Raw genomic sequence first — 72,089 nt, forward strand, 5'->3', positions numbered from 1 at the left:
TAATAGATAATTAAAAAAGAAAAGAAATTTGATAGCTTTTAACTAAAAATAGGAAGGGATTGAAGAGATAGAGAGAGAGTAACTGGGAGATTGATTACATGAGAGAGACGAGTCCTTGGATCCTCTCCAGCACATGTGGCAGATGGAGAGACCTCATTGGGAAATCCCCAGCCACCCCGTGCTGGAGAGGATTCAAAAGCTTAATTAAATGGATGCACCTTACTTTGTTGTACGAGGCATTGCGCTTGCGCAGATTGGTGGTTGTGTTGCTGATTGACCACCAAGGTTTTAAAACCAGTAATCGGTGACAGATTACGCAGATTGGTGGTCGGGAAAAAGAAGGCTACTTGGTAGTGTAGTTTTTGTGCACTGACATAGGAGTTCGTGAAAGTAACATCCTCTCGCCATCAAATAAAAAAATGGCATCTATGTTGATACTCCTGTGTGCACTCTCATTGGCCCTGAGTTGGTGCAGGTTTTACACGGCCAGATAACAATCTCTTATCCGGAAAAAGAAAGTTGTCTGGTTGCATTCCCCTGCACCCAAGCTGAGGGGTCAAAATGACTCTCACCCCTCCTTTTGAGAATGTGTGGGCCAATGAGGGGCACACAGGGACATCCAAAAGGAGAGGCACAATGGTCATTTTGCCCCCTTGTGCATGGATGCAGGGGAACTTGACCAGACAACGTTCTTTTTCCTTATATTCTATTACATATATTACTTAATAAAAAAAATTAAAACAAGAAAATAGGATCTTATTGGACAAGATTTTTGTACTGAAAAATATATATCAATTTGAGTATCTTATCATTTGTTTTGACAAATTGAATTACATAACTTTAAACTCCGTTCTCTAAAACCTGCTAATGGTCTAATAGATACTTAGCAACATAGGCATGACTAGTACTGGGTAATGGCATTTTCTATAAATCCACAAGGTGAAGGATAACCACCACAACCATTTTAAAACATTTATTCATACAAAATTTACAAGTTATTCTTTCTTGTATTGAATACTAATGAAGATTATATTGTCTACTTCACCAATATGATACCATGAAGATGCAAGATAATTCTTTTCTATTTCAAAGGTCATTGTATAGAGCCTCTCAAGAAACATATAAAAATTAAAGGACAAAACACACTTGATTTACAATAACTTTTTTTGTTAAATAACCATTCACTTTTATTGATTATAAGGAAGAAATCAGTTCCATTGACTCAAGTTCATTTACTTTGACTAAATTCAGAATTTTTAAATTCCAAAACTAGGATGTTGGCCTTCCAAACCAGATCCAAAACTGCATTATGAAGAAGGTGACGAGAGGAAGTCCAAGAATTCAGGGTCTTGAAATATGCCATTTAATTTCTTAGCATTTTTTTCCATGAAGGTCATGAAATCTTCTGGCTCAAGCAATGGAGGGGCATTTGGAGTCGCACTTCCTTGGGTTTCTTCTGCATCTGTGATAATTTTTTTCATGCCTTCCTCTGTGACGTTACAAGTACTCCTAACATAGTCTTGTAACACAGTACTTGGATGTCCATCGTTTCCCTCAACATTAGTCTTATGATGATTCTGCCCTTTTTGTAGACTACGTTTGACTGCGCTCCAGTGGTTCTTGATAACATTTTCAGGTCTTCCTGGGATCCTTTTTGCAATTTCGACCCACCTATTTCCGACTTCGGCATGTGTCTTAACCAAGGCTAAATCTTCCTCATTGCTCCATGCTTCTTTCTGTAGGAAAACAATTTGATTCACATAAAGATCAAAACCCTTGATTTATCCTAGAACGTCATGCCATTAGAAGAACATGCATTCACATTGAAATGGGGACAACCTTGATATTGGGGCCAAGATGATTATATCATCTCTCTCGGCATTGTTTTCCTGCCCTACTCTTCGTCTTGGATGCTATATGACTCCATTGCTTTTCTCCATGAGACTGCACGAGAGATGCCAACAATCTGTAGAGATGTATATATAGCTAAATATTGAGTTAAAAATACAAATAAGAATACTAGCTTTGTTGTTGATCTATGTAGTGGATTTTTATCCAGTTGAATAGTTTTCAAATATTATTTCTTGGACTTCGCATGCTTTTTTGTTGCTCTATCTGTTATGTGCCTAATGGGGTCCACTATAGTGTATGGGCATTGGGCCAGCCTAGTATGGGATAGGTTAAAAGGCTTGATTTAACGCGTTTCATCAGCATCGGAGTTTTTGACAAATCGATCAAGTACCTAACATTTGGTATCAGAGCTGGGCACCATCACAGGTTCGAGTCACGGAAAGGGCAACTTAGGAGAAGACTACCTAGAGTAGAGTGAAAGCTATCAAGAAAGTGCTACCTTCCACCAAGTTAAAACACCTGGAGCAGAGTGGAGCTACTTGGAAAGGGCTACCTACCGTCAGAGTGAAAGCTACTTAGAGTGTGAACCATCGAGGACGACGGCTGCGGAGTCTGTTATGTGTCTAATGGGATCCATTTTAGTGTATGGGCGCTAGATTGGGCTAGCCTAGTATGAGATAGGTTAAATGGCTTAATTTAACGTGTTCCATCAGCTTCGGAGCTTTTGGCGTATCGGTCAAGTGCCTAACACTATCCTACTTGCAAACCTTTTTGAATCAATAAAATCATTCATCGTAAGAAATATAAGAGGGGAGCTGGGGAAGAGGGAAGAGAGGGAGAGAGGGAAATGGTAGTAATAATTAATTGTTCACCTGTCCTCTTCAGGGGTCCATAGCTTCTTGATCATCGGTGCCTTCTTTTGGAGTACTCCTGCAAGGCATTTTTCTTCTGAAGAAGACATATTCTCCCACAAGCTCTCAATGACCAAAGGGCGGAGTACTAGAGATGATACGAAAGAGAAAGGAGTGAGGTTGTTGGTTTGGGGGGGGCAGAGGGGAGGGTGTATAAAATAAATATCATTTTACATATATGAAAAATATATAAACTTGGAAAATATCGTCTATCCAATAACAGTAAGAATCTCATGGTCGTGACATATTCTATTTTAGGCATTCTGACAATAAATTATAGATTTTTAAGATTTTAAAACAATGATTATTATAGATTTTGAGATTTGAAAACAACATCATTGCCTCTTTTGCTATGTTTCGGATAACAACCAATTTCTCATGAAAAAGATTCGTCCAGTGCAAGAAGAGAGCAGTAGGTTCTCATATCTCGATACAGTGTGCATGCTTGAATTCTTAGTGGTATCATATTCATTCGCTAACAATTGTGTTTTGTAATTAAGATCACAATTGCCTTATAGATAACTACTCCTAACAAGTTTCCTAAAATTTACCAATAATTTAATTAGTGGTGACTTTCAAGGTGAGAAGGGAGTTGTAATATGATATCTTGACTAAGAATCCAAGATAGATATGACAGTTATATTCCTTCTCTTGCTTTGAAGAAAATGTCAAATAATCTCAAGAATCTGAGATAAACATGGTATCTATATTCGTTTATTTGCTTGAAGAAAAATGACAAACAATTTATGCTTTGCTTTGGTGGAGGAGGAGACGTCTCGAGATCTTCCGAGATTCACGCAGGAGCAGAGAACAAAGGCATCAATTCCCTCTATCTATTACTGTAAGCACAGAAAAGAAGAGGAAAGAAATTGTGCGAATATACCAAAAGAAGAAGAAGAAATTGTACGACTCCAACGATCACTTAGTAGTTGCAAAAGAACTTGAGTTTTCTGCATTGATCCCCAATGACCATTTTGTAGTTGCAGCAACCCCTCTCCTCTTCGACCAAATCTCTAGGTACATGTAGACACCTCATTTTGTCCTCCCCCCCCCCCCCCCCGAGGTTTCTCGTGACAATAATGAGCATCCTCCAAGGTGAAAAGCCGATGTATCTATAGATGTAGCGCAAGTATGCACTGTCCGAATTCATTTATCTATCGTCCATCCCTTTGCCAGAACCCAAAATTAAAACCTCCAACCCCTCCAAGATCCCCTGGAAAGGCTAGCCCTGACCTAGACCCCTTGGAACCAGCCTGGTCCAGAACAAAACCTGACCCAAATATCCCAAATCCTACCTATCGACATCTGAGACTAGGTTATACTCAAAGACCCCGAGTCAACATCGACCTTACCTTCCACTGACATCGAGCCATCTGTACTCATTGTCGAGTAACGCATTCGAACTGTCTATCCCACTTTGACATTCAGAAAATTAACATCAACAGCCGAAGCTTTTCCCTTGAGGTTCATCAACAGCCACTTGATGTCGACTCGACCCCAGTTCAATGTCGACTCTGTGCAAATCCGAGAAGTTCAAACTTGCCATGTTTAGCTCCGATTTCGATTCCTTTCGCGATCAAACCCAAATTTGACAACTTGGATGCATATTTTGGCTTCCTTAGGCCCCAAGAAACTTTTCCATTGGCAATAAACCACTTACATGCACCCTATTGGCCATTACTTTTACCAAACACTTACTGATGTTGTAAAGACACGTATTTCGATGCCTCTCCGACGATCCAGATCAAACCTAGCATCCTTACACGAATTTAGGAGTGCACACACCCCTCTACATCTATAAATACAACCTCTCTCACGTTGAATAGGGTCTCTATTGAATTGGCCCTTAGTTCTTGGCCCCTAGTTCACTACTCAATTAGTCTTTGGCCCTTGCTAGCTTGATCCTTAACCCCTTGCTCCATAGCCATTGCCTCTTGAGTACATACTTGACACTTCAAGATCATAACTTAGACTCATCAAATTCAGTGATTTTGGTGCTTGACTACGAAGTATTGCCTACAAAGAAACAAGAAAAACCATCTCAAGCGGTGATATTTTCTCTCCGTACAAATTTCCTGAGTCACAAAGGGAAACCTCCACATCTCTAGTCTTGAATTACTTTTAAATAGATGATTCAAAAATGTATTAATTAATTTAATCAACTTAAATTAGATTTGACAAACAATCAGCAAATGCAATTAATCCAACATCAACTTCTCAAGAGTCTGTGGAAAAAAAACCATGGCCTCTCCCTCGGTCTCCGAGCTCCGCATTTTGAATAATAGATCACACTTCATCTCACGGCCTTCTCCTCCAAGCAAATCCTGGCATGTCATTGCACCACCGTATCCATGGCATTGCTTTAACTTTCGACAAACATTCAACATTGGAAGAGGGTTAAATGTATCATACCAACATGTAAATGATTCCGTCACTGGCAGTGGGTTAACCTGCCTCCCTTTTTTAAAGAACCCTTGATTACAAATTATACTCACTAATCAACTTTTCTTTCACTACAGAACTCTATTTTCATTTGAGAAGGATCTAATAAGTCCTGATCTCCATCAGTGGTTCAACTACTGCCTATTACCAGTTCATCTCACTCATCTCTCCACGAGATGAGTTTAAGCTCATTATACCTCATAAAGCAGGAAAGCTGAAGGAGCACTTGAATGCAAGCTTTTTCTTTCTATGCCATTGCAACCTCATCAATCTAAACCACCAAAGCTCTGTGATCTTGGAATTAGCTCGTCTCCAGGGAGCCCAGCACGCCCAGGGTGCATCCAGCCGTTGGGCTGTGCCGCATACATCCCTATGCATGCACCGAGATGTGTGCGGCACAGCTCAACCGTTGTATGCCCCCTGGGCGCTGGGCTGCCTGGAGACGATCCTGATCCGTGATCATGTCCCTAGGTCAGATTCAGACACTGGGACATCCCTTGTGTCAGCAACAGAACTTGAGTGGATACAGACCTGAACATAAAAAAGGTTTACAGACTACAGTTTCCAGTTTCAGATGATCCAACAGCATCTTATTTGGGTAATTTGAGGATAAAAAACATGCATCCAAGTAGATCAAACCAAACATCATTCAGTATGATACAGTCACATGGATTGATAATATTACATAACCGCTTGGATTTAAACTCCAACACTATCATAATGACATAACCCAAAGGTTAACAGGCTTCATTTTTGCCTCCACCGATATTCAATTCTTCAGGCATTTTCATCCCCAAGGCTCTTTCAAATAAGAATAGGGGAAGTATATCTCATCCAACAGTTTCATAACTTCATGATGATCGTGCTGGTTGTTAAAATTGTCTCCACTGGATAGGACAGCCCAAACTGATTTTCTTGGAATGGTTTTGAGAGCAGCCATTAAATCTTTCAAGCAGATTTATTTGCTTCTCGCCTTAATAAATTTTCCTCTTGCAGCCTTCTTCTCCATCTTTTCCCTTTTCTTATGACTCTTTTCATCCTCCATGGTCCCCTACAGTGAATCATAGCCCAACCACCATAAATCCTGTAGACTGAGTGACTAACCATGATAATGTATCAGCAATAGAAGCAACAGTGTACCTCTGAGCCATGAGACAAAAGTCCTTTTGTAACACCAAAAACTTTGTATGCACCAAATGCTGGTATCTGGAAAACATTAGGATGGGATGATTCAGTAAATTGTAAACCACTTTCGCACATAGACACCTCGCATTTAGATCAAGTGGACATCATTTATGCAAACAAATAGCTAAAAGTAAGATCTTATGAACATCATTGTGGTTAAAATGGCGAACAAGTAGCAAGTAAAACCTACTACTCAGTTGGACCATCTAGGAGATATTTGTGCCAATGATAATTTCAAGGAATGAGACTACCATAATATATGACAACAAAAAGGAAAAACCGCCATTCAGTAGGACCCACCCAGGAGACTTGTAAGCCAACAATTACCTAGTCAGACAATCCCACCCATGATGGATGACCAGAAAAGATTTAGCAATCTGGGGAAGGTACACTATCAATATTGTGGATGAGATCATCCAGCCTGTTTAGTTTCATAGGAGCCACTGATGAAGGTTTCAAAACAGGGCCGACCCAGTAAACTTTTCTATTTCTTTTCACAGGGGGGAGAGGGCACTAAGTTAACTAATGGGTGGGGCCAGACTATCGAAGACCAGCATAAGTATAATTTATTCAGCAGGATCGCCACCCTAATATGAAAAATAACTTTTCAAACTTTTGCTTCCCCCAACCCCACCAAAAAAAAGTAAAGTTTCATCCCTGGTTCAGCACACAAGCATGTGAACCATGTAATACAGAAAAGAATTCTATGCCTACCAAAGGGTAACATATTTAAACAAAGAAAATGAAAAGTATTGCAATTAAGTACACAGCTGCATACATGTTTGTTAGTAAAATCAGGAACACGATCTTACCACTAAATAAGTGAACCAAAATTTTCCGGAGATGATGGACATCAGCTGTACAAAGCTTGTAATGTAGATCACATCATGCAAGTAACTGCAAAAATAATCGCATCATATGACTCAGTAAAAGCAATCGGATCAGCAATGGACCCCACAGCCCCCAACATTTTTTTTTTCACTTGAAAATTTTTATCAAATAAGAGAAAAGGATCCAGAAGCAAAGTAGAAAATGTCATGAGCCACAATGGCTCAATGTAGACTGGAAGGAAACGAGAGAGCATAGAAATGCAAAAGCCATAGTATCAGATTACAATAGAGGATTTGGTCCAAGAGACAAATCTTGCCTAGAGACAAAGCTAGGCTGATTCATCCATTAAAAGACAGCAAGATAGCAATTGCCATCCACTAGAATGAGAAATGCAACGAGGAACCTAATAAATTGCTTCCTGTTATCATGTGAGAATACCTCTGAGAACAACTGCCATGAGCACATTGCCTTACTTTTCTTTTTTGCATGGCCTGCCAATTCATTATGGGAGGTAGGAAATAATTCAGAAACACACTTTCGAATTCAAAACCACCTCTCTCAATGAAATCATTTTCTCTGAGGTAACCAACCCATCCATTACAGTTCTCTGATATTGTTAACCAAAATCAACATTTTCTGCTGAGACGATTTAATCATGTGGAGCATATTCCCTAAATCCATAGAGTGAGTTATTTGATCTATCACAAATGGAACCAATTTCAGATTGAAGAAGATCTCCAAACTAAAAATAAGTTTAACTTGTAAAAGGAAAAAGTCTGTTCTAGAGATACAAACCTTTAGTGTAACCAATAGCCACAGCCATTTAGTCTTACAGAAGGTTCATAAAAATAATTCACATGATGAAAAATCTTTTATCAGTACTCTTACCTTCTCCTCACCCTGGATGAATACTCTTGCATTTAGTCCAACTGGATGTTGTTTCTCTTACTTTCTATTCTCCATTCACACTTAACAGAACCCATTACATCCCTTATTGTCTCATTCAACTTCACCAATACCCTAACATTCCAGTATTGATGTAGGATCAATAGATCCAATATTTGCACAGGATAGAGGTATGATAAGAGAAATTAGACCAGTCAGAATCTAACGATCAGACTTGAGAAATTGATGCAAAAAATTTAAACAGAATTCAGAATGATAGATCTGAATTTCAGAACCTGGAAAATCAACCAGTGATATGAGATAAATGCGAAGACTAGAAAGGAAGGGAGAATATAAGAAATCGTGGAAAGAAGAAGAAAAGAAGAAAACAGATACAAAATAACAGTCCTGTGTGCAGAGCTCAACTGCCCAAAAACTCTTGAAATAAATTCAATCCTATTCTCAAAGCATGTCTAACTGATGGGGATATACACATATATATGTTAAGTTTATGTAATAAGGGTAGTTTGGGCATTAGTCTAGTATCTTATTTACTTATGTTGTATTTTCTTGTTTTTCCTTTTACCTCCCTAGGGAGATGGTTGTAATTATTGTTTCATATTAGTAATCAAATAGGGGAGAGAACATTTCTCTCCATCATTCGGTTGTCATCTCTTTCTCTCTTCTTCTCTTCTCTCCTTCTCTTCTTACTTCCTATCTTCTCTTATCTCTTGGATTAATCTTACACCATTTCCAACTATATAACCTTTTAAATTTCTTAAACTGACTCGAAAAAAGACTCTGAATCACTCTCTCTTGCACACTATATTAAGTAGCCATAAAACAGAACTCTATACTTGCTAATAAGTTTCCTAATTTAACTCAAGCACTTAGAAGTTAAGACACAATCTGCTACTATTCTCGAGTCTGGACCTCATACCACCATCTTATGGACTTATAATTTAGGTCTGTTACAAGATTAGCCCCATAAACAAGTGACCCAAGGCCCATAGAACCCATCCATGGCCCAAAGTAAGGTATTTATATGCCCAATTAGGCAGTTTTAACTACATCAATCAGCACCTACATATCAAAGCACTAACCTAAACTGAACCTATAACCATAACTATGTCATTCCTAGCAGCTATTCCTTCCCCTTTTTCTATTAACTAATTACTTTTCTATGGTTACTTGGGTGTGTTTTCAAGCATAGCGGCATGCTTTGTCATGGGAACCCTAGTCCTACATCTGATTTTTTTTTTTTTTTTTTGTTTTGAACTAGAGCCAAGTCTTTGACTGGAGAATAAATGTTTACCTATAGAAATTTGAAAGGAAGCTGATACATCTGAGGTTGGTATTTGGGTAATTGTCATCATTAAGGTATTTTTTTTCCATTGCATATACAAATTAATAGTCTGTGCTTGCTTGCATACCCACCATAAAATACCAATCCCAATGGAACATCAAACCAGGAGGAATGCTGGTCACAGCACCCTTGGACTGGACCTCTGATTGAATGAACTGGAAAGGAGATCAATTAATGCCCATCAGCCCATATCTGTACCGGCTGCAGTCCTGCAGGGATTATCAAATCCATGGTTCTGACTACCTTAAAAGAGTCTATTTCTATGTAACAGAGAATTTACTTTCCAACATTCTGCTGTGTCTGAAACCTGGATCTCTTTTTGGCCAACAGCGGACCACCAAAATTTTATTAAGCAATATTGAAGTCGAACACCCCCATATCTGCATCTTCATTACTAACATTAAAGTAGGGAAAAACAACTCGTTTGAGATTAAGCAAACAGGATGTGCCTCTTGTTCACATCAACCATGCCTCGAGTTATGTGCAGCATTTAGTTAATCACTACAATAAAGGGGCTTTCACTTCCCATACAAACCAGAAGCAATAAAGCTGAAACAAGCACTACATCAGGATGGAGAACACATGACTATTGATCAAAGTATAAAAGAGAAACAATAACATAGGAATATGTACCCACAAACTCCACCAGTGCTCATATCAAACCCGCCATCTAGAAGCTCTCCATCATCAGCATAAGTTGGTTGTGCCATTTTGGCAAGTTGTTGATAGGGAAAAGCATAGGCCAGCGATGTGACAAAGAGACCGGCCCAATGCTTCCAAGTGACAGTTGAATAAAAGACAAGCATCCTCACCAACATGTATATAACCTGCACAATCACAAGTTCAACTATAATTTAGTAAATCAGAAACAAAACTGAATGCTGAAAATATTGACTGTCTCCTAATAACTCATTTAACGGAAAAGGAGCACTTCTTTATTCAAATGCAGGTTCACATATGTATACAATCTCATTGTCAATAACTATATTGCAATGAGATATCAGACTTGTCAGTTAAGAAGATTCTTCAAGTACTCATCTATAACAAGCGCCTATCTAAACTGGATGGGGATCCATATAGAGCATACATCATAAAAATCCATTAGGTGGCCCTTTCACCACTATACCTTGATCGTACTGCTACTGTGCATTGGTTACTTCTCCCAATTATAAAGTAGAGACTTGCACAAAATTTTCTTCACAAAACAAATCTAATCAGTTTTCTTCATTCACCTTCTATGACAATAGCCCAAAGATATCGTCCACGTCGTATATAGAACGGATGAAAGGATTGCCTGAGTTAGGGTGCCTTAGCTTTTCCATAACCACATGAAAATTGGATACCGCTCATTTGGTTAGAAAAAGCTTTCATATCCTCTTCACCTTAACTAGAAACGAAGGTTCAGAAAAAACATGTGTGTTTTGCTTACAAAGGAACCTTCACAAGGAGTGATAATTTCGTTAAAAAACTCACTAGATTCTTCAATAAAACACTAGTTATAATCTCATACAAGCTCTCACTCAAACTAATACTAATGGCTATGAAGTCCTTGGTTCCTGTTCCTTCTTTTCACAGATAAACAGAAAATTTGGAATTGTATTTCAATAAAATATCACCCTCAAAGAGCTCCCGAGACACCCTCATTAGATTATCCCTAATGATACATTAACAGTCCTTGAAAGATGCCAGTGAGAATCCAAGCTCAGGCATAGTCAGCTTGCATGTCAACTGTCACATTTCACCTCCACCTCAAAGTTCTTTTCCAGGTCACAGAGTTACCATACAATAGAATACCCAGCTTAATGCCATCCTCGCTAAACCATCTGTCAGAACAAGAAGCGTAAAGATACTAGAAGTTCACAAACATTTGCTCAACAAAGTATTCTCCTCCACAATGTGATCACCAAAATTTAAATTTAAGATGTGTTCTCATTATTGCTTCCAGAAATAAGAGAAAGAATCTAGTATCTCCATATCTCTTATCTAACATTTATTTTTTTGTGAATTGCGAAACTTATATGGTTCCAATATGATAAGCTATAATTATGGTACACTATTCCAAGGCACATGGACTGCTGGTTTTGGCCGACCATGGGTTGAGCTGTATGCCTTATGGATTAGCTATGTATATTTGAGTTTGGGATCCTGTCTCAATCATATGGTCCACTATATATTTTCAATGGTCAAAATATATTGCTAAAGTCGAGATTTCAACTAGATTTCAAGCTTTATATCTCCACATATGAAAACTGGATTGGGAATAAACTTACTAGACCAATAGATGATGATGTGGGAAATACCTCCACCAAATATGAGTGCCAATGGATCAGCCACGTGGCAGATATTTGATCGATCATTAGAAGCTCATCATGGCAGACCACTCTGGAAAACTTTGCACTCCCTAAAAAAACCAGACTAGAGTAGAAAAATGCTGGGGCAATGCTTCCCAAAACCCAAAACCAAAAGAACACAAGAATAAACAACTCCACACAAGTCACCACAACAACATTCTCATAGAGTAAAGTCACCGCAAACAACAATAGTGGGTCTCATAATGCGTTGCCTTGCAAGCTCAGCTGCACAATAATTCAACCCAACAGGTTTAGTCAAATTATTACAATCAAGTTATCAAGTCAATTTTCGAAGGATAAACCCATCGAATGACAAGTTCTGATACTATGTTACACTTGCAAGCAAATCCTGATCACTAATGCACAACTCACTGACATGTATGGATGTAACTTCTCCATAAAGCTGTTCCCTCATATGAGTACCACCAAGACCACATGTTCAAAGTACCAATGATTTTCTTGCAAGAAACAATTCTTCTCACAAGAAAAGATCAGGTAGAAAAAAAAATCATTGAGAAAGCTCCAGTGAATGAGGATGATGAATTCAACGCTCTGATCATAAGCACGAAGAAATCATGAATTAAAACCTGTTGTAACTTGTAAGCACTAAAAAGCACACAAGCAATAGGCACAGGCAACTCATAAGCAACAAAAACATTATCAGAGACTATTTTCCTATCATTGGCACCACTTTCAAGCACCTCATTAGCAAGAGATTCTGCTTGGGAACAAGAAGCACATTGTAAGCACCAGACAAATTCCAAGCGCCAGGATTCCAGGTGCAAAATACACCTGCAAGTATGAGATCTCATCCAACAAATTAAATTCTGTGGCACCATCTACCAATCCAGTCATCTTGAGAGTTGGTGGGTTATTAACCATACTTTATAGCTTTCTATGATCAATCATTAAAACCATGCATAGAACTGAAACGCATTTCACACAAATTTCTCACAAACAAAACTGCTGGTTCCATGAGTACTGCACCAACCTTCAAATGGAGATAGCTCTACGCAATTGTTTTGAAATGGAAGCCACTTCATTCAGAATCAGTTGTTATAACATGGCATGAATCTGAAAGAGCTGTTATTAGCATACCAGTGAATCAGAAGGTTTTTCTTCATAAACATTGCAGTCCCTATACATTTGCTAGTAAATTATCTCTGACATAGTTGCACGAGTTGCACACATATCAGGGGAATTGAAAACCATAACTTAAATATGTTAGCCAAGAAGATATCTAGAAACAAATTGAACCACTTTCTATCATCTGATCTATCATATCTACAAATTTTAACACAACAGCAGCAAGTATTTGGAATGAAGTTGGAGATAAGAAATTCAAAATCATCTAATTTGCATCTGTTATGGCCTAGGTAGATACAAGGGAGGAAGATCAATAAGCTGCAAGTCTATCAAATTCTACAATCGACATTGTTACCCAGTTTTTCCTTATTTAAAAGAAGTTCCCTCCAAAGCAGCACATATCTGGGAAATTTATAAAAGGAAGGTGTAAAAAACGCCCAAGAGCAAACAACAGGCGTAGGGACAAACTAACAAATGAACAAGCAAGTCAATTGCCATAGAGAAAAAAAAAAATGCAAGAGAAATAAAAAGGAAATAACTCAGTAAATCAGAGAAAAATAGAGTTATTCCAAAGCCAAAGAAAAGAGAAAAACTAAACTAATTATGAACAGTGCTTTGATCCAAAACTAAAATCCTGAACAAACGCAGAAACACACACACACACACACACCCAGAGAGAGAGAGGGTATGTCTACGTTGCAGCCTATGATGAAACGAAGGAGCTTGTTCATGTGACGAGCATTCTCTTCCTTGCGTTTCTTCGCACCCTGGTTTGCCATCCCTTTGCAACAAAATCAAGTCAACTGCAAGAAACACTGAAAAAGTAAAATTACAGTAAAATCTCAAAAAGGAAATAAAAGAATCTTCTGAATCCAATACTAGTTACAGACTTCTGATTACAAACTGCTTATCCTTATTTGGGATTTATTCTAGCTTATTTAAGACAAAATCAGGTCTAACTTGGTTTTGGTGCTAGGTTTACAGGACAAGGATCAACCTCATCTGCTGACAAGACCAATGATAGGACATGTAGCATACAAAGAAGGGTGAACCAGAGAGAGCTTAATGAAGCAATGCCCCCAAATGGGACCAATTTAATTCAATCAGGACTACCTATTTTCTCTATGTTGCTGTATCTGTAAAAACTGAACGAGTAATGCAAAGTCCACCTCGAACCAGGGAAACCAGCGGGAGATCGATTGCAGCCAGGATCAACATGATAAGGAACAAATTAAATGACTAAAACTCTTTTTTTTATTGTTATTTTCTATTACATATGAATGGAGAACATAAAGGATAAGAAAAAAGGAGAAGAAGATAAGGAAGAGAAGGGGGGTAGGGGAATGGCTCTCTCACCCACAGCTATCCCAGCTGTTGAAATATGGAATTTCTCCCACAACCGATGGCAACAAGGCCTGAAAATTCTTTTCTCCCAATTTGTTTCTATTACAAGAGGGACTGCCTATTTAATGGAATCAGCTTAAAAAATTAGAAACTTCAAAATAGCAAGTAATGAAAAAGGAAACTAAAAGAAGCCTCTTACAAAAGAATATTGAGGCTTGTACACAAAGTGATCTAAGACTTGACTAAGTCACACTTAACTAATTAAACTGAAATAAAATTAGAAAGTGAACAAAAATAGAAACTTAAGTAAATAGTAACTAATTAAATCAGAAACAAAATCTTCCTTCTCTTGCTATCTTCAGTGGGGCCCACAGAATCATAATGATTTGCTTGGACTTCCTTCTCCATTTAAGACTTATGGACCCATAAACATGTGAACAGTATTTTTTCCTTTATGGGAACTAGTTCGGGCTGCTTTAGCTGATGCTCCATCGAACCAACCAAAACTTGCCACATCATCAGTTGCCTCTCACAGCAGTCGAATCCCACGACCTTGCTGGGCTGGTTTTGGGGCTTGTTCCTGCGGGTACATATGGAATTGTGATCTACATCAACGAGAACAAGAAAACTGCATCTCACTAGTCCAACATGGCATCCCACCAAGGTTGCCATTGCATATCACAAGAGCAAACTGCATCTCACAGAAAATCACAGAAAAGAGCTATAGTTTAGTCAAAATTGTTGGTAGTGGGAATGATCCCCTACTCTTTATTTAAAACTTCATGGGAGTAAGCAAAATAGGGAATTCCCCATGCATGGAAGGAGGAATCCCTTACAACCTAAGTATCTCTTCTAAATAGAAGCTATTCTAGAACATTTGAAAATAGAAACTAGACGTTGGAATGTAGGACATCTGTCCAGCCTTCCAGAAATACTACTAAAATAAAGAATACAACTTACTAAATAGAAACTAACACTAATCCTGTATAGGATTTAAATCCCTAATATTTGGGCTTTATAGAATTGGCCCACTGTAATAGCAAACCCAAAAATATTAATCTCATGGCCCATGAAACCCATTGGACACTCAAAATTAAACATATAGTCCATTCTTGGTCCAGTTTGATGGCCTGATTTGCTGCTGGCCTACTTGTTCTTTTGAACTGCATCAGATTAGGTTTCAGTTCAATTCTCGATGAATAAGGTACAAACTAAAACCAAAACGAATTATATTTGGTTCAAATATTTGAAATCAAAACCGAATAACATTGATTTCAGTTATCAGGTTTCCATTCGGTTTCGACTAGCGGGTTTTCATTTGGTTTGGTTATCCGGTTTGAAATTGGTTTGGTTGGTGCTAGCGACAAAATGCTGGAGCTGCTCCAGCACCTGTGACAGTGCCTCCTCGGCATGCTGCGACTATTGCTTCAAGCTGTATATCTCCATCAACTGTTGCTCCGTGAATGCATCCAAAGCATGGAACAAGAACTCAGCGAGATCTCGCTTTTTTGGAAAGGTGAGATGAGACGAGTGGCGAAATGGCTGGTTTATATTATCTCGGCCAAGATCTTGAACCGAGATCTCGGTTCACTTAAGTTTTTGGCCCATATAAAATGTGCAGATCTTGATCGAGACCAGTCAAGATCTCGCTACTCTTGCTGGTCTCAACAAAGAACCCCTTGAAAACCCAATTTGCATGGTTTTGATCCCATTTTCCACCGAAAATTCGTCGGATTGCATCTCAGCCTCACTATGACTACAAGTATGGCCATGAGAGCACCAGTTCCGAATATAGAAGCTATGGTCAGTTTGGGCAGCCGCAGTCAGTACGCTCTGTAGTCTGCACATGAGTTTGACAGTTGGAGCACTGGGTCAAGTTTTGTGGACGACATATTCACAGTCCCAACCCAGCCATACATGCTGATGGTAGTTCAACAGCCTGGTGGTAGTAACAGTGGATCGATTTAATTGCAACCGCCTCTTCCATACCCTAGGATAGGGTACTTTCCGTTAGTTGATGACAACACTTATATTAATTGTGTGGAAGACTATGTACGATTCATCAGCAACACTATGACATGGGAATCCTATGTGGCACATTCAAAGGAATACTTGATTCGGCAACATGGCTTGGGATGATAAATGTCTATGTTAAGATTGATGTATTTTTACATTTTTACATTTCTAATGCTTATTTAAGTTGTTTTATATTAATTGTATGCTTTGATTGCTTTCTATTACTAAATCGTAGCCTACCAAACTAGGGTCCGAAGTCAAACTCCTATTTGGACTTTGATTTTGGACAATCTGATAGTGTCATTGTGTTTAAATGGCCCAAAATAGGTTGTATACCAAGTTTCATGACCAAACTTGGTCAAAAACCCACCGAAACCATCCATCGACTTATTAAAAATGCACCAACTCGCCGAGATCTCGGTCCAACTCAATTTTCTGGCTAGGCAAAACCAATACCAAAACCGAGTTCTCGAACCATGACCAAAGCTACTCTAAAGGTCCCAATTTGACACATGTGTTGACTAAATATGCCTTCTTAGAATTTTCTACTCAAGATAGAACTAAGATCAAGGCTCATGTAGGGTTAGGGAAGTGGACAAAGGTTACCTGATGTACCACAAGCGCAGTACCTCCAAGGGAATACAATTCTTCTCCAATCCAGTAATAGTAGGGAACACAACGGATATTTGCAGCGATAGTTGGCACGGCGTCTAGGCGATCCAAAGTATTAGAAGCGGCCTGGACACAAGGCACCTAGGCAACCAAGGCACATGGAAGCCTTGAAAACTATGTTTGCAGCAACTCTTTGTGGAATGAGAGAGGAGACATTCTTCTCCACATAGCTAACATTCAAAGCCCCAACTCAAGAACCAAAGAGATAGGAGAGAGAGAATCGTAGGTAGGAGAGAGGTTACATGCGTGAGATCTTCTCTCCTCTTATTTATAAAGATAACCTACTACAATCATAGTATTAAATCTCATTTCAAAAGGCCATCTTGGCCAGACCAAAATTTCATCGAAATATTATATTTTTTCTATGAGTTTTGCTTGGCCATTTGTGGGTGTAAAATGCCGAAATAACCGAAATTTCGACAAAACGGTACTTTTTTTAGACCGAAATTACTGAGATTTCACCGAAATTTCCGAAATGTTGCATTTTTTCAATTCGATGTTGCTTTTTGTTTCGACTCGACCGAAATACTTGAAATATTCAAAATTTTGACTGAAACGAAACGAGATTTTGAACTATGACTACAATAACCCTAGTCTAATCTGGGAAGAGGTGAGATCCTATTGAGTCACACACCTAAGTATCCTTTATTAGCAATATTTCCAATTCTCAATTAAAGATATTTGCACAAAAAGACACTAATAATAGATATAACACATGCCCCAAAATAGTAGATTTATTACAGTCAAGTTCCTCCACTTAGCAATATTACATGATGGACCTATGGGTATGTGAATACCTATTGTAATCACCATCGCCCATCAAAATGTTTTATACAGAGAATCTGAACCATTGATTGGAAATTAAAACATTTAGAAAATAATTATTAGTACTTAATAATATTTTACATCCTTTTTATAAATTATTTACAAAGCATGCCACTGGTAATGGAATTTTGTCCTATAATTAACAGACATTCTCTTTATATTCAACCTTTATTGGAAGTGGATTCCCTATTAAGATTCTCTTTTGTTCATAGGCAAACACCATGAAACCAGTGCACTGACATATAGTCCCCGAGAGATCAACTGTTAGTACATCAAATCCCATAATGCTTGACTGCAACGATAAGGACCTTTAAGTCTAGGACCCTATTGTAACGCTAATGATAATCTTGTTCTTAACACAATTGACAATATTCCATTCTAGATTCTCAAATGATCCAGTTCAATATATACCCAATATATATATATATATATATATATATACTCACACTTGTGTGTAGAAATCTCCATTCCTGAGAACCCACAGAGCGACAACCATGAACCATATAAACAAAAGCCCAGTTCTATCCCTAGTTGTGAATGACTTTTAGGTTAAAACCTAAGGATAACATCCACCCATTATTATCATGCAAATCAAATCAATATTAAACCATTTATATCGATTTCATGGACACACTTCCAAAAACCTGAACTTTCCGATGGAACACCTATTGCATTGCGGCACAGTCCAGCCGTTGGATGCCCCCCTGGGCACACCCTGGGTCTGGACTCCCTGGAGAGGAGCCGGATCCCCTATTGCCCCTGTCCTAGGAGCACCTAAACAATTTAGCTCATGATGAATGTTGTTCAAGTTTTAAACTGATCCAAAGCTACTCTAAAGGTCCTGGATTGACACCTGAACTTTCCGATCTCTTTCCCTCTCGTTAACGAACTTTATTGTGTTTTTAATATCTCAATCTTGTCCTAAAAAAATGATCCACTCTCCTTGAAACACACACTCATCTTCCTTCTCCCAACACTCGCTCTTCTCCTCCATTCTTTTGCAAATACAAGAACGGAAACAACAGAAGAGGGGGATTTTCCAGAATTACAGCTGATAAAAGGGATCATCAGGCCGGAATTCTCAGCGTTACAACCCTAGGTTAAGAAAAGGTTTAACGGCCTCATGTACCAGAAAACACTTAGCTAAGAAAGGAGAGATATCTACCTGGACTGCTAGAAGCTCTCAATTTCAGATTGTGGGGTGCAAGTCTGCAACGAAGAGTCAGCGAAGACTGCAATAGAGAGGAGATTCAGGGAGGAAGAGCAGAGCGGCAGAGCCGAAGAGCCGAAGAGACGAAGAGCGAAAGAGCAAGGAAAAGCAGAGGAGATTGATCTATAGTTTTTCTGTTCCGGATTGGTCCAACCAAATTACCTAGGTTCGGTTTGATTTTTATCGTGTACAATTGATGCCATTTTACCAAAATGACCCCATGACACGAAACAAGCCTTGTAAACACAACCACCTTCTATTCCATGGTTCATAGTCTTCAAAATCTCAGGAGTTGCAGAGAGCCACAGAGCTTCAAAAGGAGGAATGAAGGGCTTCTGGCTTGGATGTCTAAGAGGGTTGTAAGTCTTCTGACCATCTCTATTGGTTTGTATGCTAGTTGTGGCTGTCAATGTCTGTTTTTATGGCATGAATGAATTTCTGCTTAGACACTGTAAAATCAGAGGAAGAAAGCGCGATTGAAGTTAATTAATCTTGCATTCCTTGATTTTACACTACAAAATGATTAATAGGATAAGTGACATATGGGTTGGCAGGACTCCAGTTTTTTTTAGAAAACCCCAGTAAGCAGATCTTTGAGATCTTTGGTTTTATGTCCATGAAAATAGTGAGACATCTTAGTCCTGATCTTGGCAGAGGGAATACTAAATCACTTTTAGTCTAGAAATGGCCTTGTAATCGTAGTTACCTCCCAAGTCCTGCATTGTAGTTTGAGATTTTGAGTTTTTGCTACTGTGCAAAAAGCTGCCCTTCCTACAATAATTCTCTATGAAAAAAATCAACTTAACTCAGACCATCTTGCTGAAAGTAGGCAAGGTGCAAGGCCTAGATGAGGTCCCAATAGAAGTGTGGAAGAGCTTAAGAATTTGTGGTTTCTCTTGGCTAACCAAGCTGTTAAATAAGATTATAAGCACAAGGAAAATGCCCTCATTATATTTGCGCATTTTCTTTTTTGATATTTTTATGGAATATGGATCTGACGAATTCTAGATTTGGAGGTTTAAGCCTATATGATGCTGCTGCCTATAGCCCCCTGTGGGGCAGAGTCCCATAGGGGAGCTTCAATGCTAAAAGTTTTTCTGTTGGAACAGGCAATGTTAATTGGTTATTCTACTATGTCAATGCTTGGTTTTAACAACTCTTTAAAAGTTGTGCTTATTGGACCAGTGGTATCTTTTGTTACAGTGAAGCACACTAAGTAACCCAGGGACATTGTAACTAGCATGTAAACTAGTAAGTCATTGAATATTACAAATGTGATTTTCCTCTTCTCTAAACTCTTCTGTGGCTATTAAACTTTATGGCCACGAGTAGCTGCTTTCTACTGGTTTTAGATCTCAACCTGCAAGCCAATAATTTTTTGCATTCTGCACAGCCCTTGACTTTCTATATATAATACAAATAGCAACAATCTGGAAATACTGTAGAATCCTAGTTGTTTCTGGAAACAAATTGTTTGCAATCTTGGAAGGATATGTTTTCCCCAAGACCATTTCTTGGAATACCTTCTTAACCTTCATGGAAAACTGGATGTTCACTATTTGAGGTTTGCAAGCTCCTCAGATGAAGTGCAAACAGTAATTAATCTTTGACAAATTCTGATGGTTAAAGTGTTTCAAGCTTGTACAGCTTTTCAAATAAACCTCCCCAAAACATACTGTCTATAGAACCTATGAATATTGGAGATCCATAAAGTCTCTAACCCTCTTCCCGAGTTGAATCTTCTTCTTGATATCTGTAACCTGCGAAAGTAGAGAATAGAAGGAAGAGAAGAAGAAGAGCTCACACAACCGTGAGCAGTCTCATAATAATTAGAAAAAGAGATGTACAAGGGATATATAGGGCTAGGGGCAAAACAAGAAAAACCACCACACATAAATTGAGACTAAGAGGGCACTTGGTATTAGCGCCAGGTGCTAATCCCGAGACCCATTATTGGCCCCACACACCCACACATCTAACACTTCCCCTCAAGTTGGAGCATATATATCCATCATGCCCAGCTTGTTACAAATATAAACGATCCGCCCACTACCCAAAGGCTTTGTAAACACGTCAGTAGGCTGCTCTCCAGTTCTAACATGGCTTGAAAGAATCAACCCATTCTGCATCTTCTCACGAACAAAATGACAGTCAACCTCAATATGCTTTGTCCTCTCATGAAAAACAAGATTTGAAGCAATATGATCTGTTGCCTGATTATCACACCATAGTTGCATGGGAACTAAAGTTTTGAAACCCAACTCAGATAACAATTGTTGTATCCACATCAACTCACATGTCAAGTGTGTCATAGTTCTATATTCTGATTCAACATTGGAACGGGCTACCACACTCTGTTTCTTGCTTTTCTAAGAAACAAGGTTTCCTCCAATAAATGTGTAGTACCCTGTAGTCGACCTCCTATCAATTGGAGATCCTGCCTAGCCAGCATTTGAAAATCCTTCAACTCGGTTGTGACCATGATCTCGATAAGCTATCCGTCTACCTGGAACCTTTTTAAGATATCGTAAAATACGAATAACAGCATCCCAATGAGAAGTCCGCGGAGAAGAAAGAAATTAGCTCACCACACTAACAGGAAAAGCAATATCTAGTCTGGTAACTGTTAAATAGTTTAACTTACCCACCAGTCTTCTATACCTCTCCAAATCATCAAGAACATCTCCCCCTTCAGCAGTAAGTTTCATACTGTGATCCACAGGGGAGTCAATAGGCTTGGACCCAAGCATGCCTGCCTCAGTAAGTAAATCCAAAATGTACTTTCTCTGCGAAAGAAAAACCTCCCTTTTGAGATTGAGCCACTTAAATTCCCAAAAAGTACTTCAACTTCCCCAAATCTTTAGTCTGAAATTATTGTTGCATATATGACTTCGGATCCATAATACATGTTGAATCATCACCAGTATTGATAATGTCATCAACATATACTATCATAAAAACCCTCTCTGCACTTGATTACCTATAGAAGAAAAGAATGATCACCAGCACATTTAGACAAACCAAACTCCAGAACAACTTTAGTAAAACAACCAAACCACGCACGACGAGACTGTTTTAGTCCATACAAGGACTTTTTAATCTACAAATCAGACCAGACTCCGCCTGAGTAACAAATCCCAAAGGTTACTCCATATATACCTCTTCTTGCAAGGTACCATGCAAGAAGGCATTTTTGACATCCAGTTGAAACAAGGGCAATGACCAATGGCGGCAAAAGAGATCAGAATACGCACAGAAGCAAGCTTGGCAACTGGTGAAAAGGTATCCAAGTAATCAACACCATACACCTATGCATAACCCTTCGCCACAAGTCGCGCTATCAAACGAGCAAGAGAACCATCGGGGTTAACCTTCAAAGCATATACCCATCTACAACCAATAGCAGTCTTCCCTGGGGGCAGCAGAACAAGTTCTTAAGTCTTATTCACATTTAAGGCCGACAACTCTTCTTCCATAGCTGTCCTCCATCCAGGACTAGATAATGCTTCTGTCACAGACTTAGGAAGGGGATGGGCATCAAGGTAGACAAAAAGGAACGGAAGGGGGCGATAAACCAGAATAAGAAACATAATTAGAAATAGAATGCTGAGTACAGCTACAAGTATCTTTCCGCTTAGCAATAGGAAGATTAAGATCAGAAACAACAGGGTTAGCTGGAGGAGGATTCTCATCAAGATCTGCAGTGGAAGAAGACGTGACAGAGTCTGCAAGTACATGAAGGGCAGTAGTGTCCATCAGTTTGCGGTTGTAAACTTGGGTAACAGGAGGGCGAAGGAGCAGTTGGAGTAGGACCCTGTGACAAAGAAGACTGAATAATGTAAACGGGAAAATCATCGTCTAACTCGGATGCATCAACTAGTTCAGCATGATATGGAGTGGATTCAAAGAAAGACACATCAGCTGTGACAATATATTTGCGCAACACAGGAAAGTAACACCGATACCCCTTCAGGATACAAGAGTAACCAAGAAAAATGCATTTAAGTGCCTTGGGATCCAACTTAGACAGACCTGGCCGATGATCACGAATAAAATAAATGCATCCAAAAATGCGAGGAGGTAAGATAAACAATGGTTCAGTAGGAAACAACAAGGAATGAGGGATGCCACCCTTCAAAATGGAAGATGGCATGCGATTAATAAGATAATATGTTGTCAAAACAGCATCAGCCTAGAAGGGTTTGGGAACTTGAATCTCAAACAACCTAGAACGAGTGACCTCCATTAAATGCCGATTCTTCCGTTCAGCCACAACATTCTGTTGGGGTGTGTCAGAACAGGAAGACTGATAGATAATACCACGATGAACCATAAATGCAGAAAAATACTCTTTGGCATTGTCACTACGCAAAATTTTCACACACACACACCAAATTGAGTATGAACTTCAGAAACAATGGTAGAGAAAATAGAGAATAACTCAAAACGAATTTTCATTAAATATAACCATGTAACCATTGAATAATCATCAACAATGTAACAAAATATTTAAAACCCAAGTTGGAAAAAACTGGACAAGGACCCCATACATCCAAATGAACTAAAGAAAATGGACTTACAGAACGTTTATTGACTCTAGGGGGATAACTCACATGATGAAGTAGAGAATAGAAGGAAGAGAAGAGCTCACACAACCGTGAGCAGTCTCATAATAATTAGAAAAAGAGATGTACAAGGGATATATAGGGCTAGAGGCAAAACAGAAAAAACCACCACACATAAATTGAGACTAAGAGGGCTCTCGGTGTTAGCGCCAAGCGCTAATCCTGAGACCCATTATTGACCCACACACCCACACATCTAACAATATCCATAGAAAACATTCTCCATTTTGTGTGTGGTTGTCTGCCATATTTGGGATGTTAATCTGGCAAGATTAGAGCCATTTCAGATCTTTGAGAACTTGCATAACATCCCCATTATCAAGCCCATGCTGATGCATCAAGTTAAGAATATAAAGACGCTTTAGATGAGCTGATTTGCTGAATCCAACAGGGAATCTTTTGACTCTTGTGCCCAAAAGATCAAGCACCTCTAGTCCTTTAAGTGCTTCTAGACAAGGCAGCATCTCTAAGTTTGAACAACCTCTTAGTAAGAGCTGATTAAGGTTTCTGAGATTGGAAATTGACGATGGCAACTGATTAATCAGGAGTTCTGAGAGGTTGAGTATTTTAAGTTGATCCATACCCTCAAAATAACCATCTGGGATTTCTGTCAAAGCAGTAGCACCAGATATATCAAATACCTCAAGTGTTTTAAGTCCTTCCAATGGTCGCAATGCCACTAATTTTGAACAGCCTTGTAATAAGAGTTGATGGAGGCAACTAGATCTGAACAGTAATGGTACTCGCACAATCTGGGTTCTTGAAAGATCAAGCACCTCTAGTTTTGTTAGTGTTTCCATGTTTGGCAAGCTCTCTATTTTTGAACAATCTCTCAGTAGAAGTTGACAGAGACCCGTGAATTTAGAAACAGATGGTATATGTATAACCTGTGTTGCAGAGAGGTTGAGTATTCGTAAGTCATCCTTTTGCCCAAATGTTTCATCTTGGAATCCCCTGAACTTGTTAGAACCTGAAAGATCAAGCACCTCCAGTCTTGTATGTGCTTCCAAGTCTGGTAACTTTTCCAATTTAGAACAACCACTAAGTAAAAGCTGACGAAGGTTTCTGCATTTAGAAAGTATTAGCAAGGTGACAACCTGGGTCCCAGAGAGGTCAAGTACTCGGAGGTTATTCTTCTGTCCAAATGATCCATGTTGAAATTCTTTAAACGCAATGGATCCTGAAAGATCAAGTACCTCAAGTGTCGTAAGTGCTTCTAAGTGTGGCAATATCTCTAACTTTGGGCAACCCCTTAGTAAGAGCTTACGAAGGCTGGCACATTTGGCTAGGGAAGGTAACCGTTTAACACCAACACCAGAAAGATCAAGCTTTTGTAGGTAATCCTTTTCTCCTATGGATTTATATTTGAGTCGCCTCAAACTGGTTGCACCTGAAACATCAAGAACCTTTAGTTTCTTAAGAGCTGCTAACTCTGGCAATGCTTCTATTTTCAAACAACTTCTCAATAGGAGCTTCTGGAGTCTGTAACATTTGGAAATCCAAGGTAGCCATACAACCTGGGTACCCGAGAGGTTGAGCTTCTGTAGATTATCCATAGGTCCAAAATCTGCATTTATGAATCCCTTGAAATTGGTAGCACCCGAGAGATCGAGCAGTTGCAGATTGTGAAATTTATCCAATGATGGCAACACTTCTAAGTCTGGACAGCCCTTTAGTCGGATGTATCTGATGCATGAAAGGTTATATAAGGTTGGAAATTGCTGAATCAAGGTTCTAGAGAAGTCAATTAGATGCAGTGAATTCTTGGACCCAAAGTTATGGATTTTATGCAGAACGGTTGCACCTGAAAGGTCAAGCACCTCGAGGGCCGTTAGGTACATCAGCTGTGGCAGAAATCTCAAGCGTGAGCATCCTCTCAGGATGAGATTACGGAGGCTAAAAAGTTGGGAAAGAGATGATGGTAAATATTCAATCTGGGTCTCAGAAAGGTCAAGGACTTGAAGGTGAGACATTGACAGAAAAAAGTCATCCGGGATTTCCTTCAAGGAACTAGCACCTGAAAGGCTGAGGACTGCAAGGTTTGGGAATCGATGCATTTGGTTCAATTTTTCCAGTGAGCAAAATTTTCTTAGTACGAGTCCACGAAGTTCTGGCAAACTGCAAAGGAATGAGGGCAGCGATCCAACTCCCATCTGGACAAGTGCAAGAACTTGGAGACACTGCAATTTCCTAACGAATGTATTTGGGAACTCAACTGGGCTTTGACTTCCAGTCCCATAAAGCAACAAGGTTGAGGGTTTGAGGAATTCTGGAATGCTAGGGTACCTTATTTGAAAATTCTCATCCATCAGATAAATCTTTCGTAGGCTTTCCCCATTCCATATATGTGAAATTGTTAACCTCAAACCAGCTCTCGTGGAGATTCTAAAAGATTTTTCTTTGGTAACATAATTCTTGCTGTTAAGAAAATAATTCAGGTCCCTTCTTATGAACAGAGGCAGCTTAACATGGTGACTGCCCCATTTATCCAGCAGATGATGATCAATGAGCTGCTCCAGTACATGATAACCTCCCTCATATGCCTCTTCCAAACAATTAAACCCCTCAAGAATTCCTTCCATTATCCAAGATGTTATCAACTCTTTCACATTGATTTCATGGTTCTCTGGGTAAAGTGTGCAATACAAGAAGCAGTCTTTAATTGCCTTACTTGGTAACATCTTGTAGCAGAGTTCATCTAGTGTATTGAAAACACCAAGTCTCTGTCCTATTTCTCTGGCTTTCTCCAATGCTGCAGTCAATATTTGAATAGTGTAACCTCTGGGATTTCTAAGAGCTCCTGCTGCCCAACAAATTTCTGAAGTATTCCCAAGACATTGCAACACAATCGCTTCTGCCAGTGGACGGATATCTGGAGAATCTATTGCTTCTCCAGCATTTTGAAGGAACAAGTTCCATGCTTCATGAAAAGGCATTCCATCTCCTTCAACTATCTTCTTCTTCTCGTGCTGCATCAATCCTATAAGCAAAAATTTTAAATTTTAAAAATCAACGACTCATCTAATATTCAACGAAAATCAAATGAACAGTGCTATTTTTAAATAGGAAATTAAGAGTGAAATTGTATAACCTAGACCTTCTCATATACTCTAGTTTTGGGTACTAGAAAGTCTAGAGATTCTATCAGCCTTCGTAATAAATATAATCTAGTCACTACAGCAAATTACATTATTTCATTTACAATAACCCGTTAGAACCTTACTTTAACTAAATCAATACCTGATTTATAATAGGTCACCCAAAGTAGACCTGAACTGAAATGGGTCTCATGAAAATGACTCATTAGAACCTTGCAAAAAGTTAAAGCAGTCACGCAAGAATTCAGTTATTGAATGGTTACTGAAATACGGACTCAGACCTTGCTAATCAGGCTGGTTCCATCAGGTAATCATGTAATTGTGTAAAAATTCACACCATTATACATCAACACCATTAATATATAATTTATTATAATACACTAAATATATTATAGTTTTGTGTCGATGTTTTTTGCCCCACGCCTGTATTTCCTTTATTATTTTGCTTTTGTCTCCTCTAGGATCCATGTAGCCGACCCCATTAAGTTGGGATACGGCTATGATGTTGTTGTTGTTGTATAATACACTAAATATATATGTATTTGTAGGTACATACATTATGCAGTGATAAACATATTCTGCAGACTACTAAAACTTCATTTTCGGGGTTGCATTTCCTAAAGAAGTCTAATAATACATGTTCTAAGATGGCATTTTCCACTTGTGTAACAAAAATCTTAGTTCAGGTTGATTTCATAATTCTCACCTAATCCAGTTCCCAACCTACTTCATTAATCACAATATGCCCCCTCCCCCCACCTCACTCCCCCCCTCCCACCCCCACACCCCAACACTAATGATAATAATAATAAAAAACTTAAAATAACAGGGGTAAGAACAACTACCTTGAAACAAGCCCCTCTCTGTTGAGGTTGCAATCACTTGTGATGGTACAATGGGACCTTCAGGGGGATCTTCTTGCAGTGAGCTCCTCTCCAGTGGTGCGCGCCAGGATATGTATGGCACAGCCCAGCCATTGGATGCCTCCCTGGGCATTCCCTGGGTGCTGGGCTCCCTGGAGAGGAGCCGGATCCGATCTTCTTTGTCATCAATGGTTAAGTAATCAAGGTCAAGGAACCTTATGTATGAAGCAGACATAGAAACTGGAAAAACCCATTGTGCACTGAGAAACAACACTTTAAATACTGAGCCAGGTGGGTATCCAAAGGCATCATGCAGAGGAAATTGATGAGGACCCTGAATATAATCCAGAATTAGCAAGAAACGTTTATGGTCAAGTGATCTGCAGATCTTTCTTCTTAAGATTGCGACACTCTCTGCCTCTTCAGAATTTGTTGTTGCTGGAAGCACCTTCAATTGCTGCAGAACTTGAAGCTGCATCTCTCTGATGCTACAACCACCAACATTTTTACCCGGAGAACTAGGTAGCTTGATATCCTCGTGCATGTACAATTCTGTAGAGTCCCCGATGTCCATGTTCTCAATATCCTGAGATCTCCTTCAAGGACTATGAAGTAAACAGATCCATCTAGGAGCCAGTCAATCACTTGCCGTTTGTTCTCTTCGTCAAGAGTCTCATGATTAATATTGAGTCCCAAGTTCTGATTCATCTCTTTGGTTCAGCCACAATGCAGTCCTATTATCAATTGGATTGAGAAAGTCAATTTTAACCAAACTTGTTATGATATAAAGCTAACCACTCTGTTCAAATTTTGTCAAAAAAAAATTGTCTTAAACAAACAAATTTGTGAACATAAATAAGTTTCACCCAAAAAAAAAAACTTACAAATATGACTCTTAGACAATTATTGATAATAAAGGTAACATTTGAGAGCCTGATATAGCAAGATCTCCTAATCAAAGCAAACATAGTAAAGGAAAACCGAGTTTGAGAAGATGCGCTAAAATAATATCTGCAACATTTTTAGTCTTTTTTTTTTTTTTTTTTTTTTTTTCTGGGATGGAGGAACAGAACTCCAAACATATTTATTCAGCAAGTGTACTCATGTAGCCTAATGGACCTCTCGTTTATGTAGTCAATAGTTCATTTATGAATTATACTATAAAAGAAGGATGTAAACAAGACAATTATTATAAGGGGTGTACCCATTGCACGAGGTTCCTGCCATTGCGGGGTCTGGGGAGGGTCATAAATGCCACATAAATATTTGTTACCAAAAAATACTTAAATAGAATTATACGATTTGAGGGATGGCAATTGGTCAGGTTCTTGATGTTCTCAGTTCATCATTAGAAACCCAACCTTATGAAGCATTTTTTGACTCGTAACCCATGGTGCCGGTCATGGTAGCTGGGGTGGGGTATGTGGAGCTCTTTGAGGAAAAATGAGACAGGGAGCTAGGGTTTTTTGTACACCAACCTGATCCCCACCCTATAGAAATTATACGTAGCCCTAAACAATAAGCAATAAAAGAGGGAATGCAGAACCACACTCAGGTTAAGTAGGGTAGGTTCATTTTTTGCTTGGTAATTAAATATTACAAATTACAAGCTTTATTTTTGTTGTTTTTTTGTGTCTATCCTAATCTACTAACTACAAGGGAATGCTAAGACAAGCCAACAGAACCTACAACTCCCAAAGGAGAGGGGGAGGGGGAAGAGAGGGAAAGGGTGCCATTTTAATGGCACAAATGTGACCAGGAAAGTCGTACCATTGACCTCCTGAGGGGGCATGTACTCCAATTGGCAAACCTCCAACCAACTGAGTAAGAGCTTACGAACAACTAATATGTAGGCTACATGGAACATTGGAAGTTCCAAACCCAATGTATTATTAACAAAAAAAAAAAAAAAAAAAAAGAGGAACTTTCACCCGATAGAAAAGATAATTGGATTGTTGTGGCTAGGTCTTGAGATTGAATCCAACCTTCAACTTTTTTCCAACCCTTCAACCACCTATTTCTTAATTAAAAAAATACATATGGTCAATACCCTTCAAATGGTTCTTATGTTTATTAGAGAATACAATTATCAGAGTACCTAAACTCTACCAACCTTATTAAACCTTACCTTAAATGTTTCTCAATTGTCATAAAATTTAAAGATGACGAATTAACTGTAGCATTGTTAGCACTTCAAATTTTGCTTTGAACAATACCTCTTCCTTTTCTTTTCTTTTCTTTTTTTTTTTTTCTATTATATATAATATCGTAAAACAAAGACCCAATTTTCCTTGAGGCGAAGGAGGAATTCCATCACTGATGGCCATCATTGTATTTGAATGGGTGATAGCCTTGACAACTATGTAGGTGGGTTCATGTGATAAAGGACCACCACATTCAACTAATTACTTAAATTTCAAACCATAATTGATATGTTAAATGAGTCAAAAGTTTGTCTAATGTTGTGAAAGATTATACGGAAATGTTTCTACTAACTTCCATCATCACATTCAAGGTTATCGCATAATTGCATTCATGATCAATAGTGAGATAAGTGTGGGATCCTCTATCACCACCTACATCTTTCAAATACTACAACATAGCAAGAAATTAAATCATGCATGGCCTTGTGAAACTTGAGACAATTGACTCACTTTCTTGACATAAATTTTTCAAACATTAATGAGTGAAAAATTACAGTGAGATCACAGGCATTGATTATTGAAGGAAGCATGTAATAACATTTTGCGAGATATGATTGGGAAGAAGGTCAACATACTTTAAAATAAATGGATATTTGTAAGGGAAGAGTTCTTTTATTTGTTACCCTTGGGCCTTAAGCTTTGTTTGTGTTTTTTCTACCACATGCCAAATTGATTGGCTCCCAAATGTTGTGAGGATGTTAATTTGTTAACATCAACCTCTATTTCATATGATAATATTAAACCAAAAATAAAGTGTCGACTTATTTACTTTTTTAATCTCTAATACCAACTTATGAGAGGGTAGGCCTCGGTGCAATGGTAAGGTTGCTCCATTGTAATCTAGTGGTCATTGGTTCATCAAAAAACAGACTCTTTGCGAAACGGGGGTAAAGCTGTGTATCTTATAACCCTCTTCAGACCTCGTAGTGACGGGAGCCTCGTGCACTGGATACACCTTTTTTACCATCTTATAAGAGAATAAGTATATCTTTGGGTGAATGCTATATCCCTAGTCTTCTTCACATCATTCATATATATGAATAATAACATGATTATCTTATCTACCATAGCAACTTCATGACAAATTGAGTATGCAGGATCCATGCATGGTATTGAAAAAACATGAATGAAACAACTTAGATTAGCTAATACACAAAAGTAAAAAAAAACAATAATATTATATAACTTCCCTAATCCATAATCAAAGACCTTACTTGCACTTCTCGGCAAAAACTTCTTTGAGGATTTGGAGAACTTCTACAGGGCTATGTGAAAGCAGCGCGAAATATTAGCAGAACAATCAGTAATAACCTTTCACTTATCATGTGCATACTTTTTCAAGTATCTGTAGCTTTTGTCTCTTAAAACACAAACTCATCAAACAATTAGCAGAATTTTTCCTCAATAACTTGAAACTAACAGTTTGACATGTTTGGAGATATATAAGAAGAAGAAGAAGAATTTCCTCTTCACACGGCAGAAACCCTTGAAAGCACACAATGAGAAATTTCTCCATAATTGCTTGGTGATTTCTCCAAGTCAACTGAATTTTCCCGTTTACAAATAGTCAACCATAAATTTTTTTTTTTTTTTTTTTTCTTTCCTTCACCAAGACGAAACCTTGGAAATTGCAATAATATATGCAACCACAACGACTAAGACTGACCCAAACAAAGGATAAAATCTATTATGTTATCAAATTTAATTATTGACCCATGGAAGGACGGAATCTGTGCACTTCTAATAATGAAATGATGACAAAGCTTAACGAGACTCATGAGTACTGAGTAATACCATATCACTGCTGCACTGCTTCAGCTCAGCTGTTTAGCCTAAAATGTAAAAGAAATTGTAATATGGAGAGGTGTAGTTGAAACTTGAACATAATCTGGAGAAGATAGAATCCAAATGGGCCCTCGATGATTAGTTAAGATTTTTTGATTAGTGGGTCTTAGTTACCAGAGAAGATAGAAATCTCTTTCTCCCTGTTTTAACAGATATTCAAATCTTAACAATCTCACCAGTCATAAATCTTACCACTAATCTGTAATTTGGAATAAAACTTCATATAACGGAAGAGATTACAGATTAGAGTACGTAGCTGCTTGCTTTCCACTGGTTTTAGATCTAAAGTTGCAAGCCAATAATTTTTTGCAGTTCTGCACAGCTATTCTTGACTTTCTATATATAATACAAATAGCAACAATCTGGAAATACTATAGAATAACTAGCTAGTTGTTTCTGGAAACAAATTGTGTGTAACCTTGGAAGGATATGCTTTCCCTCCCCAAGACCATTTCTTAGAATACCTTCTGAACCTTCATGGAAAACTGGATGGATGATCAGTGTTTGAGGTTTGCAAGCTCTACAGCTGAAGTGTAAACAATGATTAATCATTGACAAGTTCTTTTCAAAGTAAACCTCGACAAAACATACAGTCTATAACCTATGAAGATTGGAGATCCATAAAGAGTCTAAACCTCTTCCCCAGCTGAACTTTCTTCTAATATCCATAGAACACTTTCTCCAGTTTGTGTGTGGTTGTCTGCCATATTTGGGATGTTAATCTGGCAAGATTAGAGCCATTTCAGATCTTTAAGAACCTGCATAACATCCCCATTATCGAGCCCACGCTGGTGCATCAAGTTAAGAATATAAGATGAGCTGATTTGCTGAATCCAATAGAAAATCTTTTGACTCTTGTGCCCAAAAGATCAACCAACTCTAGTCCTTCAAGTGCTTCTAGACAAGGCAGCATCTCTAAGTTTGAACAACCTCTTAGTAAGAGCTGGTTAAGGTTTCTGAGATTGGAAATTGTTGATGGCAACTGATTGATCAGGAGATCTGATAGGTTGAGTGTTTTAAGTTGATCCATACCTTCAAAATAACCATCTGGGATTTCTGTCAAAGCAATAGCGCCAGATATATCAAACACCTCAAGTGTTTTATGTCCTTCCACTGGTGGCAATTCCACTAAGTTTGAACAGCCTTGTAATAAGAGTTGACAGAGACCACTAGATCTGTACAGTAATGGTACTCGTACAATCTGGGTTCTTGAAAGATCAAGCACCTCTAGTTTTGTTAGTATCAGACCATATCAACCGTACCCGATTTCTTTTCATACCTGGCGTTGCTTGGGTATCAAGTTCACAATCCCATGCAATCCCATGCAATCTTCTATGATATCTCTCTCAATCTTCCATGTATAGCATAATACAATATTGTAATCTTTTATTCTTGGAATGTGTATTATAGGTGATTGAGTTTCCAACATGTGGATTCCTTCACCTATATATACACTCACTATTGTCTCTCAAATATGATGGATAATCACATAAAATCATAAAATCACATTCTATTATGGTATCATGAGCCTCTAGCTCCACCGAGCAAGAGACCCATTTCCTTTTTTTCTCTCCATCTCCTCATCTCAAACGTCCTCTACACCTTGGCCGAAATGGGTTCCCCTCCCACCACCCCCATCTCTTCTTCTACTTCTTCCCCTATTCCATCTACACCTAGCCTATCTCAAATACTTTCTATCAAAATTTCATTAAAAAATTTTATTTATTGGAAGACCCAAATTGTTCCTTATCTAAAGGGCCAGTGATTCTATGGCTATGTCACTTGTTCCAATCCCTACCCCAAGGATGCATCGTAGGTTGAATAATGGGAAGAAAAAGACTCCCTGATTATGAGCGTACTCATTTCCTCTCTCTTTGAGGAAGCCATGTCATTAGCAGTCGGACGTGAGACAAGCAAGGAGCTTTGGGACGTCCTTCATATTGCCTATAGCAATGCCTCCACCCCACGCATCTTGGCCATCAATGCTGCTCTTCAACAGCTGGTTCAAAGACCTGAAGAAACCGTCACCCAATTTCTGAGTAGGGCCAAAGCCCTGTCTGATGAACTAGGGGCTGCCGGCAAACCCCTCCCCCCGGAGGACCTCAACTTGCATATTTTTCATGCTCTACGTGCCGAGTTTCAGCCCCTTGTTCCCACCATGATGGATCGCAAGGACCCAATCAGTTATACAGATTTGCATGGCCTTCTTGTTAGCCATGAGTACTTACTCCAATCACATCAAGCCATCATTGATCCTGCTGCCAATGCTACTGCAAATGTCTCCCAATACAAAAGCAATCCCCCTAACCAGCCCCAAGGCCATGGCACTCCTAGTGGTTGTGGCCGAGGCAGGGGTCGTGGCCCAAGTGGCTTTGGGCGTTGTAATGCATTTGCACACAGTCCCTGTACTATTTGTGGTCGTACTAATCATCAGACCGCCACATGTTATTACAAGAATAAAACTATTGGCCAACAGCCTGAGCAAACCCCTTCCCCATCTGCCTATATTGCCACCAACAACACACCCCCATTGCTCCCCACCCCACTGCCTTACCCACAACAGCCACAAGCCCAACCGTCCCATCCACCCCACCATGGCCATTACCCCCCCCCCCGCGCTACCAACTCCAGCATAGCCTCTTGGATCCCTGACACTGGGGCCACTCATCATGCGACACCTGACCTGCAGTCTCTCTCATCATATGCTCCCTATAATGGTAAGCACGGTTTGTTAGTTGGTGATGGTAAATCTATTTCCATTTCTCATGTCGGTATTTCTTCCATTCCCTTGTCTTCTGGTTCTTTATCACTTTCTGATGTTTTACATGTACCAACGCTTTCTAATCCTTTGCTTTATGTTAATAAGTTTGCTACTGACAATAACGTTTTCTTTGAATTTCATGCTACTCACTTTCATGTGAAGGATCCGACTTTCAATCACATACTGCTTACGGTGCCTAGCAAAGACGGTCTTTACCACCTGTCATCTTCTCATCCAATATTGCTCAGATTTCGTCTTATGATCGCTGGCACCAACATCTGGGTCATCCTCATGATCGTTCACTTCATCTAATGGTTCCTGATGTCGAGATCCCATCGTCTGTGCATTTGTGTCCTACTTGTCAAATAGGCAAATCAAGCCGTTTGACGCTTCGTGAATCAATCCATCGTAGTAGTTCTGTTTTATCTTTAATTTTTAGTGACATTTGGGGCCCTTCTCCCACTGTTTCTTCTAATGGACATAGATAGTTTATACTTTTTGTGGACGATTTTACTAGGTATATTTGGTTTTATCCCCTTAAGGCAAAATCTGATGCCTTCACTGTGTTCAAGGAATTTCAGGCTTTGGTAGAACGTCAATTTTCCACTTAAATTAAAAATGTGCAAACTGATTGGGGGGGGGGGGGGGAGAGAGTTCCGCTCTCTTCATTCTTATTTTGCAAACCTTGGTATTCACCATCGGATCTCTTGCCCCCATACCCATGAACAACAGGGCACCGTTGAAAGGCATCGTCGCTATATTGTTGAGACTGGGCTAGCTCTTCTGCATCACGCCTCAGTCCCTCAACTTTATTGGGATTATGCCTTTGAAACGACAATCTACTTAATAAATTGAATGCCCACTCCCACTCTTGGGAGCCTTTCCCCCTATCAACTTCTCTCATCCCATCCACCAGATTACAGCTTTCTTAAAGTTTTCGAGTGTCTCTGTTTTCCTTTTCTTCATCCTTATAATAATCACAAAATGGAACCACGTTCCGCACCTTGTGTTTTTCTTGGGTACAGTTTTCATCACCACGGCTACCATTGCATGCATCTTGCATCACATCGCATTTATATTGCACGACATGTACGGTTTGATGAGCATAGATTCCCATTTCATGACTCCTAATTAAACCCCCCTCCCATATCCACCACACCCACATGGGCTTCCTTACCTCTCACTATTTTACCCGATCCACCTATCCCTAATATCCATCCGACCACTCCTACAAATCAGCAGACACCCACACCCCACACCCCATACCTGAAACCGTTCCCATCTCTCCCTCCCCTAGCCCACATACCTCCCCATCCCCTACCCCTCCCTCATCTCCCCCTCATCGCACACATCTTCTAAGTGATCTGTATGCCGACCCCACCACAGCTCCCCATGCCCATTTTACCCCACTCACCTCAGAACCTTCCCCACTCATTGAACCAACATGTTACACTCAGGCTGTAAAAAGATTCTAATTGGCACCAAGCCATGTCTGATGAGTTTGCGGCTTTACTTAAAAATGGGACATGGTCTTTGGTGCCTCTCCCTACTAATGCAAATTTGGTTGGTTGTAAGTAGGTGTGCAGGATCAAGAGAAAGGCTGATGGGTCTATTGAAAGGTATAAGGCGAGACTTGTGGCCAAGGGGTTTCACCAACAACCAGGCTTGGACTATGATGAGACATTTAGTCTTGTTGTCAAACCTACAACTATACGCACAGTGCTAACCTCGGTTGTCTGTAATGGATGGGGTGTTCGCCAACTTGATGTACAAAACGCCTTCCTACATGGTGTTCTAAATGATGAAGTTTATATGACTCAGTCTCAGGGGTTTGAAGATGCCAATCAGCCAACTCATGTACGCAGACTACATAAGTCATTATATGGCCTCAAACAGGCCCCTTGGGCCTGGTTCAACCATCTGTCCCAGTTCTTGATCCAATCTGGTTTCAGGTCTTCACAGACGGACCCATCATTATTTATCTATACACAAGGTCCCACAACCTCCTATGTCTTGGTGTACGTCGATGACATTTTGGTCACTGGAAATCAGCCCGTACATATTGATACTTTGTTACAGCAGCTCGCTTCGGAATTCTCGATCAAGGATCTGGGCCGATTGAGTTTCTTTTTAGGGATCGAGGCCTCTTATCAGCCTGATGGGCTCACATTATCTCAATCACGATACATAAGTGATCTTCTACAATGTGCTGGCATATCCGATTGCAAGCCGGTCCTTACCCCAATGGCCACAACCTTCAAAGCATCTGCTATAGGGGGTGTTCAATTCTCTGATCCTACCAAGTACAGGTCAGTAGTGGGGGCACTGCAGTACATTACTCTTACTTGCCCGAATGTGGCATTCTATGAATCGTGCTTGCCAATATATGCATAGTCCTACTAAGGACCATTGGACCATGGTCAAGCGTATTCTATGCTACCTCAAACATACTAAGGATTACGGGCTGTACATATCCAAGTCTTCTTCACAGGATCTACAGGCCTTTTTTTATGCTAATTGGGCTGATGATGGTGATGACCGTAAGTCTACTGGCTGCTATGCCATCTACATGGGGACCAATTTAATCTCTTGGAGTTCTAAAAAGTAGAAGACTGTGGCCCGGTCCTCCACTGAATCAGAGTACAAAGCCCTTGTTGATGCCTGCGTTGAGCTCACCTGGCTCCAGTCCCTCTTTAGTGAACTTGGTCTGACTACCTCTTCAGCCCCGGTCTTGTGGTGTGATAACATCGGCACCACATATCTCTCGGTAAATCCGATTTTCCACGCTTGGACCAAACACGTGGAAATCGATTTTCACTTCGTTCGTGACAAGGTTGCCAAACGTGATCTTCAGGTCCGATTTATTTCTACAAAAGATCAGATTGCTGATATCTTAACCAAGGGTCTCGGTATGGCAAGATTCACTTTTCTTAGGGACAAACTGAAGATTCGCCCGCTCACATCTTCATCTTGAGGGGGTGTATCAGACCATATCAATCGTACCCAATTTCTTTCCATACCTGGCATTGCTTGGGTATCAAGTTCACAATCCCATGCAATCCCATGCAATCTTCTATGATATCTCTCTCAATTTTCCATGTATAGCATAATAAAATTTTGTAATCTTTTATTCTTGGAATGTGTATTATAGGTGATTGAGTTTCCAACATGTGGATTCATTCACCTATATATACACTCACTATTGTCTCTCAAATATGATGGATAATCATATAAAATCATAAAATCACATTCTATTAGTTAGAGCTTCCAAGTTTGGCAAGCCCCACTCTGCTGTATCATTCCCGTTAAGTGGTAGTCTGTTGGTAATTCATGATTTAAAATGACTAATATACCCCTAATTCTCAAGTTTTACCTTTTTACTAATTTTACTCTTGAAACAAACTTAATGGGACTCACCATCCCTCCTCCTCCTCCTCCTTCTTCTTCTTCTTCTTCTCCTCTGCAACCCCACTGGCCCCACCACCTGCTGCAACTCAATCCCACCCGCCCTAACCCCCTGCAACCTAACAACACCACACCTCACCCTCCCTAATGATCAATTCAACTTACTACTACTATTGGTAGCAGAAGACTCAAAATCTCTGCGAGATCTGCAGGTTCTAAAAACCAAAATGTCATCAAAGTTTTAATAAAATTACCAAAATGACATTTTTTGTAATTTTAGCTACTCCATCTACGCATTTTAAGCTGAAATTCTAGCAATTAGATGCTTGTCTGATCCTCTATCATATGGATTAATCCATGTTCTACCATGTACCAGATATTGAAACATTACACTTCACTAGGCATAGCAATGGGAAGAAAACCCAAAAAGAAAGAGAAAAGAGAGGCCTGTCTCCTCAGTTCTCCACCCATCTCTCTCTCCTCGGACCTTTATCTGCTCCATGTACTGGTAGCTCCATTTCCCCAAGTCCCTTTAATAGAGAGGCAAAAATGATCACCCTACCCTTACCCGAACACACTGTCCAGGTGGGATCTACCCCCTCTATTAGAGGAACTTGGGAAAATGGGGCGGCCTAAGAAATGGAACAAATAAAAATAGGACCTTTATCTGCTCCATTTCCTGGGATGGTCCATTTTCCCAAGTTTCTCTAATAGAGGGGTCGGAAATGATCATCCTACCCCTGCCGGCTGGGATCCAACCCCCTCAATTAGAGGAACTTGAGGAAATGGAGAGGAATGAATACATAAAAATACCTCTCTCCTCCTTCGTCCCACCTTCTCTCTCTCTTCCCCCCTTCCTCTCTGGAAAATTCCCTCATAATCTTCCTTACTGTAGCATTTCGATCTTTCATCCCACCCACATGTGGGACCTATTCCCACAACTAGGGGTGTCAATGGGTCGGGTTGGGCCGGGCCTGCCTAAACCCTGACCCGACCCCCCCCCCCCCCCCCCCCCCCCCCCCCCCCCCCCCCCCCCCCCCCTTGCCCCCCCCCCCGCCACCCCCACCCCCACCACCCCCCCCCCCCCCCCCCCCCCCCCCCCCCCCCCCCCCCCCCCCCCCCCCCCCCCCCCCCCCCCCCCCCCCCCCCCCCCCCCGGGCCGGTCGGGTTGGTCTTGATTTATGGCACCGTCCACGTGTCTCATTAGACTATGTTTTTGTAACATAGGATCTCAACCTATGGGACAACTAATAAATATGTTGAAAAAAATGGCGTGTGTATAAACTCTCTCTACAGTTGTAATCGTGCCCCTCAATAGGCCGGAAGCTTATAGGGGTTACAACTAAATAACAATCATGTCGTGACTCTTTTTATGGTCCGATCAAAATAGTAGATGATCTACTCTTTTTATGGGTTCCCACTTCATGATGATGATGACAAAGCTAGTAGTTATCTCTGTACAATTCTCTTCTGTTTTTTTTTTGTCAAGAAAATACTTATATTAAGTATATAATATATATATATATGTAATATTATATACCTATAATTAATACAGGTCGGGTCGGGCCGGGCCGGGCTAGGCCGAGGATCTAAACCCGACCCGACCCGACCGCCAGTGGTCGACTATAACTAAACCCAAACCCGCCCTCGGGGTCAAAAAATCAGGGTCGGGCCCGGGCCGGGCTCAGGGCGGGTTCGGGCGGGTTCGGGCCAGCCGGGCTTTATTGACACCCCTACCCACAACTCTCACCCCACACTTCCGGTGTCCAAATGGGTTGTCAGTGACTCAGTGAGCTAAAAAACCACTATTTCATTTCATGACCTTTCTGAGAAACCCACTCTTTCGCTTCTGGAACCTGAGTATCTAATGGAAAAGAAAAAAATAATAATATTCTATTTTATGAATTTTCCCGTACAGACCTTGAAATCCGACCTCCGAACCCCGAAACCGAAGCTCTCACAACAGAGAATCCTTAAAGATGCACCTTTCATATTGATAAATTAGAAGACGGCGTTACCCTTTCTTGGATTCTGTTGGTTGTTTTCATTTTTGGGTTCTCTTGTGTTTTCCATGGTGTGTCTGCTCACTTGAACCTTCACAGATCTCTCTATGAACCATTCTCTCTAGATTTTCAGGTATGAATCCTTCTCTCTCTCTCTCTCTCTCTCTCTCTCTCTCTCTGTTCTTCCTGCTCTGTTGATTTCCTGTTTTCTGTTTAGATCTTAGCTCTTACAACTTAAAGAGTTTAATTTAGTTCCTCCTTGTATCTTGATTGCATGTTTGCCATTCTCTTTAAAGCGACATGTGTAGTATGTTTCTAACTTTTACTCTTAGGAAAAAGGGCTAACCTCCCTGGTATGAGCTCATGCATTGTGCGATTAACTCTGATTTGAGGCAATGTTCAATTATTTGAAGTAAATTAGAGTGATCAATTCTGATAAAAATTGTTAGTGGTCAGTTTTTCTGTTTTTACTCCTACCTTGAGCTCAAATGTTCAAGGTTTGGTTGTGGAGAGAAAAAGAAAAGAAGAGTTGGGAGTTAGTTGATTTTGTGTTTTTGGGGTTGGTGGATACACGGAAATTAAGAATTACCAAAATATTTCATGTTGGGAGCAAACGAAATGGCACATGAACAAACTTTACAGCTAAGCTTCACTATTGCTACTCTCCTTTCCAATGGGCCACCGGTAACTGGCCACAGATTCTGATGTTTGTGAGTTTTACCTATTTAATTTTTACTTAATTCTTCATTCTCTCTCACTTGCCCAAAAAAACAGTTGGTCGATTGAACATGCAGAAATGTGTGTAAGCAATAAACCTCAGGCTAATCTTGATTCTTGTTTTGGTCTCTTACTTTTTGAGAGAAGAAACCAATTGCTCAGTCTGAATCTAGATCTCTTGTATCCCTTTCTTCTTCATCATCTTTTTATTTTGGGTTATAGCCTCTTGAATCCTTGAATCTAGATCTCTTATATTAATTTTGAAGAGGGTTGAGAAGTATGGAGCAATGGGATGTCATTTTTTCTCTGTAACAGTAACACATTACAGCATCTTGCAAGTCGAATGCTAGTTAATGGGACTTTTGGTTGGGGGAATTTGATTGGAAATTAGTGAACCTAATGCCAGAAGACACTGGATGCTTAAGGCCTAAGGTGTAGAACTTACAAGTGATTGTAGCATCTGTCGTTAGGAAGAGGGATTTTCTAGGGTACTCATGAGCTGTTATTTCAGACAATAAATTGGATCGCTGAGAACTCTGCAAAAATATTTTTTTTCACCTAACATTTTCACAAATTCTGGGCTTTAGAGGAGATATATATCTAGGAATGTAAACAGATCGGATTCGGCTCGGAGAGTGCTATATTCGCATCCGCATCCGATTAGCTTTCGGACGGATTCGGATAGTGCTAAACAGATACGGACACGGATACGGACCGGCTATTTTATCCGTTACATGTAAATATAGCTTTTTGGATAGCTATAGCCTATCCGTATCCATATCCGTTTAGCTTTCGGACGGATTCGGATAGTGCTAAACAGATACGGACACAGATATGGAAACGGATGTCGGCTATTCATTTACATCCCTATATATAACCATATAGACTGAGGGTGGACCTTGGTGCAACGGTAAGGTTGCTCCATTGTGACCAAGTGGTCACGGGTTCAAGTCTAAAGAAACAGCCTCTCCGCAAAGAGGGGTAAGGTTGCGTACATTATGACCCTCCCCAAACCCCGCAATGGCAGAAGCCTCGTGCACTGAGTATGTCCTTTTTATATAACTAGATAGACTAAAACCTAGAAAGGGGGTGAGGAGCCATTTATACCTTGAACCTTTTTCAAATGTTTGTGGGCTTTTAGTAATTTATTATTTATTTCTTCCTGTGCATTCAAAGCTTTTCCAATTTGAACTTCTTTTTTTTTTTTTAATCTCTCTCACAAGGACTTCTCTGCTGTAAAACACTGTAGGCAATATCTCACCTGTGCAGCTTGGAGATTGTGAAATACGATCCAGACAGAAGTATATACTTCTCACAAGTACCCAGTCACAAAGTTCTTTGTCATACGCCCCGAACATAAGCTTTTCTGCTTCTCTGTTTGTACATTGCAATACAGAAGTTTTGCTATTGTTTTTCATTTTTTCACATTCAATTTTATTATTCTGCTTGAAGTGCAGTAACTAGAAAATTTCTTTAATAATGATTGTTTTTCCTTCACAGGTATTGAAACTGTAAGCTGAAGCTGGAATATACTTGTTATAAGAGCTAAAGAAGCTGAATTTTGAAGTTGACGGAACTACAGTCAGAGCTTGTTAAGAAGGAGATATGCTTGATATCTTGATACTTTCTAAGGACATTCACGTGATATCCTTATACTCTATAAGAAGGAGGAATGCTTGATATTTTGATACATTGAGAGCGATGGATGGAAACATGCTGGAAGCTTTTCGAGAAAAGGAGATCGCTGAAATGATGATGACCAGCAGCAACTACAGTGTTGCTAGGGACAAGTTACTCAAAGCAAAGGATCTTTTCCCATCGCTTGATAACATCACTGGAATGTTAACTGTCTGTGACATACTATGTGCTGCCAATGTTGGGATCTCTGGTTATTCAACTGACTGGTACTGGATTCTTCAGCTCAAACCAGGGGCAGATGAATCTACAATAGAGTCTCAGTTTTGCAAGCTCATTAACCTCTTGGAACCCATCAAGAATGAGTTCCCTGGCACTGTATCTGCCCTGAAACTCATAAAGAAAGCATTCCATGTCCTCTCTGACCGAGAGAGGCGGGAAGAATTTGATAAGAAGAGACTTGGTGATTGCCGGGCTTATGGGTCGGATTTACGGGAGCAACCTGACATGGAAGTTGTAAAAAGGAAAACAGAAGCCATTTCGCAGAGTTCTGCCGGGCTGATGAGGATTGGAGGTGATACTTTTGATGTAATTAACGAGTTGAGCTGTTCAATAAAGAACCATAAAATGAAAACATCTAAGGATGTTACTGAGAAGGGAGTCCAGAATGCTGTAATATATACAGGGGAGCAGGCCTTAAATGATTTTAGCATTTTTGACGAGCCTAGAAAGAAAATTCGTGCACAAGAGGCAGGTTGGATTTCCTCTTGCATGGGGACTGGCTCAAATAGAGGATTAGGGGGGAGACCTCTTAACAGTATGAAGTCAACAGTGGGTTCACAAAGAAATCCATCACGGTCACTTTGTAAAATGCCCAACTCAGACTACTACAACTTCAACAATAATAGGAAGGCTGAGGCCTTTTCAGTGGGTCAGGTTTGGGCTGCTTACGATCAAGAGAAAATGCCTCGCCGCTACTATCGGATCTGTGGCTTTACCATGTTGCCATTTCAATTACGCTTCACATGCTTGAAACCTATACCTGGTTGTGCTGATGAGGAAAGGTGGTGTACAGCTGGATTGCCTGTTGCTTGCGGGGCCTTCAAACTTGATATGGATTCAATGATGATGGGGGGAGCATCAAAATTTTCCCATGTGGTGTCTCAGGTTGCAACTGTTACAGATCAGCCAGTTGAAATTTACCCCCGAAAAGGTGAGGTTTGGGCAATTTATATAGACTGGAAACCATTTGATTGGTGTGCTGATCCCAAGACTAGAAAAGGATACAGACTGCAGATGGTTGAAATAGTCACAAGCTTTTCACAAGAAGCAGGTGTGAGGGTTGTATGCTTGGAGAAGGTAAATGGATTCAGGAACATTTTCCAAAGACGCCCAGACAATGGGAGTAAATCCTATTTCCAGATTCCTGGAGCACATTCATATACTTTTTCTCATATGGTCCCTGCCTTCAGATTTGCAGGTGGAGAGATGAATGGAATTTCTGCAGGGATGTTTGAGCTGGACCCTTTGGCTGGTCCTGCAGAGTTGGTTCAAGGGATGGCCAAATCATTGGGAGAAGAGAGTTCTAGCGACTATTCAAGCTCCACCGATTGTCCTTCGATCCCTACTGCCATTATTATGTCAAAGCCAGAGGTTGAGGAGGATTTGAAGTCTCAATGGACAGCAAAGGATTTTGTCTCAGATCAAATATGGGCTATATATGATGGTCCTGATTTCTTGCCTCGACAATATGTGAGAATTAAGAATTTGATTTCTAGTAGTAAAGTTTGTGTCACACTCTTGAAGCCATACCCCATACATGACGATGAGGTCCAGTGGGTCAAAGAGAATTTACCATTTGTTTGTGGATTATTTCGAGCTGATAGAATCACCTGCGACTTGCACTTATCTAGATTCTCTCATCTAGTGAAGTGTGAGCGAAGCAAGGATAAGTCTTTCTACAGGGTTTACCCTAAGAAGGGTGATATTTGGGCAGTATATAGGAACTGGAACAGCAAATGGACGAGATCTAATTATAATGGTCGCTGTTGTAGGATTGTCGAAGTCCTTTCAGATTTTTCTGAGGAGTCTGGGCTGAGAGTAGCCAGCTTAGTTGAAGTGACGGGTTTCCTTACTTTCTTTCGAAGGCAATTAGACGATGGTTATGAACTTTTGCGGACAGTTTCCAGAAGAGAGATGCTTAGTTTCTCTCACCAGATACCAGCTTTCATTGTTGCAGGTATTGAAACCCATGGCCTACCACAAGGTTCTTTGCACCTGGAACCTGATGCATTACCTTCTGCATTAAGCAACTAGTTCGTATCATCCAACCATGAGTGATATGCTTCTTGTAAAGAAAAAGAATGAAATATCATTCATTGTAAAGAAAAAAAAGACATACATACTAATTTACTACCACTTCCTGTATATATCCCTAATATTCACCACTACTCCTTTCCCTCTATCTCTTGCTCAGTTTGACATCTTACATCTTATTACATTTGGTGGATGGCTATATGATTGTTCAGAGTGTGTTGCATCTTGCATGAATGACATTTATGGAAACTAATGCTTGTCTAGATGAACCCATCTTCAGCACTCAGTCCTCATTCAATGGTCTTTGTTCAATATTTTTTTTAGACCCAAAATCTTTATCGTATGATATAAACCTATTGATGTATGTGGTCATCTGATTTGGCTGATTATTGTCAAAATAGTATGTCTCCTGAAATTCCAATCATGGAGCAAGTCTAATCTATAACTCTAAGAATATGGATTTTACATTAATGATTTGAGGTTGATTTTCTATTTTTAGGTTTCCACGTCTTAAATTTCTCCGTCTTATCTATGGTACTCATGGTTTGAGGTAGTGGATTTGATCAAAATCAGCTGATCCTGATTCTGATTCTGGGCGATTCAAGTGCCCAAATCGTACTGAATTTCTAGGGTTCCGGCTGATTCCTGGCCAGTTCTTGCTGAATTGGAATCAGAGGCTGATCCCATTGCCAATTCTGCTTACTTGAACATGATGGTCTGATTCCTTTTTTTTTTTGTTTTTGAGAGAGGGGGGGGGAGGGGTTGAGGTATTAGTAATCTTTAGATATCTATTTACTTGATGTTTTGTGATGATGTAAGATTATGATTTGGTTCATTTTTGCCTTCTTTTTTTTGTTATTCTTTTCTGTGGTGTTTTGGAAATTTGTTGCTAGCTGGACAATTGGGTGCTTAATGAGCTAATTAGGCTAGAAATGAAACTAGAGACTTGATGGCAGACACTGACTTTATTAATATGCATGATTTTTTATGAGCATATTGCAATATTGCGCAATAAAATGGATGCTTTGAAGTTTTTGCAGCCTTAATGGAGAATTCGACAAATTCTTAGTTAACACCTTATCATGCATTACCAAGCTTTTAATAGCACTGTACTTGGCTGAAGAACTATTCTTAGTATTGTCTAACTTTATATTTCCTTAGAAAAAGACTGAAATCTTTCTACCCAAAAAAAGAGGTGATATGTCATGATTCATACTAAAAGGGGCGTACCCAGTGCTTTGATATATTTTTATCTGATAAAAATACCCTTTTTAAACTTTGACAAATTACTAATCATAATGGATTTTTTTGTTTTAAGAAAGCCTCTGATGTTTTCTATCGTGCCCCTTTATCCTTCTCAAAGGATAACTAAACTAAATCTCTCTCTCTCTCTCTCTCACACACACACACGTCATGTCTCTCTCTACCTGTAGCACTAACCATTGCTTTTCTCTCTCAATCAGACTTGTTGATTGTGTTAGAGGTATGTCCATCACTCCATCCTGTGTTCTTGGCTTCTTCTTTATTGAGTTCCAGTCAATGTGATTGCAAATTTTTTGATGAACAATAATATGAATAATGATAGATGTGATTGTTCTAAATTTGATTCACTTTGAGTTTGAAAATTGCTTTGTTTTCCCTCAAAGTCAGCCTGTATATGCTTGTTTCCTCCCTCTCCCCTCCCCCTAAACCTACTCTTCACAGCACTATTCTCATAGCAACCAAACCAAAGTACAGAGACCTTCGCCTGATGGAATCAGCATCTAACAAGAAGCTATTGAGTTGGTAAACTTGCCAGGTGCCATTCTTATGCTCAAGAAAACCATAAAGTCTTCTTTTTCAAGAAATGGGATCCTGTCCATCTCAAAGCTGGACCAAATAGCTATTCCTGAACTTAAAAGCTTTCTTGGAGCAATGTCTCCTTGAATGCAGCAACAAGGAGATAACTGATGGACAATAGCACAAGGGCTCGGCAGTTTGCCCTATTCTGCATTACTTGTTTCTGCTATACATAAAATTTTATGGCCATACAATTTGAGATGTTGCTTGTCTGAAGAGAGCCAACTAACTTTTTCCTTTTATCAGACTTTAGGAAATGGGAAGCAGTTTTCTGTACGGGAGTGTGGCCTACACCAGCACTCCTATGTGTCTATCTCTCTCCTCCTTAAAATAAGGGGGCAGAAGTGTCTTTTTATATGGGGAGGAGAGAGATAGACTCATGGGAGTGCTGGCGTAGGCCACACTCCCGGACAGAGAACTTTTTCCCTTAGGAAAAGGGAAGCAGTTCAATTATTCAGTTTATATTTCTTACATTTTCTGATGCTTTATGTAGAGAGAGAGAGAGAGAATATTTTCCATCGATCAGACTTTGACAAAATAGAAGAAACTCTTAATTACCCTAGATTGGTTATCATGTGTATGTCTTGGTAGGATATATTTGACTTTTATGTGTTCCTTACAGTATCCTTTTTTTTTTTTTTTTTTTGATGGGAAGAAAAAGTATGTTGCAAAAAAAAGGAAAATTACAAGGTTTTAAACATAGTAAATATATCACACCGCTTAAAAGCTAGACTAGTAAAGTTATTAGAAGCTTCAGCAAGCTCAAAATAGTTGATTATAAGGTTCCATGGGATGGGGTTTGAGTTAGAAGGAGTAAGTATTTCACAAAGCTGTTTGTTGCAAAACCATATATCCTTTAGGTTTATATGTTTTATCTTTGCTCTCGTCCACTCCTGAACGATTCCAAAAAGCTCTGGTTCCTTGTCATCTTTAGTTGTTATGCTACCTGCATTAGTTAGGAAATGCTGACCATCTAACAAAATGTAAAAAGTTCACTTGGCTATTTTTTGATCGGGTTCAGAAATTCCTACGACCATTAAATCAAGCAATTCCATTTCAAGGTTAGCAGTTAAAGCAGGTGGTGGAAGATGTGTGATTTGTGGTGAAATTAGACATGGATTTGTTATTGGAGGATGAATCTTCATATCCGAAATCCATCTTAAAATATTATGGATGACCATCATGGGGTCAGCCTTAGCAGCACACATAATAACTTTGTTTCTTACATACCAAATATAATAACAAGTTATAATAACGATTGAAAATAAACCAAATTAAAGATTGTTTATCAAACGCATTCAAGCCTAAGAAAGATGCACAGAGTTGGGTGAAAGATGGAGCAGAAAGATGCTCGGTTCTTAATCCAAGGGGGCTAGAAGCCCATATACGCTTAGTCCAGTCACATGATAAGAAAAAATGCAAAATTGATTCATCGTTAGAGCCATAGAAATCACATGAAGGCTCGATGAGCATCTATTTCAAAAGAGAGGCTCTGACAGGGATTTTTGCATTTAAAACACGCCAAAAGAAAATTTTAAAATGAGGATGAATGTTAAGTTTCCAAAAAAATTTCTACCATTGGAAAAGTATGGGCCTAGGAAAATTAGATGTGGCAATGCGGATGGCGGCTTGCTTTGTTGATAATCTACCATTCTAAGAAAGTGAACAACTCCATGTGTCATCATTGTTGGAAATATTAATACGAAGAATATTAGAAACAGTCATTAGTGCAAAGCAAGATTGCAATTGTGACCAATTCCAAAGTGCATCCTTCTTGATTAGATATACATTTGACAAACTTTTATGTGAACCAATCAATATTCAATTATATAGTGCTCATTGTGATAGCTGTGGTTGCTCTTTCATACTGCCAATTCATATTTTTAGATTCAGCATTATTCTTCAAAATCCACTTAGTAGTGAGAGTCCACTGAAGTGAGCTTCCTCTGCACACAGAAAATAATAACAATCAAGGTATCCTGGCCTGTTTCTTCCATACATTGCATTTAAAGTCCAGAAGGCAAGAGAGAGTGAATGAGATAGATTACATAGAAAAACCTATGCTTTATCTACCATTAACAAAAAGAAAAAAATCTTTTCATAAAAGAACATTCTTCTTCACTCATGGTAAGGATCTAACAATTCAAATGTCAGTTAGTTTCATAGCCCCTTCATCAACCCAAGGCTTCATTCCGAAATCCAGCCCTACCTTCAGTGGAGGATGCAATGTTAATTTGCTTTTGCATGGATCCCAAAAGCTCCTGGCATGCTGCTTACAATGGAATTAGTAATGGTGTCTGAGTGAGGTTCTTAACCAAAAGGTCTGTTATCATGTTGGAGGACATGGTCATATATTGGACCAGATATGGAACATCAAAGGAATCTCCATTATTTAGCAAGACGCAAAGAACTTAAAGAACTAATGTGCACGAGTAGAGCAAAACCCGTGAAAGGTTGGGGGAAGCTTTTAACATAAGAACTGAAAAAGGAAATCATTCAACTCAAATTTAGCTACTGCCAGGAAGTATCTATCAGGTCCATCCTTTTCAGTACTCTTCATTCTTACAGTCATCCTATCCGGGCAGCATGCCCCAATGAAGAGAAAAAAGAATTGATTTCGTTACAACATGGGTGGGTGGGGGGGGGGGGGTGGAGTTGATTCCATTTATTCTCAGCAAGGACAAGTTTCATGTCTGAAAAAGAGAAGAAGAAGAAGAAGAAGCAAATGAGAGGAAGGACAAGAATGATATATAAATAAAGGAGAAGCTTTGGATCTTCTTCCTTGGAACCATAATGAGAGAGTGAGTGAGAAATGGTCATTCCCCATTGGGAATCTAGCCTGAGAGAGAAAGAAGAGAAAAATGTTGTATAAATAAAGGGGAGTATTATGAATTTAGGGTTCTTAAAAAGTGCATATATATTGTGACTATAGTGGTCCATCATCAAAAGGACTCTGAGTGATGCCTCATTTGTGTATCCAGCAGCATTTTCTGGGTTGGGGGAAGAGCTTCTAAGTAGCATCTCAGGGAAACAAAATCTTATAATATTTTGAGGATCCCTCTTGACTGAGGAAATTCAATAACAAACATAAATAAATATTGAAGAGGCGATTTTTGGAGAAGACTCTTAACTTACTTTCTTTGATGATCTGTTAATATAACTTATACGGTCACAAACCTGTCACTACTCTCGCAAAATAATCTCAATGACCTGAAGAAAAATTGTTTCATGTAATTCAAGAATTTACAACTTCAGTCAGGATGACCACCACTTGAGAGCTGTTAATATTCTAAAACTAACATGATAAAGATTTACTCTACCAGTAGTCACCACAAGAACACTTGCCATCTCTGAAGTGATGAAACCGACAAACATCTCTGAGAATGATCTCACGTCCAGATACTTGGGAAATAAATTTCATGGTAGCATGACAATCACTGCAGATCCGTATGTTCTTCATGATCCTGATCACCATCTCTGATGGAGTACTGATCAGTCCAAAAGCAATTGCCAACTTCTCACTGTGATAAGACTGTCTCTCGCCAAAGAAAGGGTTTGAATGAGATTTGTAACCCAGACCTTCTATCTGCTTAATCAAGTCCTTTAATGCAACATAGATTTCTTTCATCTTGGCATGGGATTTGTCATCTGCTACAAAAGTATGGACTGCATTATTTACTTCAATCCAACTAAAACCAGGATCTTTTTTAACACCATGGTTCTTCATCTTGACTCTCAACTTTGCTACTTCATCCCACTCGCCTTTTTCCATATACATGTGGCACAGCAACATGTGAGCTGAAGCATTATGTGGTTCTAACTCAAAAACCTTTGCAGCCGCAGTTTTCCCCAACTCTAAATTCTGATGAACCCTGCAAGCCCCTAGCAGTGCACCCCAGATTGCAGCATCTGGTTTTACCAGCATACTGTTTATCAAATTCTCAGCCTCCTCCAAATGTCCAGCTCGACCAAGAAGATCAACCATTGATGTGTAATGGGTTCCATCAGGTTCCACACTGTAAAGTCTTTTCATTGAATCAAAATAATGTCTACCTTCATCAACCAGCCCAGAATGACTGCAAGCCATGAGAACGCCAACAAAAGTAATAGCATCTGGCTTGATTCTCAAGCCCAACATCTTCTCAAATAGAAGAATTGCATCTCTGCCACACCCATTTTGTGCATAAGCAATAATCATTGAACTCCATGTTACAGTATTATTTTCTTCCATTGTATCAAAAACTTGACGAGCCTCTTCTAAACTGCCTGACTTGGAATAAACATCAATAAGAGCGGTCTCAACAAAAACATTAGATCTATGTGGGGTCTTGACAATGAACCCATGCAGTTGCTTCCCCTGTGACAAATTTGCCACTGATGCTATTGAGCTAAGAACAACAGAAAATGTGACGTGATCTGGTTTAAACCCAGAGTCTAGCAATTCAATGAACAACTGTGAACAATCTCCACTTAAAGAATTCTGAGAGTACCCAGTAAGAATCGCATTCCATGAGATAATGTTTCTATCTGCCATTCTATCAAAGAAACGACGGGCACACTCAAGTTCTCTACACTTGCAGTACATGTCAACCAAGGCAGTGCATACAAAAACATTGCCTTCTAATTGAAGTCGATATATCAGACAATGCAACTGTTTTCCGAGCTTCAACCATGATGAAGCTGAACAGGCACGGAGAATGCTAGACACCACAAACTGGTTGGGGACCCATCCTAGCTGGAGCATCTGCGTGAACAAATCCAAAGCTTCAGACCCGTTACCACTTTCAACATACCCCTTTATCATGGTGTTCCACGAGACTTCATTCTTGTCAGGAATTGCATCAAATAACATTCGAGCATCGTCAATAGCTCTCGATTTTACACAACAAGAAATCATGATGTTCCAAGTGATTGAATCTCTTTCAGGCAATTCATCGAACAGTTTACGAGCATCGTTAACCTCATCACGTTTGTAATACATCTCCAGTATTCGGTTTGAGATGAAGACCCGAGAGAGCAATCCTGATTTCAGAAAGTGGGTGTGGAGCATCTTTCCTGCCCGGAGAGAAGCAGTGTTGATACATTCTTGTATAAGAGTGATGTAGAGAGAGATATTGGAGACTTTTAGAGAAAAAGGGATCATGGGTTAGTCTGAAAACTGGAAATTTTGATATTACAGACGATTGCATTTGAATAATGGGTTATTTCCAAATGCCCCCCCTGAAAATGGCCAAACTTTCAGTTGTTCCCCTGAACTTTCACTAATTCCATGTGCACCTCTGTTTTCCAAACTAAGTACCACTATAGTCCCTCCCGTTAGACAGAGACGTTATGTTATAACGGATCCCAATTTTTGAACATCGATGGACCATTCTGCCCCTGGATAGGGTAAAATGACCAAAATGACCTTACTTGAAAAAAGAAAAAAAAAAAAAAACCTGCCACTCATCTTCCCCAAATCGTTTAGGGTTTGGAGAAGATGAGTTCTTGAATCAGAAATTAGTCCGCGAAGTTAAACCACTTCCTCTCTAAATTTGGTCCTCAATATGCAGCTTGTTTTGATCTAATTATGCCTATGTTATTCATGATGAGAGAGAATCTTCCCCAATTCGCAAGACAGAGGAGAGAAAACCCATTTTAGGGTTTCAAAACCCTACTAGGTGGCGATTCAAGGAGAGGGCCGACAGCCTTGATGTTACCAACGAACAAAGCACCCGACTCCGGTGACCATAACCCCGGCCTTAGTGGCGGAAAAACCCAATGGTCATGACCTTCTTGGAGGTGATCGTGAGGCGTTTCCAGATTTTGGGCACAACAACCATGACCTTCTTGTAGATTCCAAACAATCTCAGAAAAGAAAAGAACCCATTTCGGGGTAGGAGAGGGGTTGTGATCGGAGAGAGGAACCGGTGAGTGGAAATGTGGAATGTCTCTGTAACTGAAAATGCCAGGACTGAAGAAGCCCAACGTGAAATCTCAACCTTCGACTCCTCCGAATCGAAGATCCCTAGCTGCTTGGTAAATTTGAAATTCCGTCTTCATATGGATGCTTTTCAATTGTTTTGAGTCATATAGATGTTGAATTCGCTCAGATCTGTAATTCAAAACAAGTAATTCGACGTTTACTATAGGAAAAAATCACATTCGCAGCATGAAATCCAAAACAAAAAAAAAACATAGGGTACAAGTGGAAAATGGAGAAGGAGAGATGGAGGCTTGTGGTAATGGGTTAATAGGATAATGGGTTTTCTTTTGGGGTTTTAGAAATGGAAGGGCTGGGTTGTGGGTTGCAGACGATAGGTAGTGGGTTTCAAAAAAAAATGGAGGGCAGAGGTTGGAGAGGGAGTTTTTGGGCCAGATTTGGAGGGCAGAGAGATGGAGCTGGCGATCAATGGATCCACTGCACACCATACTGATTCATTGGTAGTTTTCTGATCATTGTTGCTTGAAAGCACAATCTGGGTGAAACAAATAAGGGCACATCACACCTGAAGACCCTTCCTGCTACCACCTCCTTGCACCCATCCTACATGGACAATCTGAGTTAAATCACTTTCATTCTTGATTTCTGATTCAAGAACTCATCTTCCCCAACCCCTAAAGGATTTGGGGAAGATGAGTTGCAGGTTTTTTTTTTTTTTTTTTTTTTGTCATTTTGGTCATTTTACCCTATCCAGGGGTAGAATGGTCCATCGATGTTCAAAAATTGGGATCCATTATAACATAACGTCTCTGTCTAACGGGAGGGACTATAGTGGTACTTAGTTTGGAAATCAGGGGTGCACGTGGAATTAGTGAAAGTTCAGGGAGGCAACTATAAGTTTGGCCATTTTTAGGGGAGCATTTGGAAATAACCCTTGAATAATTGATCTGTTTCTGTAATGGGTCCAAACCATCTAAGGGTTTAATGACAGCCAACGACGGTGGTGCGAGAGTGTGAAGTCACATTGATACGTTGCAGAGGCTTCACTCCTCACACTAACACATTGTGAGTGCAGAGTCTTATGCATTAGGTTACGTCCTCTAGCATTTACCACGGTGGTAGTGAGTAGTGACCGCTCACTGCTGGTGTACAACAGTGCAACAACGCCTGCCGCTAAGGCAGCCATTTCTTCCAACATTCGAAGTTCCCCTCTTGTGGGTTGCGGCTCTCTTCTATTGTCAACCAATGGTCGATGTAAGTGGAGTAGGCTTGGGCTGGCGGCTGGGCCTACCGAGTTTCTGGAGCCTGGCTAAATATTAGGTATTTGATCGATACACCAAAAGCTTTGAAGTTGATGGAATGCGTCAAATTAAGCCTTTTAACCTATTCCATATTAGGCTGACCTAATCTAGCACACATACACTAGAGTGAGTCTCATTAGGCACATAATAAATCACCATGCTTCCATAAACGTCTTCCTCGATGGCTCCCACTTTAGGCAGCTTTCACTCAGGCGGTATGTAGCCTTTTCCAAGCGGCTCCACTTTGCTCCAGGTTTTTTGCTTGGTGGCAGGTAGCCATTTCTTGACGGCTTTCATTCTACTCCAGGTAGCCCTTTCCGTGACTCGAATCTGTGACGTGGTGCCCAGCTCTGATACCAAATGTTAGATATTTGACCGATACGCTAAAAGCTTCGAAACTGATGGAATGCGTTAAATCAAGCCATTTAACCTATCTCATACGAGGCTGACCCAATCTAACATCCATACACTAGTGTGGGCCCCATTAGGCACATAACACCAAGTTAGGCTAAGCCCTTGTAGCCTGACCTTTTATTTCTTTTCAAAAATCCAGTAAAATTGTTTGTACCTTTTTCTCATGAGGAGCGATTCTTTTACCGACAATTTCCTTATGTGGGAGAGGGGGAGGGATCTCCTACCCTACACCAATTATGGCATGGGAAATGCTTTTGTTTAGTATCGTTTAATAGGAGCCCATATGATTAGGGAGGAGAGAGTGAGACCCACATGATCAGAATGTGAAATGGCATGGGAAAACGACCTCACAAGCATGGAAAACAATCCTTTTTCTAATATTAGGAAAAAAGAACTCTATCCGAGAGTGTCGCCTATGCCAGCACTCCCATGAGTCTACCTCTCCTCCTCAGAAAAAATAGTTCTGCCCCTTGTTCTGAGGAAGAGAGAGAGAGACACACGGAGTGCTGGCGTAGGGCGATGGACTAGGTAAGGATATCTTTAGTTTGAACACCTAATTCCACCATGTGGTAGGGTCAAATAGCAAAATTCGACCATTAGATACCTAGGAGATGATCTAGATATACCACATGTCAAATTTCATATCCAAATTCTATCATTAACCTCTCCATGTATTGATATGTATTCTCATGTATATCCCTGCACACATAATTACACTATTAAGTTTACACCTGCTATTGCTCCCAACTGCCATCAAATCACTTTTAAAATTTCAATTAATGCGCTGTTTTGACATATGACAAGTTCCATTGGGGCTGAAACTTGACATACCCCAATGGAACTTGTCATATGAACTTCAGATCATGGGGATTAGTCTACAAAATTTCAGCCCAATTCAACCCGTCACATATAAAAGTGGGCATTTGATGCCATGACTTAGATATGTAAACTAGTAGAACAAATGAACTTCTCCCTATATATAATGGGGGGGAGCTAAGGGTTCCTCATGTTGCCGATGTTAGAAGAATTTCCTACGACACACTAATAGCAGCGCACGAGATGGCATCGTCTGTTGGAGACTCACAATGATCAAAGAGGGGAGAGAAAATGAAAAAAAAAAAAAAAAAAAAAACCTCTATGTGAGAGCATGCATTAAGTAGACAAGGAGGAGATCTTTTTCATATATAACATGGAAATATCTTATTGTCACCACATATGGTGACAATGCATTGTAACCGTAGTTCTCATTCTGCCATTTCAAAAAGTGATGTGAAAAACCCAACCATTTGATATTTAGGGGAATGATCAGGATTATCCATATGTCCAATTTCTTATACATCGAAAAATCATGTTGTTAGCACATATAATGACAAATGCATTGTAACCATGTTTGATTCTCATTCTCCCATTTGAAAAAGTAATGAGAAAAATCTGACCACTAGATATATAGGGAATGAGAATGGCCAGGATTTCCTCATCCATGTAATGACATACATTTCTATATATGTCCATGCATGATGCATCTTCTACAGTTTCGTGTACCCTCAATGTAGTCTTGAAAATTTAACGGTTTATTTTGTCATTTGGATAAACTCCAATTAAGTTGAAACTTGACATGTGTACAAGAAATTATGGGGTCATTCTGTTCACAAAATTTTTGCCTCATCTGAGTTGTCACATGTTGAAGTAATACAATATTAGGAAAATCACATGTCACTAAGTTGGTGATAAATTTAACCCAGCCTGAAAAGAAAGACCTTTTATTTTCTCCTCATTCCAAGCTTGAACCATTCAAAATAGAAAGCTTTAAAATTAAATTATTTTAAAATTCAATTTTGGCAACATGAGGCCAACGTACTTTGGTTTCACTATTAAAAAGATAGGATAAAAAGTTTTTTTTTTTTGATAATTAGATAATGTAAAAAGTTATTGTCATATGCAAATTAACATGTGACTAATATTTTCACAAAGAAAAATCCTAATATGATGGTTCACATGATGGAGATGGGGTCCAAACACTTAGCAAATGGTTAATCCAAATTCACAGCTTTCCATCAAAATCTAGGTTTGACAGAGGTTCAAATGTTAATAAATTAGAGTATCTCCATGTTCTCCATGATATTAAAAAGGTGTACCCAATGCACGAGATTCCTGTCACAGCCGGTTCTACGGAGGATCATAATGTATACAACCTTACCCTTGCTTCACAGAGAGACTGTTTCCAGAGAATTAAATCCATGATCACTTGCTTACAATGGAGCAACCTCTCCATGACATTGTCAAGGAAAAAAATTATGTCTTGACATTTGTTCATAAATTCTTTATTGGAGCACTCAAAACCCCAGGTTTTGATGGTTTTCAAGCTTGCTTCTATCAAAGGCTTTGGGACCTCATTGCATCTAATGTCTTGGCAATTGTTCATAAATTCTTTCAAGGCCACCCTCTCCCTTCTGGGGTAAACCATACACTCTTGTGCCTCATTTCCAAATCTGAGAATGCAGCTAGGGTGACTGATTTTAGGCCTATTAGCCTCTGTAATGTATCTTATAAATTACTTGCCAAACTGCTGGCCTGTAGATTAAAACCCTTCCTCTCATCCTTTATTTCTCCTTTCCAATCAACATTCATTCCTGGCAAGCAAATCTCTGACAATATTGTTATGGCTCAAGAAATCTTTTATTTATTGTCTCACAAAAAGGGAAAGTTCGGATATGTTGCAATTAAATTGGATATGTCCAAAGCATATGATAGAGTCGAGTGGAGTTTGCTTGAGGGAATCTTAAGATTTCTTGGGTTTGGCTCAACTTGGGGGACTCTTCTTCATAATCTTAGCTCTATCTCTTCATTTTCAATCAAATTGAAGGGTAGCCCTTTAGGATTTTTCCATGGCTCTCGTGGACTACGCCAAGGATGTCCCCTAGATCTGGGAATGTTTGGAGGTATTAAAATTTCTAGAACTGCTCCAGAAATTTCACACCTCTTCTTTGCTGATGATATATTCATATTTTGTAGAGCAACTAAAAGCGACCTACTGTTGCGTGTGAAAACCTCCGGTACTTGGTTCGCCCGCGGATGAACCTGCAAAAACCAAGCAATGAGCGCAAGAGGGCCGGTGTGGCTCCGGCCTAGGACTCTCCGATGCTCAAGTCAGGTCTTCAACGCGACAGAATCGCGTAGTAAAAAGCAAGATCTCGGGATAGAGCTCCATACCGGGTATTTATAGAGTAAGGAGGAGATGAGACGGTTGGGAGAGTCCTAGTATGGTAGGAGTCCTTCTTTCGGAAGGTTCTCTCGCGTGAGAGCGGAGTGGAGAGTTATTTTTGGGTCGGACTCTTATTAAGGTAAGAGTCCATGTAGAGTGTGATTCGTGTTGTTGCTGGGATCGTGGCTCGGTCCCTATCCCGTGATTCCCGGGATGTCGACGTGGCTCGCGAGATCCCGGTGGGGTGCTATGGGAGTCTCAATGGAGGAGGGCTCGGCCTACGAGGTCGGCCCGTGGGGTCGGCCATGGAGGTCGGCCCGAGAGGAGGTTGGTCTCGGCCATGAGGTCGGCTAGGAGTCCGGCTGACCGTATAATCTCGGCCTCGTCGCCGGAAAGCTCGCACCAACCAGGCTTTGTCGGTGACTTATCGGATATGGGTCGGCCAATTTCGCTCGCCCAAGATTTGTACTTGATCTGATAGGTGGGGTGTTTTATGCCTCATCACATACTTACTATTAAAGTTGTACTTGATCTTTCTCGCCCTTTCTAGGCAAGAAATCAACTTTGAAAAAAATGGTCTTTTCTTTAGCAAGAATGTCCAACATTATGACCGGATAAGATTTGGATCTATTTTAGGAATCACAAATGATAACCCTAGTACCACCTATTTGGGTACTAACTTAATTCCCTTGAGATCTAAAGCCAAGGAACTGGAAGGGCTAGTGATCAGAATTAAATCTAGATTATCTATGTGGAAAGCTAACCATCTCTCTTTTGCAGGACGAAAGATCCTTATTCAATCTGTATTAAACTCCATTTCTGCATACCTAATATCTTCTTTCCTCTTCCCCCAAAAAATTTGTAAAAGCATTGATTCTATTTGTCTCAATTTTTGGAATGGAGGGACAAAGTCCCACTTGATCTCATGGGAAGTCTGCTCTCCTAAAACTGTGGGAGAGATTGGTCTGCGTAAAATAATTATTCATAACAAATCCCTAGTCTCAAATTGGGCTGGAGACTTCTCAATAACTCCAAGGATATGTGGGCTAGGATGTTGAAATCAAAGTATTTTAACAATTCTTCGCCCTTTGATCCCAAGGTAATGAAGAAAAAAGGCTTTTGGTCTTGGAATAGCATTGCCCAAATGCTACCAACTCTTAAAGGTATGGTATTTCGTCCCATAGGTAATGGTGCACATTCCTTCTTCTGGGATGACCCCTGGATAGCTTCAATTCCTGGTCATAGTCTTACTAGTATAGCACATGTACGTATATAATAATCATGAGCTTGTTTGTAATGCTTTTGATAACTCTGGTTCTTTATACACATCATTTTCACATGCTTTACCCACTTGCTTTGCATTAGCCTGTGCTAATATTGGTCCTACCACTGGACTGGATTCTTGGATTTGTACCCTCACTAAATCAAAAAAATTCTCTACAAAAAAATAATAAATAAATAAATAAAATCTCACTCTTTCATGGTTTCCAACTCTCCACATTCCTGTTGGTGGCGATTCTTTTGGAAAATTCCTATACACCCCAAATTCAAAGTGTTTTTTTGGCGGGTGTTAAATAATGGTTTACCTGTTAAAACACACATCTCACAATGGGTCAAGGTTGATCCAAATTGTGCCTTCTGTGGTACAAACATAGAATCAGTTTGGCATATCTTCTTATCTTGTGACTGGACTAAACGCATATGGACGCCAGGACAATTAGGTTTGAGAACTGAACATATTGCATTCCCATCTTTATCTCTTTTTTGCCAATCTTTACTTCACTACTGCTCTAATGATAGAGGAATGGCCATTTGGTTCTTCTCAGTCTTTATCATAATCAGCTACTTTATATGGATTCATAGGAACAAAATTCTTTTTCAGGGAGTTAAACCTGATCCATTATAGATCACCACTTTGTCTTGCAAATGGATATGTGAGCTCTCAATATTCTCCCCACTGTCACCAAGATGGATTCTTCCTCATGCCATCCTGATAAATTCTCATTACTTTCCGCTTTAACTACTTAACTGGATCTTAATTATCCAAATTTTCTATGTGCAGGAGCTGTTGCCCCCAACCTAACTAGATCCAGTTGGGTGTTTTGTATTTTGTTGCAAGGGGAGCTTAAGATAATTTCTGCAGGTTTTTTTAATATTAATGATCTTCTAGAAACAGATCTTTATGGAATTGTCCAGGGTTTGGATTTTGCGAAAAAGGAGCAATATAATATAAAGGAAGTTTGGTGCAACAACAAGGGAATCATGGAATTGATCAGTCAGTCTTTCACTAATGTTCAAAAACTGTGCTTCACTATTTACTCCAAGCTCACAAGGCCTCTCTTTTGAGTCAGTTTGTTTTTAAAGAGGATACCAAACTCTTTCTCCTGCTTTATGAACTAGCAAAATATATGTATATTAACAAAGAGCGTATACTGCTCTCAGTATTGTATAGTCTTTATCTTTTTTTGTTTAATATATATGTTTATTTCTCATAAAAAAAGGAAAAAGAAAAAAAGAAAAAAATAATGTCTATATCTACTACCTTCACTATTTGGATCAATTGAGGCCATGGAAGAGTGCATTGTTACTAACAATTCATCTCCCAAGCAACAAGCGGATCAGCCTTTGTAAACAAACCAAAGCAACAAATGGAACAATATAAACTGATTTTTTTTTTACAAAACAACTTCCATAGTAAGGCAGCTAAAAATTTATATATGACTCAATCAATCGATGACTACCAGTTTTTTAGTGTTGGAGCATTGCATCTTTCCGAAAAAATAACATGAGATAGGAATTACATTGAGATAGCCAATGTAAATGTAATATATGTGTTATAAAAACAACGCAGCAGAATGAAGATTTTGTAGAAGAAAACAAAGCAAAAGAGAAAACCACACACATACACAAGACAAAGATTTTATGTGATTCACCCCTAAGAAGGTAGTCTAAATCCACGACAAAGCGATAGTCCCAGATCCACAATTTCTATGAAGAATTACAAACCTCTCTCACAACCCTCACATCTCTCAAAGAGAGAACAACTATATAAAGATACAATATAGAGAAACCCTAATGTACCCACGAAGTACAAAACTGCTCCTCAGAAGCCCACACAGTCTAATCCAATCCTAAACCAACATAAGGCGAAATACATATCAAATTGAAGGTCTCGACGAGCTCTTCAGGGGATAGTGCCTGATGTATGCACTTTTTAGCCATTCTAATGCATTTCGAAGGCGAAACAACCCGTCAGAACTGAGGAGATTAGGCTTCACCAATAACAATATGATGATTTCTGATTTTGGATTTTTGTTTCATAAGTTTGTTTGTTTTTTTAAGTTTTGCCATGTAGATTTGATGGGAAGTGTGAGAATAAATTTGATGTGGGATCTCACACTCACAAATTTCAGTCTCAAGCAAGCATGGGAAGTGCTTAACATGTGTTCTTAAGGTTTCATGAGATTACTCAATAGTATCTTAATCAAGATACTTAGTAAACTTCAATAACACTAACCCAGTTTAATAAGTAAAACTTTTGTAAGGTCTCGGGAGGAATAAACTTGAGTTAGTCTTTGGCTGTTTCCCCACGAATAGAGAGAGAGAGAAATATTCTTTGAAGTGGGCCACAACTTATAAAGGATGGAAGATCCATGAATTAAGGAAAAAAATTAAATAATATCTATTTGCAGTATAATTGCTCTGGCCAAGAGAAGTATTACTAGAAGCTATCTTAGAAGGAACTTATAATTTGATCGTTGAAAGTGATAATCAAGAGTTGAGTTGATATGTGATGCGGGTGAAAACTAAAATGCAATTGATGGTCCCCAGATAGATGGATCGATCTGTAACCAAGAAATTAAACATAAGAGGGAGATCGAAGACAGCTTTGATTAGGTCCTCTGATGCCTAAGTCAATTTTCAAGACAACCAGCCACAAGATGGAATAATTCCAGATGAGAGAGAAAACAAGAAGATTTAAGAAGAGGATATATCGACCGTAGTCGAATGATGTCTAAATCTTAATGAGTTTGATCCTCTTACCTGATGATCTTATCTTATACTTATAGGCGGATCGGAGGGTGTTGTGGTATCCTGAGGTGATGGGACCACCACTGCTTGTCGAGCCAAGGAAAACCGGCTTAGGTATGGAAGCATTAAATTTTAGGGTAGATCTCTTAGAGAGAGTCAAACCCTTTGATGATTCGGATCGAACAATGCGTAAATGCAGCATTACATGTGGCCGTAACATAACGTGACCCGTCTTTTGGAGATGGGACGTATCCGAGACGTGGATAATACAAGTCCGTTCCTATGTATTCAACAACGAATGTTTGGCTTCTGTCACACTAATATCTATGGCAGGCATACGCCTATGGCCTGTAGAGAAGTAGGCCATCATCTTATTTTGTGTGGAAAAAGGAAACATGCCTCGTTCTTGTATTGATTCCGTTATATCATTCTCGCACGGTAAATAATGAGTTCTATATTGACTCTCTTTTCTATTATGATCATGTGATTCCATATGGATGATACCATTTTCTAACCTAAGAACGCGATTAAGTGTCTTGCACATGAGGTATTTGGGATCATGAGAATCTTCACATAATGGAATCAAATAGAGTTGAATGTGATTAATTGATAATATATATTTCAGAATTTGACATGTTATCCACTCGCGCCCATTGCCGTTTTAAACCATTTCAAAACCCAAATAGCTAATTTTATAATTCCTCAAAAAACAGTATTGGAAGAAGAACACATCAAATTATATGGTTAAAAATTAAGGGCTTGTTAGAACTTAGAAGAACATTAATTATGATAACCTATCATCTTTATATGTTAATCTTTTACTCAAAGGACTCTTCCTCTTGTAAGATTTGAACACGGAGGAGCCTACACTCACTTTCCAAGAAACAGTCTTCAATAATTATTTTTTACTTAATAATGTAAACAAGTTTGATAATGTGAACAAAGCTTATTAGGGGGACCATAAAATCTCAAAAAAATAAAAATATTTGTTTGATTATCGTCGAAATTTTAAAATTTTGATTGTACTTATATGCTAATGTATTTAATTAATGCATTAACGTGAGGTTACGCGGTCCCTTAATTAATTTACTTATCAGCTAACATGGAAGGAAATCGATATTAATTATGTGTTCCACTTTTCGTCTTTTCCATACAATAAGCAGCGGTCGCAGCGGAAACGGAAGTATCGTACGTGTTTTGCTCCTCTTAATTTAATTAAGGAAATTAATTATACTAAAAACTCAATTACTCAAGTCAAGTCCACTGTCCACCGTCCACTATTACACATAAACATAATTAGGATGTGTTCCTCTTTATGATTCATATATTATTTATACATAAATATATTTACATATTTAATTCCCTTTAATTAAATTAATGATAGTATCTAATGTGACATGACTGTGAGTGGTCATCTACATCTATACTCTCTCTCTTGTAAAATGAATTAGGCAAAAGGTTCAGTGCACCATGCACGGTCTGGAAAATTATCTCTTCCAGTTCTCTATCCAACCCAATTCTCTAGTGCCTCTAATATGGGGGGTGGACCTCATCCGGGCAGAGTGTTCGGACAAGCGATAGGGTGGTCATTGCGGCCTCTCTTGTAAGGGTATTGAACTGAACAGAAAACTGGAGGGGATAAAGATCCATATATCACGGACCCTGGTATGGGATAATAGTGAGATCGAAATTATCTAAACCTCCTATTTAATACATCATAACCTAACCCTTATACTGTCGTGCCAGAATAGTGAATACTGCTCCGAATTTATTTTAAATCGAAGTTTTAAATACCTTTAGCTTTTCAAAAATTTGGTATTGGTGTTCCTCTTCCACAATGTTTATTTTGATATTTTGGAAGTTGTCTTTTGTAAAAACACTTTTTGCTATGGTAACTTTACTCCCACATATGTGAATGATAAAGAAAAGGCATCACCTACTCCCATTCAACTGATCATCGGCGACATCAAACATCTAGCAACCTACTTGGAATTAGGGTTGTAAACGGATCAGATTCGGCTCGAATAGTGCTATATCTGCATCTGCATCCGATTAGCTATCGGACGGATTCGGATAGTGCTAAATTGATAAGGACACGGATACGGATCTGATATTTTATCCGTTTACATGTAAATATAGCTTTTCGGATATCTATAGCCTATCCATATCCGCATCCGTATAGCTTTCGGACGGATTCAGATAGTGCCAAACGGATACGGACGCGGATACAGAAATGGATTTTGGCTATTCATTTACCCTACTTGGAATCTTGTAATTTTGTTTTTATTTCTAGGGAAGCTAACTCCATAGCGGATTTTCTAGTTCGAAAGGTCTTGTCTTTGCAGTGTCCGACAATTTGACCAAATTTCATTCCGTGGTTGAAAGAAGTTTGTATGTCTTCAGCCACGAGCCCCTTACCGACATTTGAATAGATTTAATCTTTACCAAAAAAACTTGGGAAAATTTCACGAACACCCCCGAAAAGTATTCAATATCTCAAAAACTTATCGTACTTGGTCAAAATGTCTCAGACACCCCAAACGTTGAGCACAGTTAGTATCCAAAAGTGAAATATTCATTTTACCCTTTAGTTATTTAAATAAAAGGATAAAACTATCATTTCATCTTCTTCCTTAAATATCCATTTCACCTCTTAATTATTTAAATAAAAGGACAAAACTGTCATTTCATCTTCTTCCCTTTATGGCTGTGGCTCCGGCTACCATCACCTGCTCCGGCGACCATCACCTGCTTCCCTATTTCTAAGTGAGAAAAAGAATATTAGTTTCAACATATACCAGCTCCTCCTCAATTATGCAGGTGTCGAGAACTAAGAGGAACACGGGAGGCTGAGGTGGCGGTGATATCGATCGAGAATGCTCGTCTGGTCCTTGACACCCTCGCCGCGGTGTTGCCCTCTGATTCAGACCCTCTAGTCACCGCCAAGCCTGGGGACTTGGATTCTGTTGGCGCTGATATTAACGATCTGATTGTCTTCCTTTACATCCAATCTTACAGGAGACTTCTCCCCAGGACCCACAAGGATTCTGCTTCCGTCGCTGATGTCTGGCCTTCCACTTCCGCCTTCGATGGTTACCTATCGGGGCTCTCCCCATTGCAGGTAATAAACGATTATTTTTATTTGCGTTTGAATTTATGATAGTCGACACTCGTTCATATGGGTTTCTACTTTCTGTTGCAGCTTTATCCAAACTTTGGTTTATTTGATTGCATTTTCGAATTATGCTGTTTCCTCCGCCGCCGGTAGAAATTTCTTTGCAGTGTCCAATGTGAAGGGGTCATGGTACAGAAACCCTATTTTCCCAAGCACCCAGACCCCAAGAGCTGAAGTCAAGTACTGCAAAGCAGTTAGTAGACCAGGGAAGTTGAATTCGGTAATAGCGTACTTATTAATGACCGCAAGTAGGCTCGAACAGAGAGCGTATGCGATAACGAGACATTTGTTGTGTACTATTGCTTTGAAACATCAAATCTAGCGGAAACCATTGTTGCAACAGAAGCCAAACAGATTCAAAATGAAAGAAACCCAGAAATCTTACCCAATAACAGTAGCTGATTTCAGAGCAAAATCTGGGAATTGCTTATGGAGATCAAAAGGGGCTCTATCTGCAATGTCTGACGGAAACGATGTAGACGAAAATCGCAAAATTTAACAGATATACTCCTCAGTTCCGGAGAAGAAACCCAAATCACCGACACAGTTAATGAAATGTAGCTCAACAAGAATTTAGGAGGATTAGCAGTGGCCGAAGGTTGAAGAAAGGATCCGTCGATGGCGGGGTTGCAGGGGAGCAAAAGAACGAGGGCTGGATCAGGGGGTGGCGGTGGTGGTCGCGGCGGCGGAAGAAACAGCAAAGGAGAAGAAGGGGAGAAAAAAAAGGAATAAAAAAAAAGTATTGAATAAAAATAAGGGTAAAATTGTCTTTTTTTTAAAAACTAACTTCTAACATCATTAATTCATCATTAAGGGTATTATAGGGATTTCATTGTGGTAAAAGTAATTTCGTCATTTAAAAAGAGTTAACAGACACTTAACTGTAGAGACTAACGAGTGGACTAAATTGAAACAAATTCATAAAAATAGGGGGTGTTTGTGATATTTTGACCAAGTATGGTAAGTTTCTGAGATATTGGATACTTCTAGGGGGTGTCTGTAAAATTTTCCCAAAAAACTGTACTCCCACATTAGAAATGGAAGAGGGTGGTGAGAGGTTAATATATGGAAGGGGGAGCATTCTCTATGGGGGAGCACAGCAGCCAATGAGAGTGCGTGTGTTGGCATCTCAGGGGGGTGGGATTTCCATCTTTCATGGGGAGATGGGACGGTTATTTCACGTGTTAGCTCTAAAACAAGCCCCAGCATCATGGTTAAAGTAAGTGAAATCGGCCGAAATCTATTGGAATCTGCGTGAACCCTAGAATTCAAGTACAAATCCATTGGAATTGAAATTGAAACTGACCAATTTCAATCCAATTCCGATTCCAATTCTTCAAACCATATTCTGAAAGGACGACTATCAAGTAGGGATGTAAATGGATAACGAAATCGAATCCGAGCATCGTGCTGTTGGGCATCGTATTCGTTAGAGATAGGAAATAATCAATGATTAAAATCCGTCAAAAAATCGAATACTTAATAATAAAAATTAAATAAATAATGATTTTCGGTTTTGAAGATTCAATAGGTTCTAGAATATGATGAAAAGAGAATCATGATCAGAGATATGGATTGAGAGATTGACACTAGGGAGGAAGGTCCGTTACAAGGCAGATGTAACGGATGGTCAAAATCCAATCCGATCCGCATGAATCCATTTAGAGGTATCGAGAATACGATCCATTTACATCCCTACTATCATGGTTGAAATTGTCATAATCACAATTCCTTTTGCTATTACAATAGGGGTGGAAACGCTACCTGGTTGTGTGGCTGCTGCGCCTAGACACAGTAGTGACCTGTCCCCATAAAATGTACTATCTTGGGAGATCCTTTTGAACAATCCGTTCTAATAAGAAAGTCCTATATCCTGAAATTAATTCATCAAGTTGCCCTCATGAAAAGGTGAAAATTCCGCCCAAATCGATGCTTGTGTACACGCTTCCATTGACTAGCTTGCATGCAGGTTCTTTAGGTCCCGACAGTGTTCTCTCACCCATTACAATATTACTCATTGCTTTCTCTTTATAATCTCTTACATATTCTTAACTAATGGAAATTTATTGATTCGCTGCTTTACATGGGAGAAGAATTAAAAAAAATTAAAATAAATAAAAACCTCACTCATGTAAAGCATAACAAATCAGATATTAATTTCCATGAAAATTTGCACCCTTGCTTGCTTGCTTCCTTTGGAATTTTCTTTTAATGGAAAGAAAATAATAGGCTTTATGTAGAAACTGAAACTTATCTACCGGTGTCAGAAAAAAAAACCAAAACCAAACAAAGAGAAATTATACAACCACAACGTAAGGATATACGAGGTTTGGTGAAATGCTTACGGCGAAGATGAGATGTGAGTGTTTCATTAGTATTGGTAAAAAAGGTTATCAACTCTTTTCTTCTTATCTCTCTGTTTACAAAGAATTCCCCGTTAACCTTGATAATTCACATTGCCTTCAATTAAAAAGGAAAAGAAGGAGATACAATTTTTTTCCTAAATTACCCTTGCAAAACAGCTCACCAACCAAACTAAACCACAGAATACAAGACAACAACCCTCAACACTTTAAGCATCTTCTTATGCCCCTATATGAGATTCAACTAAGGTTTATAAAATGCTCTAATTAAATCTTTGAATGTAGGCAAACTCATCCATCCCTTAGTTAGTATATCTTTCAAGTCACTATAGATAAACTCTTTACAAATCTTACAAGTGATCACTAATTTGCTGTAAGCAGTGAAGACTATTACTTACTATCTAATCAAAATGCACCAACTCTAGAAACTCCCAACCCACCCCTCCCCCCAAATAAAAAAAATCTTAATAACAGATTAGAAAAAGGGAGGGAGAGATTAACAGGAAAAAATATTTATGCTAAAAATAAAACAATATAGTAATGCACGTTTTGTCATGCAATGTGTATAAAATAAGTAGGATACCAAGAAGATACCAAGTAGAATATTCCTATCACAAGGTTTGGTTTTTCCTTATAAGTAAAGATAACCAAACCAGCAATACCCAAACAAAAGAACCCATACAAGAAGAGAGAGAGAGAGAGAGAGAGAGAGAGAGAGAGAGAAAGAGAGAACCATGAAAACCAGTTGCAGAGTCCTCATTCATTTTCTTGTTATACAACTTCTAACCATTTTATGTGTTTCCAAGGATTTTGATTTCTTCTATTTTGTTCAACAGGTTAGTTTTACAAGAGAGAACCAATTTTTTTTTTCCCTTTTCCAGATTAGACTAAATTTCTGTTTGGCTATTTTGCATTTAGTTTGATTTCTCCTTTCATTCTCTCTTTACCTTTGTTGATGTAGTGGCCAGGGTCCTACTGTGATACAAGGAGAAGCTGTTGCTACCCAACCACAGGAAAGCCAGCTGCAGACTTTGGCATTCATGGGCTTTGGCCCAACTACGATGATGGGTCATATCCATCTAACTGCGATAGCAATGCCGTATTCGATCCATCTCTGGTACTCTCTGCTTTCCTTTCTAGCTTGCTCCACCTTTCCCCTTTCTGTTCTTCTGTTCATCTTCTAATAAATCCTTAGACTTAGTTGAGAATTTAAGCTAAGATATAAGAGAAAGGTATCAGCAAAAAATTGAAGTCAATTCTTAATGGGCCTCAACATGTTGCTAATGGGCTTCTGTAGAATGCCTAACTGGACACACACACACTCACACAAATAATTTCCACTATATATTGACTCATATAATTTCTGTTTCTCTAATTAACTTTTCAAATTTATGTAGATCTCAGACCTGACCAGTAGTCTGGAAGCAAACTGGCCTACACTTGCCTGCCCAAGCAGTGATGGTTTGAAATTCTGGTCTCATGAATGGTTGAAACATGGATCCTGCTCAGAATCTGTCCTTGATCAACACGGATACTTCCAAGCAGCTCTCAATCTCAAGAAAAAAGTGAACCTTCTCCAAGCCCTTCAAACTGCAGGTATACTTGACAAATTACACACTAATCCCCTTGTTAATCTTTAATAACAAAACTTGGGTTGTGCTGGGCTGGGCTCCAGTACTAAATCTTGGTGTAAAGAAGTAGCAAAAAGTGCAAATCAAGCCTGCCCATCACAAATTAAGGCCTCATTTTGTCTATATTGGGCTAGCTTGTTGCTTGGACCTATTCAAAATTCATCAATTACCCAATTCATCCCGGCCCATTAGCAGCTCTTGTATAGAGAACTTGCAATTTTTATCTTCATTCCTATATTCTTGATTGCACCTTGTGGAAAAATGTTGCAGGAATCAAACCAGATGGGAGGTTTTACAGCGTGGACAAAATTACAGAAGCCATAAAAGAAGCCACTGGTTTCACCCCTGGAATTGAATGCAATGTTGATAGCTCAAGGAACCATCAACTCTACCAGGTTTACTTATGTGTAGACACTTCTGGGTCTAACTTCATTGAGTGCCCAGTTGCGCCAAGTAGCCGTTGCGGTTCAAAGATTGAATTCCCTTCTTTCGGATCAAATGATCACATGGAACTGTAATAGAGATTTGTCTTCATAATATAATCCATTAGCTTACTCTATAGGTTAGAAAATAGAGCAGGCTGTAACAATTTGGTTTGTCTCACCCTTTACCTTTGTTAAGGGCTTTGTTGTAGCTTTGGGCTTTCTAGCCTTCCAACTTACTTTTATCTTTCAATAAAATTGTTTTTAATAACAAAAGATTCTCTCCAGTGACCGGTTAGCATTGGTGCCCACTTACTACAAGGATAAAGGTTTAACAAGTAATTATTGATGGTATATAAACTATTGCTTTAAGGAATTAGGTAAAAAGCAATTTCATTAAAAGTCTCATTGGGCAAAAAAGTAGCATCACTCTTGAGAAGATCTTTAAAGAAAGAGTTATTCCAAAGGCCCAAGTAAGGGTGATTCAAATCCCACGTAAAAATAGCATGAGCGCAAACATTGTCAGTATTATTCATAAAAAAAAAGTACCATCAATTTGGGAGCACCTTTGATTTGCACAAAATTTTCCACATTGCCTTTGGACTTATGTTGATTCTAGAGCTAGGGATGGATTGAGAGGGAGTAAGGGAGGCACTAGGCCAAAAACCGATTTAAAAAGAGAAAAATTCCTTAGGATGTGGGTCCCAAAAGAGCCGGCCCTGGGAGTTCTAAGAGCTAAGGGGAATCTTGAGAATTACCTCCACTTCAAGTTGCAGGAAAAAGTTTCTCAACACGATATTCGGGTATGAATCATTAGTAATAAGCTCTGACACCCAAGTAACTGTATAAAGAGGAGGCCAAGGAGATTTCACTTCTATATCCTTATAGGGAAGGAACCCATGGTCACTCTAAATCTAAATATCTATATCATTTCCTACAATCCACAACAAGCCTTCTAAAAATAAGGCTCTACCTTTTAGAATGCTTATCTATGCTCAAAAGGGTTGTTAGGTGTTGGGTCACTTATATCTTGGAAGATGATCTTTTTGTTTTTTTCCAGTCTTAGTAGAGAGCCTAATTATTTCCCAAGAGTGATGTGACCATCCAAACAATCCTAACAAATTTACTGCGCAATTGGAGCAGAGTATTAGGACTGAATGTATTCATTGACTTCTGAATCTTTACTACTTGCCCAAATGCATCATAGTAAAGGCTTAAGAGGCTTTTGAGATGCCAAAGAGAGAGAGAGAACTATGAGTCGGCTTAAGGAACAACAAGCTGTCATCTGCGAACAAGGAATGGATAACTAGTAGGCTATTCCTGCGAACTTTAATGCCTTGCACAGATTTTTGGGAGGCCAACACTGAATCAAAGATGTGAGGCACTCGGAACATACAATGAATAATCTAGGAGAGAGTGGAACACCTTGCTTCAATCCTCTTGTTGGGGGGTAAGAACATATTTCACTATCTTTTGGAAATGTTACAAAACCTCTCATACAGCCCTCTCAGAGATAAGAACATTATATATAGAAGCCCTAACCCGAGGAAGTACAAAAATATTCCTAGACCCAGAAATTGCCAAATCGGATAGGATTGGATCAAAACATAACATATATCCCAAAATATACCGTTTTGAAGATCTCGACGAGCCCAACACAACTCCTTGCATCTGGCGGGGAAGTATGCCATTTTTCGGCAATCCGAGATCGTTTCGAGGCCGAAATGGCCCTTTAAAGATCCCAACGACACATCTGGATCAAAAATCAGACTTCACCAATAACACACTCCTTGCAAAAATACTGCGCAAATGGACCAGAGTATTAGGACTGATTGTATTTGATGACTTCTGAAAGTTTACTATCTTCCTAGATTTATCATAGTAAAGTCTTAAGAGGCTTTTGAGATGCTAGAGAGAGCTATGAGTCGGCCAAAGGAACAACAAGCCGTCATCCGTTAAAAAGGAATGGATAACTTGTAGGCTATTCCTACGAACTTTAATGCCTTGCACAGATTTTTGGGAAGTCAAGGAAAAATGTGCTTGCACATTGATGGATAAGGTGAACCTATTTTTCATAGAGGCTCAGTTCGATCTAGAAGTGTTGTTGTAAGGAGGTTTCATTCTATTCGGTCATATAATTTTCTCATATCCAATTTGAAAGATGTTAGGTAACCACTTCCATTCTTTTGCACTTCATACGGTGGAATACTTCATGGACAATAAGCACATTTTCAGATATACCATGCTTTTCAATAAAAGCAGTTTTCTAGTGGTTTTTGATATTTGTTAGTAATTGATGATGCAGATATGGAGGTCTTTGTATGCCAAAACAATCAGGTTTTTGCAACAACAATTTTCCGTTGCAAAAAAAAAAAAAAAAAAAAAAGAAAGTCTCTAACAGTTTTTTTTTTAACGACGGTAATGTTCCATCGTAAATAACTTGTCTTCATAACCACTTATGATGATAAAATAGTGCATCGATTGTTTTTTTTAAACGACGGAAAAATATTCCATTGTTTAAAATATTTATATATGACTGCGATAAAATTTGTTGTTAAATGTAATATTATGGTAAGGTTGCTCCATTGTGACCAAGTGGTCGCGGATTCGAGTCTAGAAACAGCTTCTCTCTGAAAGCAAGGGTAAGGCTGCGTATATTATGACCCTCCCCAGACCCAATAGTGACGGGAGCCTTGTGGACTGGTAAACCCTTTTTTTTACTATAAAATTCGTCATTAAATTTAATATTACATATGATAGAAAACAAATTCCATTGCAAAGACAACTCTTATAACGACAAGTAACAACTTATCACTTTATAGATTATTTTATATGTTATCTTTTGCCCAGATGGCTCTTCCACTTCAAACAATCTTCAATATTTATTTAATTAATGAAAGAAGAAATTTTTTTTTTTGGTAAAACGAATGCGGATTTCATACAATGCCAAAGTGCGGTTTTGTACCAATAAAGAGGGAGGGTAAGATCATCTAATAGGGAGTGCACTTATTGAGGAGAGAGAACGTGAGATCAATGAGTGGGAGGTTGAGTGGGAGTGGGAGCTAAGAAGTCGTGCACAAGAATCTACAAACTAGCATCATGTGCTTCTTTTTTTCTTTTTCCTTAATTAATAATATAAACAAGGTTGATAATGTGAAAAGGAAAACAACTATGGCCTTTGAGGGGGGGGGGGGTGGGGACCTCACTAGAACACAATAAAAAATAGAGAGGAGGGTCCATTATTAGCATCATGCCTTAGCTGGTTGCAATCGATGTTAATGTATTTTATATTTGTCGCAGACACGTGGGAAACCACTCTTTTATTTTTTGGGTAAGGGGA

General features: G+C 39.3%; 4 protein-coding genes across 5 annotated transcripts; 2 read left to right on the plus strand and 2 right to left on the minus strand.

Annotated features, from left to right (window-relative positions):
• Nucleotides 1-5,931: 5,931 nt before the first annotated feature.
• LOC122663992 (transmembrane protein 208 homolog) lies at nt 5,932-18,953 on the minus strand. Its single transcript, XM_043859660.1, has 6 exons — nt 18,931-18,953; nt 13,604-13,711; nt 10,105-10,298; nt 7,202-7,286; nt 6,345-6,410; nt 5,932-6,255 (listed from the first exon to the last, which is right to left on the minus strand). Exons 2-6 carry the CDS (start codon nt 13,685-13,687, stop codon nt 6,163-6,165), a joined length of 522 nt encoding a protein of 173 aa, XP_043715595.1. The 5' UTR covers nt 13,688-13,711; nt 18,931-18,953; the 3' UTR covers nt 5,932-6,162.
• Nucleotides 18,954-41,969: 23,016 nt separating this feature from the next.
• LOC122665183 lies at nt 41,970-44,652 on the plus strand. Of its 2 annotated transcripts, none has more exons than XM_043861264.1 (2): nt 41,970-42,120; nt 42,188-44,652. In XM_043861264.1, the coding sequence occupies exon 2, from the start codon at nt 42,198-42,200 to the stop codon at nt 44,445-44,447; it is 2,250 nt and encodes a 749-aa protein (XP_043717199.1). In that variant the 5' UTR covers nt 41,970-42,120; nt 42,188-42,197; the 3' UTR covers nt 44,448-44,652. The 2 variants fall into 2 exon arrangements, with proteins under 2 accessions (XP_043717199.1, XP_043717200.1); XM_043861265.1 differs by having other exon boundaries at nt 41,982-42,113; nt 42,181-44,652.
• Nucleotides 44,653-49,602: 4,950 nt separating this feature from the next.
• On the minus strand, nt 49,603-51,267 carry LOC122665800 (pentatricopeptide repeat-containing protein At3g24000, mitochondrial-like). The gene has a single exon (XM_043861935.1). The coding sequence runs from the start codon at nt 51,265-51,267 to the stop codon at nt 49,603-49,605; it is 1,665 nt and encodes a 554-aa protein (XP_043717870.1).
• Nucleotides 51,268-67,362: 16,095 nt separating this feature from the next.
• On the plus strand, nt 67,363-69,017 carry LOC122664884 (ribonuclease 1-like). Its single transcript, XM_043860907.1, has 4 exons — nt 67,363-67,532; nt 67,658-67,813; nt 68,094-68,292; nt 68,598-69,017. The coding sequence occupies exons 1-4, from the start codon at nt 67,431-67,433 to the stop codon at nt 68,843-68,845; spliced, it is 705 nt and encodes a 234-aa protein (XP_043716842.1). The 5' UTR covers nt 67,363-67,430; the 3' UTR covers nt 68,846-69,017.
• The last annotated feature ends 3,072 nt before the right edge of the window (nt 69,018-72,089 follow it).

The sequence above is a fragment of the Telopea speciosissima genome, chromosome 6, assembly GCF_018873765.1.
Source record: "Telopea speciosissima isolate NSW1024214 ecotype Mountain lineage chromosome 6, Tspe_v1, whole genome shotgun sequence".
Classification (NCBI taxonomy): domain Eukaryota; kingdom Viridiplantae; phylum Streptophyta; class Magnoliopsida; order Proteales; family Proteaceae; genus Telopea; species Telopea speciosissima.

Coding starts and splice junctions, on each gene's coding strand:
- LOC122663992 (XM_043859660.1), bottom strand. CDS start 13,687: ATGGCAAACCAGGGTGCGAAGAAACGCAAGGAAGAGAATGCTCGTCAC. Junction 10,299..13,603: donor GTTTCATCATAGGCTGCAAC/GTAGACATACCC, acceptor GTGATTGTGCAG/GTTATATACATGTTGGTGAG. Junction 6,411..7,201: donor TTTGGTTCACTTATTTAGTG/GTAAGATCGTGT, acceptor AATGTTTTCCAG/ATACCAGCATTTGGTGCATA.
- LOC122665183 (XM_043861264.1), top strand. CDS start 42,198: ATGGATGGAAACATGCTGGAAGCTTTTCGAGAAAAGGAGATCGCTGAA.
- LOC122665800 (XM_043861935.1), bottom strand. CDS start 51,267: ATGTATTACAAACGTGATGAGGTTAACGATGCTCGTAAACTGTTCGAT.
- LOC122664884 (XM_043860907.1), top strand. CDS start 67,431: ATGAAAACCAGTTGCAGAGTCCTCATTCATTTTCTTGTTATACAACTT. Junction 67,533..67,657: donor TCTTCTATTTTGTTCAACAG/GTTAGTTTTACA, acceptor TTGTTGATGTAG/TGGCCAGGGTCCTACTGTGA. Junction 67,814..68,093: donor CCGTATTCGATCCATCTCTG/GTACTCTCTGCT, acceptor AAATTTATGTAG/ATCTCAGACCTGACCAGTAG.